Raw genomic sequence first — 66,924 nt, 5'->3', positions numbered from 1 at the left:
GGAAACCAGTAAGCTATCGCAGGAGACGAAAGATCTGATCAAGAAATGCCAATGTATGAAAGCCTCTAACCCTACAGCTAGAATAGAACTGGCAGAACTTTCTAAGTTAATGAACAAGCGTAAGACAGCGGACATAAGGAACCATAATATGGATAGAATTGAACAGGCTCTCAGGAACGGAGGAAGCCTAAAAGCAGTAAAGAAGAAACTAGGGATAGGCAAGAATCAGATGTGTGCGTTAAGAGACCAAGCCGGCAATATCGTTACTAATATGGATGAGACTGTAAACTGGTAGTCAAGCTTGCATAGAAGCCCATATGTCAAGAAAATGGGGCTCGTTGTCCCCACAATGCGTAGTCGGCGACGGTTACAACTAAGAGAAAGCAGAAAATGAAAAAGAAAAAAAAGTGACGTCACAACCGGAAATGGCCGTGACGTAAAGATTTCACGTTGCTTGGCGCAAGTGCTTGAATTTCTTTAGTGTCCGGCATTTCAACCGCTACGCCAGCAGTTATTTTTATATCGAGGCTAAGGCGAGCTTGCGACTAGCTTTCGCTGGAATGCCAGCGTGTCCTTTAACTATTAGTAGTGGCGTATGTTTTAATGTGAACGTAACTAGGCTCTTATCGACTGCAATTGCTCCAGTAGCTTCCGTGGGAAGGTATAATCGGGTGGAAACAAATGACACTGCCAAAAAGGTCTCAAAATGGACTTCACTTTTATTAGTTTAGAATAATGCAACCAATGGACCAAACAAAACATGTTTCAATGGCGAAAAGTACTATGGCCAGCGCACAGTCGTAATGCAACTTATGCGAATCCTTTTCAGAGAATGATTTGTAATTCCTTGCGACGCCATGTATCCATATCCAACAATTATCACACAAGATGACATTGCCCCAAATTATCATTTAGAAAATATTCGACTTACTAATTTTGCTGCCCGTCGGACGCTCAGAGCCTGTGTTACGGAGAGTAAACGAACGTAGCGCGACGTTCTTTCGCGGGACGTTCCGCCTTTATCGCCACGACGAGAGAAGCGCGTCGGATGCCGCAGCGTGAACTTGCACCATAAGAAAAAACCTGCACTCATACTTGTCGATAACGAATGTCGCGCGCTAGGTCACGCAAAATTAGAAGTGAAGCGCACGCCACACTTTGAACAAAGACGCAAGAAAAAAAGAAAACTGGTAAAAAAAAAAGAACATGAACGAGACCGCCGCATCGCGCCGCGTTCAAGTGTGCAACCACTCCACACGACATACTAGCTGGCTTGCACAGCCTTGCCAAGTTTTGCGCCAGAATCACTGGTTGATAGGGGTCGCCAAGAGACAACTAGTAAATTGTGAAATAGAATAGAAAATAACATTGGTTTCTTTAGTGCAAGAAAAATATCTGAAATGGGAAATGTACTCGTATCGCAGTGTTCAGATTAAAGATCTTATAGTATTTTTTAACACATACGTTTTCTAGTTTCAGTGTTTGTCCCCCCCCCCCTCACCTAGTCGCGCTTCAATCGTGCACCACTATAACTGATATCCTTGGCGATAGGTTTTCGCACGGTTTTCGCTCCAAGCTTCGCGAGCGATAGACCTTTTTCATCTGCGATGTGGCAGCAGTGCGTTCATGACCCAAGAGAACTTCCGGTCAGCCATTTTCGAGAGTCCAGTTAGCCAAGAAAAAAGAAGAATGTTGCCGTATAGTATACTGCAGGCATATATTCTTGATGTTTTCAGATATAAAGTACGTGCACCATGCGTAGAACTCATGTGTGGGCTTTTTTTTCGTTACACTTAACAAGAGAATTTATTGTCAGACATTCCTACTCCCCAACAAAACTGGGGCCATTCGCCATTGGTGTTACAATAGGTGTAGCTCCATTACATTGGTGAATAGCTCCCAACCGAAAGTCTTGGGAGCTATTCTGGACATTCCGCCATTTTCTTCGATGCGTGACGTAGACGCGAATAAAATGGCGCTGATGACCCCATTTTGCTTTCGTAACGTGACTCCAACTTGACGTTTTACCTAAGAAACTGGAATGAAGGCGCTGAACGTAAGGTTCTCGGTAAAGGAAAACAGTTGTCCTCTGAAGTAAAAATAAAGCAGCTAGTTCAAAGCGCATGATTATTCCATCGAAAACGCTTTTCGCTTCCGTCGTCTGCTTCAATAGATAGGATGCGTGTCCCCGGGAAATGGAATGAGTCATCGTATGTTGGCGCCAACGCGTTTGTTTTCTTCCTTGAGACAACACACGCGACCTACCAGTCGTGAGGCGCGCCCGTTCTAGGCCACGTTATCTCTATCTCGTGAAACGCAAGTGACTCAGCCCGACTCGGCTGGCTGAGAAACGGCCGAATATCACCGATAGCGTTGCGCGCGCCAGAGATATCCACAAGCGCGACGCAAGCACCAGCGCTGCCATCTCTTGTTCACTTCGCTGGTTACTCGCACAGCGGGAGAAAACTTAAAGGCGCCGCCTTGCGTCCATTTCTTTTTATAAATTAGAAAGAGGCCGTTGTCATAACTTCTGATTGTGCGAAAAGGCATTAATCTTGATTACAATACAAATGCAGCAGTGAAAAGTGGACAACATTGCCGAAAGTTTGCTATGTTCAGCCAATATTATTTCGTATAAACGCGTTCTTTTAAGAAATGATGGCCCCAAACACAAATGCCAACACCACCCGGAAGCGATGCAAATACTGTGAGCACGCGTTAGGAACAAAAGATTTTCTTGGCGCCAAACGACGGGAAAAATGTGGCAATGCGCATTCCTCTCGGCTGCCATTGCATATGGCTGCTCATTAGCATAATTCGCGCTGCTCGTCGCACCAACAATTATGGCGGAAAATCTCAGCAATGGCGGCCCAGCCCAACGTCACGCATCGTCAAAATAACGTTTACGAAATAGCCCTTCTTGTGACGCTCCCCACAGCATATTCCTTCAGCCAATCAGCAAGCTGGCATGGCGCATATCTTGAATCGCCACCACATATTCGCAAAATTGCAGATGCATTGCACTGGCTTCTGTACGCTACCGCTCACTTTCTTTTTGAAGCGCTAACGTCGCAATATAGCTGCCAAGGGCGAAAAAGATGTATTAGTCGATAAAATTTACAGCTCCACGTCACGTTTCGTCATCTTGAGGAAAACGCAAAACTGCATTTTGCAATACTTCTGTTTCCCGGCACAAATTTCAAGGCACGCGTGAGCTCTCCACAGCCAATCAGAGAGTCATCATAACGGATAATGGCGGCCGTGCAGCCGCCATGTGTGTCGAGAATAGCGCCCCTTCTGGGAATTCTGTTTGTAAGCATGAAAAGATGGACCTTGGCGCAGCTTTCGTCTAGCCCACACCATGCTCCCAGCCTTGGCAAGCTCTCCCATAGCGTTACGGCGGAGTTTCGTGACCAGAAAAGTGTTGAAGGACTCTGCTGTGAGTCAAATATACAGGGTGTTCCCGCGAGCACTTTCAAAATTCTTTAAAGGTTGCCTGTAGCAGATAGCTCAATTCTAGCTGACGAGCTGGTCTACTCGAAGCGGCGGACAATACTTGCACAAGAAATTGAGATGCAAAATGCACTAATTAACAAGGAATCGCTAATTAACCTTTTAGTTAATTATCTTATGACCCATATTGCAATTTACAAATTCTAGCCGTGGAGTTCGCAAGGCGGATACACTTGGAACGAATTTTCAAGACAACACCAGTTTCGAGATATAAATTTCCGAACTTTTGAGTGCTTCAGTGCATGAAACGACGTTTTGTGAACAAATTAAAGTGCAACGCCAGTGCATTTCTCCGTAAAGTTTGGGAATTTATGTCTCGAAACTGGTGTCATTCTGAAAATTTGTTCCAAGTGGATCCGCCTTGCGAACTCCACGGCTAGAATTTGTAAATTGCAATATGGGCCATAATGTAATCACTTAAAAACTTAATTAGTGCATTTCTATTATTTAATCATTTTTTTATCTAAATTTATTGTGCAAATATTGTCCGCCGATTTCAGTAGACCAGCTCATGAACTACAATTCTGATATCTGCGATAGGCAACTCTGAAAAATTTTTGAAAGTGTTCCCTGAAACACCCTGTATATACGGGGCAAAAGAGTAAAAAAATCCTTGACCGCGTCGGCGCTCTGTATGCCGGCCAACGTCAGGCGACGGCTGCGCCCCTTCGCATTCCAGAACATTCAAAAAACGTTGCCCAGAATTGCGCAATAAATGGTAGCGCGGCTGCAATGCCATGGCGTCTACGCCATTTCCGCCACCTTCTCTCTGCCCCGATAGTGGTGAGGGAAAAGGGGGCAGGGAGCGACGGGGCCAGGCGTGCCGACGTACCCGAGTCGGAGAGAGGCGAAGCCCACCACGTGACAGTCTAGCAGGCTTGCTTTGTTTACTCGTTATTTCTTCACTATTGGCGCAACCATTGGAGGAATTGTTGCGGATTGTTGCGGTCGCCTTGGGGTTCTCACACACCAGTGGCATCGGTCGCTGTTCCAGTCAGAACTGTGGATGAGGGGTGAGAGGACGACTACCGATGGCTCACTGGTCTGCAAAACGATCGTTGTTTCTGCAGCCCAAAGGACGAATACTAAGGCCACAAAGAAACGACAGGATGGCCCGCTGACCAGCAAGTGTGGTTTTACTGGCCGGAACAAAGACAGACAGACAGACAGTGAACTTTTATTGAGGTCCTGAGGGACAAAGCCTTCTTTTTTACAGGCATCATGAGGTCCTGTCGCGCACACTCGTCGAAGTGACGTATCACTGCCCTAATTTTCCGATCAATATTCAGAATAATAAAACTACACTTGCCAACCAGCGTGCTGTCCTGTCGTTTCGCTGCCTTCTTTAGTCTTCGTCATTTGCTCTGCAGAAAGAAAGAACTCGCCTTATTTACCGTTGTGCCTGATGAATGAAAAGTGACACGTCATGAATCTATATGTTACTTCTTTTTTTGTCTTACGATATACTACAGGCCCATGCGGGCCCAAGCAGGAGATGGTAAAATTACACAAAATAGTCGTACAGGAATTCAGAGGAAAACAATCAAGACGCTCACATCTCTGTAGCCAAATTAACAGGTAGACATTAATTAGAAGAATTGAGTCAGTGCTGTTTAACAATGGTAATGGTAGTGCGTTCCTTTCTTCAATAGAACGGGTAAAAAGAGGAAATTTGAAAGCATTCGGTTTTCTTTGATATGAGTTAAGGATTCAGAGTGGTGGTTTTGTTAGTCTTGTAGTTAAAGGGCGCATATTGAGCAGGATCGTTCGAGAGTGTGTTAGTTTTGAGGAGAGAATGAAATTTAGGCCTTGGAATTTTCCGCCGTAGTTGTAATGTCTGTATACCATGATTGTGTGTGATAGTTGCTGGTGATTCCGTTATGCGGTACTTGGAAAAAATAAACTTACCTGCTTTCCGTCGAATTACTTCTAGTGCATTAGTAGTATGCTTAATTTGTGGATCCCAAGACGGTGTACGTGTATTCCATTTTCGACCTAATGAGAGTGCGCGAAGCTTCCCTTCCTAGGGCGTTTGTTTTAGTTAATGACGCAGACTACAGACATTGCGAAATGATGTAGCACATACAATTGAGATATGAAAATTCCAACATAGGTTGTTATTTATTGTCACGCCCAAATATTTATATCATTTACTTCAACGACAGGATGAGTAGGAAGGCTAAGAAAACATCCACCTATTTGTTGTCTTGGTTATCTGCATGTATACTGTTCTTTTCTTCCTTCAGCTTCATGCCCCATTGTTTACACCATAAATAAATGTTATGAAGTTTAGTATTCAACAGTTCCGGGTCCTTTTGGCAAGCAGTCTCTTTAAACAAAATGTAGTCACCTGCAAATAAACGAACTTGTACTGGTTCAATAACAGCGTTTACAATATCATTAATAAAAAAAGATAAGAATGGTCCCAGTACGATACTTTTTGGTACACCGGAAGTAACTGGCAAACGGCGCTATGGTCGCGATTTTCAGAGGAGAAACGAAAATATTGTGGCTCACGGATGCTGGCGAGACACTCAAGCAAACCCTCGGCGAGAAAGTCCGTGAAACAGGGCGAACGAAAGAGTCTGCCCGATGGACCAGCGGAAAAGGAGCCAGAAGCAAAGTGGCAGAATCTTAGGCACCGACGTTTGTACACGTGAGAGTATCGAAGGCATCTCGGCTCTGGAGGATGTTGTCGATAGGCCGCTGGTTCCAGGGGCGGACGCGGAGTTCCGCCGCCAGCGAGGAAAACTGATTCGCACTCTTGCACACCTATTGCACCACGCCAGACCTATGCGAGCATCCCGCGACGCGAATGAGCAGTGGCAGTCTCGGGAGAGAGTGAAAACGCTGGTCGCGGGGCAGTGAGGAAAACCTCGTGTGCCGGAGAGGAGTCAGTGTGTGAAATCTGATGAGGTCTGTGGAAGGGGTCACCCTTCTTTGCGAAGCGAGGGTTTAGAAAATGCACCGCGACCATGCACCGCATCGGAGCGCGCTGAGCGGAGGGCAGAGTGTCGGCGACATTGTCTGAGCCGCGCTTAGCGGGCGGTGTCAAGGTTTGTGCCAACGAAGGGCAGGTACTGGGCTGCTTTGTGCGAGCATAGCCCAACTGCGACCAACCCACTGTCCTGATTTGAATTCCGTTCTGGGCACCTCATGTTTCCCCGTTAGCCGCTGTTCGGAGCCATATCTGCTGTTTCTGAACAACTAGATCACCTATTGTGCAACCAGTCGTCCCTGCGAGAGGAGATACCAAGAGGTCTTCGAAGCAAAAACATAACGTCCCGGTAAGTTTTGAGGTTTGCCCTTTCTTTTCTGTGACGTGATTAGCGTCCAACCTGTAGCGGACAGATTCTTTTACATTGTGAGAATCGGGCTGTACTTTTACGACAGTATAAGTAAGTTTGGTAGGACTACGTAGGCACAATGTGAGTTTCCTTTAGGTATGCCTTTCTTGGTCACCGCGAAGTATGTATGTATCCCTGCATGCCTTTAAATATGTCCATGTATTTGTCATGCAAACGTAACGAAGTAATTCTGACTGACGTTGACTCTGCTGATAACTTATCAGTGATTAAAAGGAGATTGCGCAACTTCGGCGACAAACTCTGGGCCGTCCAGCCAGCAGTCCAGCGAGGCGGTGGCGGGGCAACAACTTGACGGCCCTACGTGCGCTACCTGAGGCCCCGTCGGCGAAAGCTCTGCAGGACTATAAATAAGGTTGCTACCAACGAAATTGAAGAAGGGATTGAAAATTTCGATGAGAAATTCGAACCGTTTTTATATATTTGCCGATCATCTTGCAGTGCTGACTGATTGTGGAACCTTTAACGACATGGTCGTATATCTTACAAAATGGTTAGTCCCAAAACGCAGCAAAACGCAAGGAATAGCCCTTCCGCATAATGATGCAGCGCCAGATTTTACTTGACTCACGAAAGGTTTCATGTCGATGAAACAGATTACTGAATACGATGTCTTGAATTATCTGCCTTTTATTAAAAAGCAAACCCAGAGCAGGTGAATTCCCTCATACATTTTTGTGCTTTCACGCTGAATGAGTCTTAAGCTATCTAGCCGTTATATTGTAATCGCCCATCTACAGTGGTTGTTTTTTTCCTTCTCATGAAAGGAACAAAGTTTTATCTTTACACAAATGCGACCCTGCTTTTAGCGGTTAGCAATTATCGAGCCAACTGTTCGATAATAGAACGCTCCAAGTTACTCGTATTTATTGTCTCGAAACACTTGCTGCGTTCATTCAAGACCAGTTGCTGTAGCACGGCGATAACAAGAACTCATTTTTAACGGCTTGACTAGGGGATTAGGCACAGCGACTTAGATATTAAAGCTTCTTGACAGTTCTCACTCAGTAAACATTCGCGGTCAAACTGATATTTTTCAGAGGGACTGGCAAAATTGGTTAAAATAAAACAAAAAGTGCACATTACCTATTGCATTATTTGCAGGAGAAACGCATACGTAACGCAGTTACACACATTGCAAATCTTGCAGAGCCAGGTTATTAAGATATGTAGATTTAGTCCATACAACTTCAATGCCTCGTATCTATTACAAACCGCATTCTTTTATTTATTTATTTTACAATACTGCCGCTCTCAGCCGAGAGCCTAGCAGATGGGTATGAACAATTTCTTTTCCGTACATAAATACACGTGCGAGCTACACAAAGAATCAAAAAGCAACGATATTCAACAAAATAATGAGAATAAGGTATACAATAGAACACTAAACAACGCAGAATAAAATGAACAACAACCGGGGCACATCATAGACAAAGCAAAAACGTGAAATATTTGGGCACAAACAAGTGCATACAATTTTTTTCTTCTAAGTACTGTCAGTTTAACATAAAGAGAATAGGGAACAAACATTAGAAGTCGTTAGTAATCTCTTCTGATGAGCTCCAGCTGTGAAACGAACAGGGATAAAGAGTTTGTCGCTGTTAATGACGAGTTAAGTTCATCCCATTCTCTGATTACCTGAGTAAAGAATGAGTACCTGAATGCGTCATTAGAAAAGGAATACTCGGTTAGCATATGCTCGTGTTGATGCCGTGTTATTCTAGATTGCGAATATGAAATGTAGTGGGTGATATCAATTCTATACTGACAGTTCAGAATTCGAAACAGGAATTTTAGTCGACCTTGTTTTGCTCTCGTCGATAATGTGTTGAGGCCTGAGGAAGCTAAGAGACGCGAAGGTGTGTCCGTAGAACGAAATTCGCTATGAATGAACCTTGCGGCTTTTCTTTGTACGGCTTCAAGTTTAGCTATGTTAGTTGCTGTGTAACGAAACCAAATTGTGGCGGCAAGTCGGCATGCTCATTATTATAACCATGCTTAACAATTTGGTAAGACGATTCAATAGCACAAGATACTATTACCTTATACGACAGTGTCCTCTGGTAAAATCAGTTTGCCGGGTTCATATTAAATAGGAACTTCGTTGCACCCAAAGCATATACTAATTATGGCAAGCAGAATCTCCATTTCTCACCCGTAGCTTTTTGTAACGTTCTACGACTGGATATAAAGCATGTAAGGCGCATAAATTTAAGAAACTTGAATGTATTCTGTCCTCTGCAGATGCTAAGTTAACTTGTAATTCATAAATATTATTCCATGGGCCAATTCATTTCCCTTGCATCGCGTTAGCATATAGCTGCTGTTTGATGTGGTTATTATTCATATGTATTTAATTTTTCCCGGTAATTTAAGTATGTCATATGTTATATATACTCCTAGGTTATGTAAGTGTTTAGCAAGGTTATGTAATGGCACGCATTTACATGTTTATTATTCATGCATTTCCCTAATTACGCTATGTACGCTATACAAGGATTGCTTACAAGCTTACTTTAAAGCGTTAGGCGCAGTCAAAATGAAATAGTATTGGCAGGACTTGGCCTCACTTATTAGAAGTAATCGTAAAAAGTTCTTGCAAATAATTTATCCCTTTAATAAGTCTGCTAATCGCATTACAGCACACGATGCTAAACAAACTCCGCTTTCTGATGATGATTCTGTGGTTGCTTTCAATGCATATTTCGCGCTTGTTCTTATGCAGAAAGGTTGTTCCAATGTGCCATTTGTTCCTGGACAACCTTTCCCTTTCATGGCTTCAATCAGCATCACTGCCGAAGCTATCACGAACCTCATCACGAATTTTAAAGGATTCTACTTCACCTGGCATTGATCCCATCAACTCTAAAATACTGGAGAATATTACTGATATTTCCCTTTTTGTGTCTCCTCTTTGACCAGTTTTTATCATCAGGTGAGCTGCCCAAGGACTGAAAGATTGGCAAGGTAGTTCCCCTATTTAAATACGGTGACAAGCACTCGCCTTGTAATTATCGACCCATTTCACTAACATGCATATGCTGCAAATTACTTGAAAATATTATAGCTTCTCAGATCTACGGTCACCTTGAATAAATAACGTTTATTTCTCTAATCAGCATGGCTTCAGAACAGGATACTCATGTGACACACAGTTATTTGAATTCACGACTGACCTTGACTTTAACAGGAACGCTAACAATCCAACCGATTGACTCTTTCTTAATTCAACTAAGGCGTTCGATAATGTACCTCATTGCCGTTTGATTTCCCAATTGTGTGCCCTTTGTATTGATATATTAACACTGTCTTGGCTATGTAACTTCTTGTCTTCGTGTCAGCAATTTACAGTGATCAACAACATTTCCTCTAGGCTTTGCGACGTCACGTCCGGTGTCCCCCAAGGCAGTGTGCTAGGTCCCATCACTCTTTTTAATATACATCGGCGACTTGCCCGCTAACCTTTCATCCTCAGTTAGGTTGTTCGCTGACGACTGTGTCATCTACCACAATATTAAATATTTCGATGATTATTCTGCTCTCCAAGATGACCTTGAATTAAACTATAGATTGTGCGCAATTTGGCAGATGTCCCTTATCGTCTCTAAATGCAAGCTAATCTCGTTTAGTCGAAAGTACCCTAACTCAGAGTCTCACTATTCGATTAATAATACTGTAGATTCAATTGCCCCATCGTACAAATATCTCGGCGTTTATGTTTCATCGGACTTATCTTGGACAATGTATGTAGCAGCTGTCACATCCAAAGCTTCTCAATCTCTCGGCTACTTGCGTAGAAACTTGCGGAACGCGCCTTCTAATGTACGAAAACTAGCATATCTTAGTTATGTTCACCCACAACTAGAATACGCTTCATCTACATGGTCACCATATCAACATTATCTAATCTGCATGCTGGAAGCCCTTCTGAAAAGGGCAGTCAAATTCATCTCTGGCAACTACGACTATCATTCGAGCATTAGCCCAATAAAACAAGACCTTGCATTTCAGTCATTCGAAGATCGCCACGTCATCACGTCATTGCTCTTTTATGTCTGTTTCACAGGTACATTTATAATAATAACTTTCACTATTTGCCGCTTCATGCTCCTGTGCGCACATCTCGACGCCTTCACAACGTACTTTGTTTCATGCGCATCCATGGCCAAACTCCGGCATTTAACTCATCGCATTTAATCAACGGTCGTCTGGATCACATTGCATCCATCTCTAATCGTCAAGCATTCCGTCGTAATCTGAATTCGTTGTGCGTTATTATTGTATAACGATGTTGCATATCTTATTTTGTTATAGCGCAAGCTTGACAAGGACAACAGAAGGCACATCTGACACACAGATGTGCTGATGTTGTGTGTCAGATGTGCCTTCTGTTGTCCTTGTCAAGCTTGCGCTATAACAAAATAAGATATGCCGTACCAACAAGCCCCTATTGCTATCCTCAAGGATGTTGCACTTTGCTATTTTTCTGTCATGTAATTACCGTTGCCCCCTTACTCAATGCTCTTCAATGGGCCTCTAAAGAGTTGTGAAGAAATAAATAAATAAGTAAATAAATAAATATGTACATAAATTAATAAATTTTATCTTTTCTTGCTAACGGATTGTTACAGCTGTTGCATTCCTTTTTTATGTTTAGTTTGGAAACCAGGTCCCATTGCAGTCCTTGACTTCGGGACCTCCTCCTGCATATAAATATTCTGTCAATCTTCGTTATTGTCACAAAAAACTGATTGTGATTCTGAAGTTATTCCTTATTAGGGTGCTAGCAAAATTGACTCCGCTTTCAGATATTCATCGGTTGCAAAGCAGTCCACTTTTATTGTAAAGGTAAACAGCAGTTCGAACTAAAACAGCGGAAAACGATTTATTGTGCTGCGCCCTCTGGTGTACCTATGAATGTGCTTTTGGATCCCTTTTGCGTTTGATTTTTTTAGTACAATTTATTTAAACGTTTATGACTTTTTGTAGGTGATCATGCAATATGTAAGAAACTAGACTTTTCAGATGGCTATATGAAAATAACTTCATCATCATCATCATGAGCCTATCTTATTGCCACTGCAGGCCGAAGGCCTCTGCCTACGATCTCCAATTACCCTGTCCTGCGCCAACCGATTCCAACTAGCACCCGCGAATTTTCTAATTTCATTGCATTACCTAGTCTTCTGCCGTCCTCTACTGCGCTTCCCTTCTCTTGGTACCAATCTTGTAACCCTAATGGTCCAACGGTTATCTTACCTGCCCATTATATGACCTACCCAGCTCCATTTTTTCTCTTAATGTCAATTAGATTATCGGCTACACCCGTTTGCTCTCTGATCCAAACCGCTTCCTTGTTGTCTCCGAACGTTATGCCTAGTATTTTTCGTTCCATCGCTCTTTATTCAGCCCATAACTTGTTCTCAAGCTTCTTTGTCAGTCTCCAAGTCTCTGCCCCATATGTCAGTACCGGTAAAATGCACTGATTATACACGTTCCTTTTCAAGGATAATGGTAATCTTCCAGTCAGGAGCTGACAACGCCTGCAGTATGCGATCCAGGATCCAGCCCATTTTTATTCTTCTAGGAATTTACTTCTCGTGATCAGGGTTCCCTGTGAAGAATTGACCTAGGTGAACGTACTCCTTCACAGACTCTAGAGGCTGACTGGCGATCGTTAAATCTTGTCTCCTTGCCCTGTTATTCGTTATCTCTGTGTTCTGCATATTAATCTTCAACCCCACCTTTACACTCTCTCTGTTAACGTCCTCAATCATTTGTTGTAACTCGTCTGCAGTGTAGCTGAAGAAAACAATGTCATCGTCAAGGCGAAGGTTGCTGATATATTCGCCGTCGATTCTTACTCCTAAGCCTTCCCAGTTTAATAGCTTGAATACTTCTTCCAAGCAAGCAGTAAATAGCATTGGACAGGTTGTGTCTCCCTGTCTGACACCTATCTTTATAGGTATCTTCCTACTTTTCTTGCGTAGAATTAAGGTCGCTGTGGGATCTTTGTAGATATTTTCCAAGATATTTACGTAAGTGGTCTGCACTCCTTCATTACGTAATGCCTCTATGACTGCTGGTATCTCTACTGAATCAAATGCCTTTTCGTATTCTATGAAACCCATATAGAGAGGCTGATTGTACACTGCGGATTTCTCGATTATCTGATTGATGACACGGATGTGATCTATTGCAGAGTATCCCTTCCTGAAACCTGCCTGTTCCCTTGGTTGACTAAAGTCCAATGTTGCCCTTATTCTACTGGAGATTATCTTTGTGAATATTTTCTATGATACTGGGAGTAAGCTAATGACCCTATAACCTTTCAATTTTTTAACGACTGCCTTTTCGTGGATTAGTAAAATGTTTGCATTCTTCCAGTTTTCTGATACCGTTGCAGTCGACAGACACTTGGTATATAAAGCCGCCAGTTTTCCAAGCATTATGTCTCTTCTATCTTTGATTGAATCGATTGTTATTCCATCTTCTCCTGCCACTCTTCCCCATTTCATGTCTTGCAAGGCCTTTCTCACCTCATCGCTAGTTACAGGATAAGTTTCTGTATCCTGTTCATTACTGTTTCGAATGGATTTATCCCGAGTCCTATGGGTACTGTACAGGTCAGTATAGGATTCTTCTGCTGCTTTTACTATACCTTCGATATTGCTGATGATATTACCCTGCTTATATTTCACTGCATACATCTCGGTTTGTCCTATGCGAAGTTTCCTACTCATTGATTTCAGGCTGTGACCATTTCTTATGGCTTATTCAGTGTTTGTCACGCTATAATTTCGTATATCACTTATTTTCGCTTTGTTGATCAGTTTTGACCGTTCCGCGAATTCTATATTATCTTTTGAGTTGGACACTTTCATTCTTTGTCGTTTCTTTATTAGGTCCTTTGTTACTTGAGAGAGATTGCCCACTGGTTGCCTTGATGCCTTGCATCCCACTTCAATTGCTACCTTCGAAGCCAGCCTAGTTATTGTTTCATTCATTACCTCTATATGATCTTCATTTCTCTGTTCTAAGGCTGTATATTTGTTTGCAAGCACCAGCCTGAATTTTTCTGCTTTTAGCCTTACGGCCTCTAGGTTGACCTGTTCCTTCTTTACCAAATTTACTCTTCCTCTCTTCAAATTGAGGTGAATCCTAGCCATCACTAACCTATGATCACTGCACCTTCATCCTACCCATCACTTCTACATCCTGCACCATGTTGGGATCGGCAGAAAGTACGGAATCAATTTCGTTTCTTGTTTCACCATTAGGGCTTTTCAAGGTCCGCTTTCTGTTGCTAGGCTTCCTGAACAAAGTGTTCATTATTCGCAGCTTATACCTCTCTGCGAATTCTACCAGCATTTCTCCTATAGCGTTCCTGGAATCGATGACATAGTTGCCATTTGCTTGTTCACCAGCCGGCCTTTTCCCCACTTTTGCATTGAAGTTGCCCATTACTACAGTTTACTGAGTCACACTTTTCTAATCGCTAATTCAACATCATCGTGGCTGGATGTTGGAGCGTAGACTTGTACTACCTTTAGTCTATACCTCTTATAAAGTTTGATTACGACTACTGCTACCCTCTCATTAATGCTGTAGAATTCGTCAATGTTGCCCGCTATGTCCTTATTGGTTAGGAATCCTACCCCGTATTGCTTCTTATCTGGGAGACCTCTATAGCAGAGAGCATGGCCGTTAGTCAGCATTGTATAAGCTTCACCAGTTTTTTAAATCTCGCTAACGGCAATGATATCCCGAACAATATCTGATAGTTCCTCAAAGAGTCCTGCTAAGCTAAGTTCTAATATACCAAAAAGCCGGCGGATCCCACGTCCTGTGGGAATCGATGTCATGCGAAGCAATGTGTGGGGAGCCTACCAAGTTAATGAAACGACCATGAGAGCACCAAGACATAGGCGGCTGTTTCATGACCTACATGACTCAATGTCACGATATTCATGTCAGGCATGACCAATCGTTTATTTTCGTCATACGCTCTTGTCATACTATGCCAATTTTGCTACACACCTAGTTAACGAAACGACCATGAGAGCACCAACACGTAGGCCGTCAGACAGATTGACTGATACTGTCAAAGTGGCATATGTTCACCAAGAAATGCTTAGCATTTAAAAGTAAAGGTACAGTCTTGGTCAAAATACTTGAACCCGCTGTTAACGGCCTGGGAGCAGCTGCGCCCCGCTATCGCGGCGCTGCCACCGTCGACGCGCGCCGCTGCTCGCTCGAGCCGAGACTAAAGAGGGCGAGGGAAGCATGTCTCTCACTCTCCAGCATCCTTTCATAACAGTGCTCGTGAAAAACTAATGCGGCAAGCGCGGCGCGAACGCGACAGTGGCGAAGCGGAAGCTACCGGACCGGCTATCATACAGTTTGCAGCGTGTTCTGGATGAGCGGGCGGGGGTCTCTTGCGACCGCTGTCAAATACGATACGCTCAAATTTCGCAACTGCGAGTATCGTAATCATCAGTTAATGTTTTCCGGAACCAAATTAAAGGAACTACGTTATGAATAGCCCTGCGCATGCTCGAACACGGGCACTTTGCGAGGATCGTAGCTACGATCTGACTTCAGCAGCTGAATGATATAATAAATAATTTGTCACAATGGCATCTCGTATTTGTAATCATGAATGTCACAAGTAGCCAATTAATCAAGAAAGCATAAGATTCAGGGTGGCCCCTGCATCTCGACGAAATCATAGGGGCGAGCATGCCTTCAAGGCATTGAGTGTGGCTTGGTCTGTGTTTGCCCCGAACAACCGCAGCTGGCCTATGTGTTTGACTGTAAACTAGCCATGGTCTCTGGTTGAAAGGACGCTACGTATAACCCATTTTTTAAAAACTGCCTGTGAAGCCCCTTCTCGTAGAGACTAACGATAGCTCAGTAAACTATATCCAAAATACTTCTTCCAGTGAACCCGTGACAGCGACAGCACCGCCGGTGTGACGCCTTCACTGTGCGGGAATCCAATAATGTCGTGGCCCTGGTCTACATTACGCGATTCAAACGCGTGATGACCAGTGCAAGCGGGATGAACTTACGTATGCATGAAAGTGGGCCCTAACGGCAATGAGGCAGTGTGCACGAAGATATAAAAAAATGCGAGGTAGTGGGCAGTTTCCAAAAACTCATTCGGCTACTCAGGCAGGGCAAACGTCTTTTAGTGCCGAAAGGTTTTCATAATCTCACTGTGGGTTTAATTAAAGAACTTCAATGCGAAACGCACTCGTGTGGTCGTTGCTTGGTGGAGAAGTGCGGTCAATGTATTTGAAATATTGTAACGGTGGTTACCGACCCTTTCTGAAGGGAGCCTTTGTAGTCGAAATTAGTGCTTCTGGTCTTTTCTCAACTAACAATGACGGAATCGCCCGCATATTACAATAAAACCTGGAACAACGCTAGACAGCACTGAGAGATGTCAGTTTACATTTTATTTTTTGTGTTCATCGCACTTAGAAACACATTCAAAATGTTTACCTAAAAGCATAATGTGAAGGCTCTCGCCTTTGAATGTGTAGGATAAAAATTGGCAGTGGCTTTGCTCAGCTATGCCAGGATATACGCAACGAAAGCTAAGGCATCGCATGGTTAGCCTTGGCTAATCTTGATTGCAAGTCCAGGTTAGTCTGGTTGTCTATCTATGTTGCGGCGTTTAGTCAGTCGTTCGGCACGCTGTTCGTCTGTTTCCTGGGCAATTCGTTTCCTCTTCATCTCGTTCCGATGTCGATTCCTGGTCTCCTCCTACTTATCAGAATTGTCGCCGTCCATACTGCCGCATCAACTGTGGTTGCGGCGCACGCGAGCTCTCCTTTTCAATCCTCCGACATGTTATCATGCATGCGACGCAGCTGGCGAAGCGAGCGGAGGCGAACGCAACGACGAGTAACGTGGTGTGACGCCATGAGCCTCCTCGGAGCACGGCCACGGCGAAATCGCAAGTTCGCAGCCAGTAAAGCTTTCGCTGTAAAATTGTAATAGGTAATTTCGATGATTAGGACAATTTTTATAGTATAATGCCCTGCATGGAAGCCGGGCAGTTTTGGCCAGGCGAGCGCACTTGCTCGCACGAAGCGCCGTACCACGGCGGCCGCAAGACGACCCCGCAGCTGGCAGAACGAACGGCGCACTAGTTTTTCTCGAGCGCTGTTGTCAAAGAATGCTTGAGAACATGGAGTGCTTGAGAATAAGAGACATGCTTTCCCTCGCCCTCTTTATCCTCGGCGCAAGCGAACAGCGGCCCGCGCTGGCGTCGGCAGCGCCGCCATAGCGGTGCGCAGCCGCTCCCCCTGCCGTTCCCAGCGGGTTCAAGTTTTTTTTTTACCAAGACTGTACATTTATCATTCTTCTTATTGCATGAATAGCCATGAAATTATAAGAGGTAATAGGCGTCAGTATTTGGGTTCTGTACTTAGTATGGGATTAGAGTGAGTGCCAGCACAGAAATTCTCTCTAAAGCTAACAAATTCTTGTCGGGTGACGGAATAACGCTCGTTTTAGAGTGAAGCTTTGATTTATAAAGCTTCCGTAAGACCTGTTATTCAACATGCAACTATTGTATGGGACTCCTACCCGAAGACCAGCAGCTTAACAATTGAGAAGTTTGGAAACTTGCACCAAATTTAAATAAATGTTGCCAGTGACCTCCCGAACCGTGTAAATTCGCACAACTTGCAGCGCTGCTGAAAGGGAGTGCTTATGAGAAACGAAGCTTCCTTTTTCTAGCGCCACACAGTCAGGCAATAATTTGGGATTGTATCTTTAAATGAGAAGTAATCATTAGTACGGAAATTTCCATAGTGCGTAATCGCCTCAACAGAGCGAACTGCGTGCTTTGGATTCACCCTGTCTCCGATAGCCAATAAATGCCGTAATTTACTCGATTTTTTATCAGTCTTCAAATTATTAGAGTTCTCCATTTTTAGACTTACTCCACCCCTGTCCAATGACTGCGAAGTCACTTCCAAATGAGACACACGACCAGATTTACTTTTTTATAGTTAGTGAGCTTGTCCTTCGAGATTGGCCAGATATTTTTTGTACAAGTGACGTGGCAAACGTCTAGTAAATCGAAATATCAATGTCCCAGCTATTTCGTTTTAATAATCTTCAATTGCACTCCACGTGTTACTCTTTTTTTGCAGGCAAAGTAATCCTTTTTCACGAGCTTATGCAGCAAGGCCAATGGTGAAAAAGGAACGACAACTTCAAAGGCAAGTTTTGATACTCAGTGAAGCGCGGCGTACTGCAAACACTTTGCGCGTGCTTGCCTGAATGATATCATCGTAGCAATAACTCAGCCAAGCGGCGTTACAAGGTGATCACACTACAAGAGCTCTACGCAGTCAAGTCTTGCACTGTACTTGTTTTGTTGCTGCAAGCATATGCCGCAAGGTATATGTAAACTGGTAGCGAAGCTCCCATATATGCTCACACGTCAAGAAAATGGTGGGTCGTTGCAGCAGTCGCCATCTACGTATCGGGGGGAGAACTAACAGCAAGCAAAAAATTAAATAAAGACGCTACAACCGGAGATGGCAGCGACGTCAAGATCTTATGCTGCTTGGTGCGGATGTTGGGATTTCTTCAGCGTCGCGCATTTCCAGCGCTATGCCAGCAGTTATTTTTTCTTTTGAGGCTGAGGCGAGCTTGCGGCTCACGTCATCTGAAGCGCCAGTGTGCCATTAAATGACAGGAATGGCGTCACTCTTACTGTGAACATAATCCGGCTGTTACTAGAAATAAATGACAGTGCCACAGAGGTTTTAAAAGCAAGTTCATTTTTATTCGTCTAGAATAATGCAACCAATTGACCAAACAAAACATGTTTCAATGGGTGAAAAGTACTATGGCCAGCACACAGTTGTAATGTATAGCAACATATGCGAAACCTTTTCACAGAATCATTCGCAATTCTGTGCAACACCATGTGTTCATATCCAACAGTTATCAGACAAGAAAGCGTTTCCCCACATTATCATTTAGAAAACATTCGACTTACTAATTTTGCTGCCCTTCGGACACTCAGAGGCTTTGTTACGGAGAGTGGACGAACATAGCGCGACGTTTCTTCGCAGAACATTCCGCATTTGTCGTCGACGAGAAACAGCGCCTCGGATGCCGCAGCGTGAACTTGTACTCTAGCAAAATGCTGCGCTCCCACCTTTCGCCAATGGATACCGTGCGCTAGGTCACGAAAAATTTCAAGTGAAGCGCACGCCACACTTCGAACAAACACGCAAGGAAATAAAGAAAAACTGGGATGAAACCGCCGCTTTCAAGAGAATAACGCCATTCCGCACGACATAAGAGCTGGTTTGCACAGTTTTGCCAAGTCTTGCGCCAGGATCACTGGTTGGTAGGAATCACCAAGAATGAACTCACAAATTGTGAAATTGAGAGTTAACATTTGTTGTTTTATTGCAACAAAAATATTTGAAACTGAGCATTTACTTGTATTACAGTATACTAATTAAAAATATTCGAACATTTTTTTTTCAGATGCGTTTTTTAATTTCAGTCTTTGTCACCCCTCACCAAGTCGCGCTTCAATCTTGCACCACTGACTGATATCGCTGGCGATAAGTTCTGCTACGTTTTTCGCTCCAAGCTTCGTGACCTATCTAGACGGACCTTGTATGTTGTCAAAACACAACCAGCCCCTTCTTTCATGTCTGTCTGAAAGAAGCAAGCGTTAACTTTGTTGCGTGTTTTTCTTCGAAGGTGTCCATGCATTATTCGGGAGGTTGTTACATGTGGCAGCTAATTAAAGCAGATCTCACATTTAGACAAACAATTATGGCTACCCCGTAATCGAGAGTAGATGTAAGCATGAAATGGCTACCACCGGCAAAGCAGATTGGCTAGGGATGATAGTAGCCATAGTCTTAAAATGGGCATAGTGCACGTTCGCAACGGCACACCACAGCACACGAACTTGTTTTGAACTCAACCTCATTGCTACTGTAGTCTCGGCCAAACAGCAATCCGCAGCACGCCGGACGTTGGCAGATTGGCCACGCAGCGTGGCGTCATCTCTCGAAGGAGGAGGCGCAAAATCCTCGCCGCGTAACTCACGTACCGCTCGCGTTCAACAAGCGACCCTGTCTCAGCGCCAAAAGATGACAATCAAGTCTAGGGTGCCCTGTATCTGCCTTTTGAACGTCGCTATTGGAAATCACAAATAAAACTTCAGCTTGAGTGATGTTGTGAAGAAACATTAGGAAGGACTTGTAAGCAATATTTTTTGTAACTTCTTTGGGCAGTAACTAGCACATCTAATGCGTTCCTGTACAACAGGTTGGGGGCCAGAGACCGAATTTTCGATATTTTGACTGGTTGCCCGGATGATCTCGGTTTCTTCTCGCAACTTTCTTGGTTGTTCTCGTTTGAGCACCCGGACAACGGCTCAGTCTTTTGGCTCAAGGTGACTTGACGGTCGCCGATAATGGGATCTAAAATATTTTCATGCTTAAAATGTGGCACATTGGACGGTAGTTGACCTCTACGCAATGCGAGGCATTCATAATTTGTAGAGAATGGTTGTAATAAATATGTAACCGTTGTGTGCTGCAGCGCCTATATTTATAAATGAGACGAAATGTTTGTAATACCAATGATATAAGATTTAAAGCAAACTAAAAGCCAATGCACCCGTCCTAGTCGCCCCAGTGACACATGCCCAGTTGCCCCGAGGCACACAATTTTAGACGTCATTATTAACAGGATCGGTCCACGAAATCCAGGAAATAGGCGCACGCACAAAAAAAGTGTCTGAATTTGGAGAAGAATGTCCATATTATAAAGAAGTTACGCAGATCCAACGCACATTTCGGAAAACATATATGAAGCGCAGCTTTTCTTAAGCGGTTAATGAAAGGCTCTAAATCGGCCCATTTATTTCCCGCATTTCTTGCGTAAAGGAAACTGGTACGTGTGCATGTGCTTATAGTGCAGCCGTGTTATGTAATGTTTTTTTCCATTATTTATTGTAAATGTACCATGCACTTCTTTGCGAATCCCCCATTATGGAATTCACCATAATCATCAACACACCGCGATAATCTCAAAGAGGTAGTTGGCATCGGCACGACAGAAATGTGCGCGTGATTGTGGCATAATGGACTGGAAAGTACGCATAGAAACACGTGGCGAGAAATGTATGCTTTCTACACCTTCAAGTGCATTATTCTTTAAATAAATCAAATAGCTTTCTAGAAGCACCGGGCGATCCGCCCAGCGTGACAAGCATCATAGACGATTTGTGCATAGTCTGAGGTTACGAGCTGGGCACGGTTGTCCTCACTGAATAACTTAGTGTTACAGAGTCACGCGTCTTTTGTTGGTTGTATGGGGAAATTCACGGTCGTTCAGGAAACGCTAGCCCAGTCAACTCGGCCGTGCAAAGACACCTTTATTGCATTTCTTATTTTATTTATTCACAATTTCCTGGAGTGCCAACAAGGCCTTACTGCAGGGGGAACATAGTGAACAAACTAGTGTCAGGCAAATGAAAGCAACTAAACAAAGTAAAACAAACATAAGAAATTTTACTGAACTGCAGAGTTGAACTCGGGAAGCAGTGCCCGCAGCATGCTCTCAGAATAGCGTTAAGTAGCCGTTTCAGGCAGATCATTCCATGTAGAAATGAGAGGTAGCAATAACGGCTATTTAAACGCATTGATGCAGAACTACCTATTGAGAAACTTCCATGCAGAGTCGCGGAAACAATGTGCAAAATTAACGTTCATGTCTTAATCTCCTTACTGCGCATTTTCTGTCACATGTTTAGGAGCTCTCGGTCGGATGGAGTTGGCGGTGGCCAGGAACTGAAAATCGTCCGCATCAATGAAGAGTGCCTTGAACTTGACGAGGTTTCGTTGAAACGCATTCTACTGGATGACCGTGTCAAGGACAAGCCCATAGCGGTCGTGTCAGTGGCCGGCGCCTTTCGCACGGGGAAGTCATTCCTACTGGGATTCTTCCTTTGATACCTGCACAACTTGGGTCGCAGTGTCTGGCTTGGGGATCCGGATGCTCCACTGCGGGGCTTCCAATGGCGCGATGGCTGCGAACGTCACACAACAGGGATCCTGGTGTGGAGCGAAGTTTTTCTGGTGAGGAGACCTCACTGTCGATCCATTTATTTTACGTGCAAAAGCTGAAAAGGAAATGTGCCGCCCAACAGCACTGCTGGCAACAAACATTTATGCGATTAGCATTTTTACGTTTCCTCGCGCCTTTTGGCGGTGTTTCGGTGTTTGCACCCTTCTTTGGCTCTATTTTCCCACCAAATTAATTGACTGCATAGTCCACGGTTTAACGAGTCGAGCATTGGGCTGCTGTGCTGAGAGAACTACGTTCAAAAGAAAATAGCTGCTGCACCAACTTGTGTTACCAAGTATCTGAGTCTGAGTATGTGCCGAAGAAACTTTCACACCAACATAGGCCCTTTGTTATGTGCTACTGGGCGCGTGCTGCTCTTTAATGAACCTCTCTGGTGTAAACTTAAGTCACTGGGTATGTGCCTTTGCTTGAAGGAACCTTTTTGACGGCTACGTTCGAAAAACTGAACACCCGCCCTTTCATAGAGGGAAAATTTCTAGGATACTGGCCCAGACGGGTTTCGGCACTCAAGCACTTAAAGGGACTGACAACTGGCCAGAATGTGTTGAGACATTGATGGAAATTAAATTAGCCTGATTTGTAGTGATAGAATCTAGCACGCTGTTCGCGATTTAAGTAGGAATTATAACTTTAAATTGGCAGAGAAAGTCTCAAGAAGCAGCAAGTGGCGAGACTTGGCGGTGAAATCATGGTACTTCGGATGCATTCTATGAGATTACTGTATGTAGGTCGACAGTTATTAAGTAAAGCATAATTATTGCTTAAATCTGCAGCAGGGTTTCGGTATACGAGCTAGTTGGTATTCCATTGTTTCAAACGTCACCTACAGGGCGTACATACACAGGAACCAAAAGAACGACGAAAACAAGCGCTGACTTCCAACTCATTTTTATATTGAGTAACACGCATATATACTGAGACACCAAGACAAAAGCGCCTCCCACAGCATAAAACCGACATGAGTATGCATTCAAAATTCAAAGAAACCATGACTGCCGCCTTAGGATGAACGAGAGCGCATGTGCGGCCTCAAAAAAAAAAAACAAAAAAACTTCATCTGTTAATGCAATTCACGGCTTACTAACTGAGTCACCCCCAGCAATGGCTGCTGCTTCAAAGATATGTCCAGTGCATTCATTAGGATGCCTAGCTAAAATAGTATTTAAGATTGCATTCAAAATTGCATGCATGCATGCATTCAAAATTCAAAGAAACCATGACTGCCGCCTTAGGATGAACGAGAGCGCATGTGCGGCCTCAAAAAAAAAAAAAAAGCTTCTTCATCTGTTAATGCAATTCACGGCTTACTAACTGAGTCACCCCCAGCAATGGCTGCTGCTTCAAAGATATGTCCAGTGCATGCCTAGCTAAGATAGTGGTTAAGATAGATGATCAACGCCTTCCCCCCAGGCGATAGGTTACAGAGACTCGCCACAAGTCTCCGGCATGGACCAGCCTTGGCACTGTACACTGCCACGCACTTCAAGCGTATATATAGGCTTCATACATGCCGGTTTTCGTGGTAGCAGTGCAGCGTATCGCTACATAACTTCAACGCTAATTGCAATAACGTAGACATTATTCGCGAGGTGGGTTCTGTGGGAATTTTTCACAATACAGTAACACGAGATTTACCATGAAGATCTCTTGTAACCTTAGCTCTGAAGTGAGCATGGCCCGTTTGTCGGCTGTAAGGGCGTTAGGTCGTTTGCGTGGAATTACTGAAATCCTACTCCCAAATTAATGTATATTTTCTGTCGCTGTAATGTTTAAAGAGAACGAAAGTGACTCAACACACCTGCAAAAGAAGGCTGTACCAAGATTACGATTTGTGTTGATTGGTAAATCCTAGCTCTCGCTGAAGGTTTCTTGAGTATTTGTTGTAAAACAACCATCCTGCCTTCATAATTGCGCTTCAAAAGCTTTATTATAGAAGTATAACCCCATTCATTGCATATACTGGGGACGATAAGCTGTTCTGCTTTATCTTGGTACACATCCTGCAGCCAAAAAATGTGTTCGGAGGTTAGCTGAAACCTAACATGTCGACACCTAAGAAGTTGTGGTAATTACTGTGCGGTAGATTCTTAAGCAACATATTATGGCAACAACGCAAGTAGATCTACATGTCACATTTACACAAGATTTTTTCTAGCAGTGTATATCGGTCGAAATCATGTGTGTTGTACTACGACTGGCGCTTTTGCAGGTCAAGACGTCTAAAGACCAGGAGATAGCTGTGCTTTTAATGGACACCCAAGGGATGTACGACGATCACTCCACGATTAAGGAATCGGCAATCATCTTCGCTTTGAGCACAATGATGAGCTCGGTACTTGTCTACAACCTCTCACAAAACATTCAAGAAAACGACCTCCAGTATTTGGAGCTCTTCGTTGACTACGGCCGGTTGGCGCAACAGGTATGCATCAACAGCTAGTGGCCTGTCATTTACTGAAAAGATGTGTAAACTCTACAAATCTTTCAAGAAATTCACAGACTTCACACATCCACAAATCTCGAAGTTGAGGCGTAGTGGGACCGGGGGCACGGTCGGAATAGTTTCGACTGCATGGCAGACCGACTGGTTTGATCGCGTGCCTCATGTGAGACATCTGTATCTCTTCCATCAGATCCTTGCGCTCTTCACTTAGCACTGAAATCTAGCCTCCGATGGGACACATGCGTCTTAATTCCCTCGTGTGTCTGCGCCCTTCCCCGTAACGTTTTTCGCTGCTTGTCGTGAGGCCTACAGCCGGTTTCCTTCTTCTAGCTGGGCAGCACCCATATGGACCCGTGCACAGTATGGCTTGGTGCGGTGGGGTGCGGTATGGTGTGCCATTACCAGCATGTACTACACCCATTTTAATATTGTGGCTATTATAACCTCCAACTAATCTTCTTTGCCGGTTGCCATTTCATGCTTACATCCACTCTCTATTATGGGAGAGCCAGCAATTCACTGACTTTCTTTTATTCCTCGTACACTTTGCGGCTATTCCCCCCAAAAAAACATTTCACTAGTTCAAAGCCATGCTTGCCGTGAACTAAGCATCAGTCCATGCTGCGAATGCCAAGAGTGGCTCAACTTGAAGTAATCCAGGCAAGACAGGTGCACAGGAGATGGAGACTCTGAGTGATAAACGGTAATTGAACAAGGGATCTCTTACATGCTAGAGCCATGCTTTCGACAAGGGTGCCCGTCTTCGTCAGGACATTGGTCATGTTCGTTGATGTTGATTCAATAAAACAAAGGAAAATACTACAAGGCACATGAACCACTGTGCACAGCAACACAACCACTGTGACTTTGACAGGCCCGTTCTTGTACTTTGAAGAAGCATGTAATTAAACAATTGTTTTTTATTTTTATATTCAAATAGTATTATTAATAATTATTATTCCTTGCTCCACTACCATACGTAGACGACCTTATTTGAAGTAGTCTTAACAGGTTCTGCCGCATTGCATACTAGCGAACAGAATTGCAAGCACAGTGAAAGGATAGAGCCCGACTTGTCATTATCCTTGCATTGCTGTATACTATTACACGAATGAAAAGCCAACATTCGCAAAGTTCTAATTTTTAAAAGTTTCCTCAGTGCTTTGGCAGGGGAGTAGCACTGCCAAGAAAATTGACGTCCTATTAAGAGGTGATAGCAATATTTCAAGCTCCTTGCATACAGTGTACGAGTTTGCAGGCAGGTGATGCTTATCGACAAGGTTTTGGGTTGTTGTTATTGATTCACTAATAGAAAGGAAAACGATAGGAGGCACATGAATCACCGGGAACTGGAGCACAGTGATGAGATACGTTAGTGTTCAAGTGCACTACACCCTACAAAGGAAGAGTTGACTGTCTGTGTTCATGACTGCAGTTCCTTTCTCTAGCTCTACACTTACCTTCAATAGAAAGAAAGTTAGCAACGTCTATATTTTCCTCATTTCTCCCTTTTTTCTCCGCTTATGCAGCAAAGGGCTGGCAAGCCCTTCCAAAAGCTGCTATTTTTGGTGCGGGATTGGTATCACCTAAGGGATGCACTATACGGTGCTGACGGTGGGCGTAAGATCCTGGAGCGACGTCTGGAGATTTCAGAGGATCAGCCCGAGCAGCTGCAGCAGCTGCGGCGGTACATCCACTCCAGTTTCACGGACATCGACTGCTTCCTGTTGCCCCATCCTGGCAGAAAGGTTTGCAGTCCCCACTTGGCCTTGTGTAAAACTCCTCGTGTACGCTTTAATAAGAAAGCTGCGTCAACATAGCATTGAGTTGGCAAATTGTTCGCGTACCATGTAATTAAATTATCGGGTCCTTTTCTACAGGCGGCGACTGGTGTATCGTTTGATGGGCGTCTTGCGGATATCGACGAGGAGTTCAAGCAACAACTGCAGGACTTAGTTTCCTCACTTCTAGATCCGGATAATCTGATTGCCAAGAGTATAAACGGTCAGGACATCACTTGCCAGGAATTTCACATTTATATGAAGGTAGGTAACCGTACTTTTCTGCACGTCCTTGCTCATTTGCGCTTTCCGGTTTTACAGGCATATATTGAAGTGTTCAATGGAGGTGAACTTCCCGAGCCAATGTCCGTGCTACAGGTCAGCCACGATGCCTTGTAGCAAGCTATTCCTCATAAACTGCTTCCTTTTCAGGCGACAGCTAAAGCAAACAACCTGGCGGCAGTGTTCAAAGCGCTGAAGCTTTACAGGACCAACATGAAACAAGTGAGTTGACAATGGCAGTAATAAGTGGTTCTAAACCAAAGGAACCTTTTTTACATAAACTGCAGCTGTGCAAGGGAGGCAAGATGAGCGCGGATAGGCTCAGGAGCTGCCATGCGCGTGAACGTGAGCGCGCCTTGGACTTGTTCCAGAACACTGCCAAGATGGGCGGGGATGAGTTCTCCCTGCCGTATTTGGAGCGGCTCACAAAGGTAAAGAAAATCCGTAATCTCCGTAAATCGCCGTAAAGAAAATGTGGAAAGGTGAATGGTGCCGTCTGATCCCATGAAATACGTATGTAAGTTAAAGGGGGGAAAGTCTTTTACAACCACTTGTTTGATCACATAGGGAATTGTTCGGGGTTAAAATCTGTCCGCGGTGTGACCGATGCGTAAGAAAGCGACTCCAAAAGTATTTTTAAACGGTAAATGAATTGTCATCCACTTAAGTGTTGCGCGAAGCTAGTTACATAGTCCCACAGAAAGTATTCGTATCACAATGGTTCATTATGGAAATATGTTTGTACAAACACTGAAAGCAAGTACGCTTTGTTTATTCATACTATAGTTCAAACTTATTAAGCAAATGGGCTTATCGATACACTTCCGGACGCGTTGTTGTTGCTGAGTGGCTATGTTGCTCAGCTACTAAGTTGTGCGTTCGTTTCCCTGGTGCGGCGGCTGCACTCCGAAAGGCCGAAACAAAAGGCGTGTCTACCAAACTTTGGGTTGAAGAGCTCCCGGGAGCCCTCCATTACAGCACTATTCATAGTTCTGGTGTTGTTTTGGGACCTTAGGTCTCATTAGTCAAGCAGTGGACTAAAGCGTTTGTTACTCTATAACAGGATCTCCCAGCTATCATCCACCAAGATATTAAAATATGCAAATGCCATGCAGCTGGACAGAAGCAAGGTAATGTTTGCCCCCGCTTGGAGATACTCCGAGTAGCTTTTTGCATTCCGTCTAATTACATAATTTGTCTTAATGGATTAGTCAACTTCTCAAATATTATAGTTAGGTGAAACGGTGTTACTTAGGAAATTGCAGAGCGACATGAGAAACTGCTGATACATCTTTGTGTTGCCCTATAAGTGCTACGTGAAAGTGTTTTTTGTTCTAGCGTGAAAGAATCTCGCGAATATACGCAAAGTGCCTCGAGCGGCAAGTCGCGCGGCAGTTTTGCGTGTATTCGCGGGCTTGTGTCTTACGTAAAACGCACTGCCTGCAACGTCACCGATTGCAGCACGGGACCTAGGTAAATCGTCCACTGCAGAAAGAGCAAAACCACAATTTAAAACGCGCCGTATAAGCAAGAAGAAGGGGGAAAAAGGCGGTGGGGCTCGCGACTAAACGTGCCGTGGTTCCTCGTTCCTCGGCTTCAGTATGGGAGAAGGCAGGGAAGTAACGACACAACTTTAAGCGAAAACCACGGGAGTGGAGCTTATGCACGTGTGTTATTGCAGCAAGTAATGCGGCAACATTAGACGACGTTATCGGATTTTTGGGCCAGATAGTAAGAAATCAGCTTAACTTCCACGTACAGCGCTTTTGCATTTGCGCAGAGTCATTGGGAGAAAAAACCCCCAGAAAAATAAGGAAAATTTGCCACTCATTGCTGTTGTAAATATGGTGTTTACGGTTTTTCCTGCCAAGCTTAAGAGAAGGCTGATGAAAATCTGGCACTACTTTCGGAAGCACTCTTATTTGTGCGCCCTTTGCCTCTGTAGCTTTCCTTTCATTGCCACAGAAAATTGTGCGTGAGTGTAATCGTGTCAGAAGGAGAGGGCGCATAAGTTGTCACTGAAGCTCGCCTCCCGGCAGCATGGCAACATGACATTTTAATATATCCTGTCGCCTTTTATAATGAACCTATTGGAAGAATAGTTGCGGTGCGACGCTCCGTGGACATCACGCTACAACTTCCAGCGTCTGAGCAAAATTTGTAACGGCGTCTGGTGAGGGATCTCTCAAGTGAATACGGTTCGGTGCACTTTGCAGGAGATCGACCAGTGGTTCAAGGACTTTGCCACTCGAATGACGATGAAGTCATGTCTGGAGTCCAAGCGTTGCAGGAACGCGCAGCTCGGCGGCGCCACAGTTTTGACAATTGGGACAGGAGCATTCGTGGCTGCTGGGGTGCCATTGGCTGCCGGCTGTTTCGCACTCGCGGCCCTCGTGGTACTGGTCAACCTCTCGCTGACCGGATTCAAAGGGTGCACGAGCACCCCGGAAGAGGAGAGCCACGTGAGCCCACCTTCGGCCCCACCGCAGGGCTCTTTTTCTACTCGTCGCTCTCCACACTGAGCTTTTTGTTTTATCTCGTGTTCGCATTCTTAGCATGCAAGCGATGGCTTTGTCATCAGCATCCCTTTCTAGATACCTCCAATGCGCATTTTCAAGATTGCGTGTTTTTTTTTAATTTTCAGGAGATCGACGAGAGAGTTGTCCTAGTGGAAGTCAACGACGAATTGCTTGATGGGCGCCAGAAGACGTGTGCTGGGGTAACTTACTTCAGCCTAATTGCGATTAATTATAACGCCGGGAACTCTGAAGAAATGATTGTTAGGAAGTGTCACTAAGCTGAAATGAACAAGGTGAACACGCGGCGTTTTAGCGATAGGTCATATAAACTAAAGTGACCAACAGTGGCCAGTCGAGGACTTTTGGGAGCCTACGTTTTGGTAAGGGCACTTGTCCTCGCCAGAGCCTCAACGCGACCACGTGTTCACGTGGAAAGATTGACTGCTGAGAGACTGTTCGCGCAGTTCTAATTGTACACTTCAGGTCAGTATTCTGCCACGCACCTCGTTCTTTCTTGAATGTCAAAGGACTTGAACAATTTGGATAGATTTCACCATAGTCGACACAGGCCATGAACAATGGAATGGCAGTCCGCTCGGAGCAATACGAAACGGATTTCATCTCTTCATACACCAACGTGTCTAAAGCGGTAAAAAAATGGCGCGACTTTCTTCGCGGAATCACGGCCTTGAGGGTGGTAACATGGGCTTGTTGGTTGGTCGTCGTGGAGTGGTATTGGGCATGGTGCAGCAAAACACGGGCACAGGAAGAAATGACAGATGGACACCAACGCCAACTGTCAAGGATGAAATTTTTATTCCGGTATCGGTCGTGCTTATGCCCACACAAAACCACGTGCACGGCGATATCGAACTCTGGAGATACATGACGGCATGAAAACAACCCTAAAACTGGTACATCACAAAAACACCAAGAAAACCTAAGGATACGCTACAAATGAAGTAAGCTTTGAAGGCATGGTCAAATAATCCTCACCTAATGACCTCACCTAATGCACCTAAAGCTCGTATTCTTGCTTTGTAGGCAACCACGAATCTAAGAAGTCGGCAAGGAATTTCTGCAGTCAAGGAGACGAGCTTCAACAGAGTGGAGGAGGTAAGTGACGGGGCGAGAAGCGATCGGCTTAAACAGGCGTTGAAGATGTGCTCATGTCCTTCATTAGACATGCAGGCAATATTTCGGAGCTGGGCTTTCAACTTGGTAGATGCTATTCTGAAATTGTGTTAATTTTGTAAAAGAATGTGCAATTGACAGAATATGTGAGCAAGAAAAATCATCGAATGAACAGTGAATTTTTATTTGCAAGAACAGAGCAGATAATTATTGTTTAATCTGCTAGCAAGCGAATGTAGGCAAGATGCAAAGAATATGTATTCCTGCATTGGAAATAAATAAGCAAAAAATGAATTCTGCTAAATTAAGTTCGAAAATCATGACGTACGCTGTAGCGTGCGACTCCACATTAATGATGACCACCTAGAGTTCTTTGGCGTGCTCCTTTATTCCGATATTTATACTTTCTTGACATAATGTTTTTCATCAGTCCAGCTGAAGCAGTGACTTGTGCAACAAGGCGAGTGCTGTAGGCACCGCTTATACCAATCCCAGCCGAGAGTCGCGTTACATTTAATGATCCGAGGACACCTAAGCCCTTCTTATGAGTTGTGAACGCGAAAGCATTGATGTGTAATTGAACGCCGATGAGCTGTCCTTTGAGTTATGAACTCCTTGCGGGCAAGCTAGCGCGCTTTGACTTTACCTTACTGAGGCAGTTAGAACGCAGGTGAGAGCTTGCGTGAAGAAGGAACGCGGCCAGCAGGTGTTCCTTTTCGGCCGCTCAGCTCCGTCGAGCAAACGCGAGCCAGCGTCGGGAGGCGCGCTTGGGATGTGGCGTCGCAAGATATTTAATGTGCGTAGCTGCGCGTGTGTACGAAGAAGACACCGTAGGGCGTCGGCTTATCTTGCACTTCTCCTAACTAGGAATAGGGCGAGAACTCTCTACCGTGGGGGAAACCGGTGTCTTCATCGCCGTGGATTAGCTCAAAAGGGCTAGCAGAAAGCTTCACGCTTCAAACGATGGAACTGAAAAGCATGACGCTGTCTCAGAGGCATTGACGAGTTATACATAGCGTGAAACGAACAAAAAAGAAGCCTGCATATATTAAGGAATGAGCGTAATACGTCACCTACTGCAGTGATTAGTCAAGGAATCGTCTGCATCGCCCAAGAGGCACTTGCGATGGCAAATAAATGTGTGCAAGGTCATGCTTATTCACAAGCACACACGGACACGCACGCACGCGCGCGCGCACATACATACATACATACATACATACATACATACATACATACATACATACATACATACATACATACATACATACATACATACATACATACAAACGTACATACATACATACATACATACATACATACATACATACATGCATACATACATACTTACATACATACATACATACATACATACACGTGGCGAAATAGAAATGTACTGCCACTGAATGCAGTCTTTCCGACGACACATGAAGAGTAATGCGTTGTGGACAGTCAAGAATGTACACATTATTCCGGCTTCACTACCCGTCCAGCGAGTGATTGATTTCATTGCGAAACCTATCCATGCAGCTGCGTCGACTCAGGTAGCAGGTAGGTCAGTATACGATGCTCTCGAATAAGTCCTAAACGCACCCCTTGCTAAACGATCCCATATTTGGCGCAAATCTGTGGTCGGGGCCTCAATACATACCTCGTACTCACAAGGAAGATTGGCCGCAGGGGGGATAATGAAAAGTACGAACAGCAATAAACAAATTAAAACTAACAGTCCAATAAAACTAGCAGTCAGAAGGGACATTGAGTGACATAAGGACAAGATATTCTTTATTATAACCATTTAGTATACTTCAGTGGCACCTCCAGGGTAATTACCTTCTTGACACGTCAATTAAATTATGCAGATCTACTGTTATGGCGTGGTGGCTGGCATCCGATTGAGACGTACAAAAAGACAAAGGGCTTGATGTTGATAAATTTAAGCCTAACTTTCTCTTTGAAAGGGTAAGAAACCTTATACATGACGAGGAGATATGGTGGTTGGAAATAAGAAAATGAGCAATCGTTTCTGATTCATTACATAAAGAAGCGAAGTTAGCTAAAGAAAAATAGGTGTATGAAGATAGTAATAGAGACTCAGAAAGCTGGAGAGGAAGCTTTATAATCTCATCTCGCATTGTCGGGAAAGGCATTCGCTCTTGTTTCAGAGAAATTGTTAGAGTTTGAAATCATCAATAAATTAAGGGATGGTGATTCAGTGCATTTTAGAAATTGGTCTTTTACATCAAACGCTTGCAAGAAACAGAAAATAAACTTTGCAAGGACATTTAGAACAGAGCCGTTGAGTGAAGGCGGCGCGAGACAACCAGCAGACTCATTTGGAAAGAATGGAGAGAGTCTGGATACCCGCGCAGACCGAACTTCACAAAAGGTGTTCGGCATGAGGGCCTAAAATTCGGTCTGCGAATTAAATTGCAACAATTCGTATTTACAGTTGACTAGTTGAAATATTATAACGGTTTTCAAACATTTCGCATGGTCACTTGTGCGCAATCAAAGTTCCATACTTGCCACCAGATTTGGCGCTTAAAGCACGATCATACGAGCTCTCCGAAGAGTCTTGTTTATGTGAACAAGCTGCTTATTTGGGCTTAATGCTCAATTTGGCCTTTTATAAACGACGTATCCTAATGCGCACTGTAATGGCAGAAGTTTACTAACGTTGTAAATATACTAAGAGGTGAAGATAGAACGCTTCATTCATTATTGGAAAACTACTCGAAAGTCATTACATATTCCCTTCCATTAGGTTCACGTCTGTCACGATGTATTCTACTACTATTTGACTTGGTCACAAAAAGCACTATTCGCACATCTTTAACTACAGCGTCGATTCGCAGTGGATTCCACTTGCTGTTTGAGAAGATAACTACATGCCACGTATTCTGTGAGAAACTACGGCGTGCAATTAGGCAGACGGAAAGCAAAACGTCAGTTAAGTGGAGCAGAAATAATGTCAACTCCCGTGTACTCTAAACATTGAGTTGTGTCTATAGAAATGACAGAGTGGCGCAGGAACTGAACAAGGTGGTCTTCCAGAAGGCCTTCAAGGCCGTGCAGAGGTACGTGTGCGGAATGACAAGACCAGGCTCGTGTTCAGCGCTTTGTGTGTGCCTTTACTTCGAGCATTTGTTCTTCGAGTGGCCTGCTCTCTGTAAAGCGACCCCTTTCTTGTGTGGCCCTTGCAGGAGGTCAACGAGTCACCAGAGAAGCTTGGCAAGCAGAAAAGAAGAAAAAAGAATGTCTTTAGGAAGTTATTTGTGAAGGCGCGCAGAAAGTCCCGCGGACCAACAGAGCTTGACCGACTGAAGCAATGCTAAACATCGCTGTACTTGATAATGAACGTGTGCAGTGTTTTGAAGCAACGAAGTGAATATAAACTACCCTTATACGTTTCGTCATCGCAGTCTACAACTTCACGTCCTGTGGAACTAATTCTCTGTGTCATTAAGATATGCATTTCCATTGTCGCTGTAATGTCGTTTTGTGTGTTTCGTGACAGCCACAGCTACGCCAACCTGTATTGTTTATCATAAATATGTTTGTCAATCAAATTGTTTCCCTCTTCCTGATGTGTCCCTTTTGAGTAACGCTGGGAGAGAATAGAAAATGAAAAATTCGGCATGTGTGAGAATGCGAAAGCGTTATAACGTTTGTAGACCTCGCAACGTCATGAACGCGTTCACTGCACGCATGAACGTGCTCATGAACACAGGCACTAGGTACACCTTGAGTCATCCAGAACCCGTGGACGAGGCGTGAATTCGGGGAGGCGTGTACTCGCAACTCGGAGGCCCGGGTTCGATTCCCGCTCAGACCGAAATGTACCAAATTTTTTTTAAAGCAATACATTTACTTTGTTTACTGGAACCTCCCTGAGAAGTTCGAGGGCAATGCGAGCATTTTTAGAACGATAGCTCTACTATACTCCAGGTACAAACACAGAAAGCAACTGGTTCCGTAAATCTGACGTTCAAGCTCAGCCAAGGTCAAACCAGGACTTAGCCTGCCTAAGGCGTTGTGGAGGGAAAACTAACAGCGGCTGAAGGTCAGTCTTTCGTGTCGCCAACAGAAGTAGCCCTGGCTGCATCCAGGTTCACTGCAAGATCGCGCCGAGAGCGCCGACGGTGCCGAGCAACGCCACTGTGTTTTATTGTGGTGTAATTGCAGATGCGGTAGTTGCTGCTGCAGCAAAATCGAGCTATCGCTCCACCAACTCGCTTAAACCGCGTTCAACCACGCCAATTTCTTGGCGTGTTTTTACTCTTTGCGCCGACGGCAATTTCTGGTATTGTCTCTCGGTAACGCCGATCCCGACGGATTTTCGCAGAACCCAGCATATAATGCTTTCGCATTAAAATAAATAACTTTAGTGGCGATTTAGTGGTGACTGCAAGAGAAACACGTTATCATTACGGTTCACCTCTTTGAGGTCTCGGATCTATGATTTAAACCGTGTTCAGGAGCTCACTCGACAATGTTCACTCAATGTTGTTCACTCAAAGAGCTGTTCACAGAGCTCACTCAATGTTGTTCAGGAGCTCACTCGACAGATGCCCTGCCTCTTCGAGGAGCCAAGTGCAACTAACGCTACACCGGAACAGGTCACTGCCAGTTACACTACATATATTTGAAGGAAGCAGTTCGCTTAATCCGGTGTTGAATAATTCGAAAAAACGAAAGCGCAGAGCACGCTGGAAAGCAAACACAAACATTTAATTTAAATGTTTCGGCCGGGGTCTGCCCTTCATTAAAATTGAGATTGCAAGCACACAGAGTTCAATTTATACATTCTTCTCTGTAAGGGCGAAAGCCAAAAAAATGTTGGCGCATATGAACACAAAGACACGCATATTGAGCCACTTGTAGAAGGTAAGGCTGTGAGTAGTATAAAATGGAAAGACGGAGCTAGTGGAATACAGCGGAAAGCCGGGAGGGGGCGACATGTTAGCATAGGGCATGCGAGGGGTCGCAGGTGCCTGAGGAATGTTTCACCGTTTGTTTGGAGTTACTGCAAGTGTTTTGAGACTATTAGGAGGGTCACACGCACCCACTTGGTTTCGTCACGCCCATAATGTGACTTACACTCAGCCCTGAATTCCGCGGACGGCATTACATAGCATTCGTTGCACAGGTGGCACTTTCGTATTTGCGGGCAGATTGCTTTTTACGCTATGTCTGTACATGTTTGAAAAATAAAATAAAATAAATAAATGAAAAAAGAGGAAACGGTGAAGTAATAAATATATATCAGCATATAAAAGGAGGACGAGGAGAATATAATTTATTAGAGATTCTCCTCGCCTTTATGTTATGTTCATGCTTACTATGAATGCAATGAGAATGAGAACGTAAAGCCTAAAGGTCAACGTTTATTAGTAAAGAATCATACAATATAACGGGCATCCTCATTGTCGGGTCCTACGTTTTGTACCGTATGGCGGGAGGAGTGGTGGACTTTGTATGCCTTGCTGTTCGATAATATATTGATTTACATATATATTGTTCTCTAGTCGTAGTCAATTACTGCATTGGCAATATTACTTGCCTATTAATGGATTCAGCACTGACTGAAGAGGCCCAGTCACTCCTTCCACCACGTCCGTCAATGGGCTCCATAGCTGCCCCGGCTTCCATTGGTTGCCTTGGTTGTCTTGGTTTCCTTGGCCCCCCTGGTTGCCTTGGTTCCATTGATTCCATGGGTTCCATTTGTTACTTGGGTTTCCTGGGATCCATTGTTTCCATGGCTTCAATTGCTGCCATGGGTTCAATATATCCCATGGGTTTTGGTGACCAGGATGTTCGTTTGGTGGCGTATCAGTGGGTGTCGTAGTTGGTGGTGGCGATGGCGGCGGTGGGGTTACAGGCTCCCACGAGTGTATGGAAAACGTCACTGGAGCGCATGTCGGATCGTAAAGGTCGTACTTTGGGGTTGTGCCGCACAGTTCATCGTAGATGAACTCGCAACCTTCGGCTTGCTGACGTATTCTGTTGAAGCTACGCCAATAGGTACATCCAAAACCTGTGTACAAAAGATTTACCATAACATATTTCTACCACATCCTACCTTAGGGTGGGGGATCTTTGTTAAAGCTTCCTCAAGAACAGCTTAATGAACACAGCTCCTGGTCCCGTGTAAAGACATAGCAAACTTGGCAGAAAGTGTATCAGTGCACAAGTGGCAATATCGACATGCAATAATATAACAGAGATGATATGGAAAGGAAGGACATGACGACACACATAGCTCTGGCTTTCAATTGATCACTTATTTACGCTAACATTGCTCTAAATATATTGACTCACCCGCGCATGCTCACCACATTCGCATTACATCTCCAAAACTCAAGTTACATCTCTGATTCCAAGCTTGATGCTTTTGACGCACAAAGCTCACCAAACCGGCCTAGCTCTCAGTTCTGCTTCAATAGCGTCTCTGATTAGCTGGTTACGGTTTCTCCCGTCAATCATTGTTCTATGAAAAAAAGACGTCTCTCTAGAATTTCGATACGCGTTCCGCCTCAGTGAATTTTTTCTTTATTGTAATTTACGTGTCCAACCTCGCTCAAGTGTTCACATGCAAACTAGGACACAGTCAGCGTGCCTTGTTTGCGGGTTACTTGGAGTCTTATGAAAGCTGACATTTCCATTCTAAGGAAGAACTGAAATGCACACGATGGACTGCTGCTCTACTATACTGGTCGCATGGCGAAATTGTGTTTAAGGAAACGGAGCCCAATATTGACAGAAAACACTTGCACTAGAATTCTTCGTCAAAGAATATTTCAGGCAATCCTGATGTTGGACGCATTATTAGGGAAGGTGGCTGGGCAATCGCAAATAGTACTTACGACAGAAACACTTTGTGAATTCGGTCTCAGATGTTTATATATTTTTTAAACGTCTCTATTTCTGCGTTCCCCGCTCTGTTTATTTATTTATTAAAATATTTTCTACGCACGAAGGCATACTAGAAACGAGTGGTATTCATGAAAAACAAAGACATGTGTACCAATAAAGTTTTAACAGAATGCGTTGTTTACGGCTGTTTTGAAACTTGCATTTCAGAGGAGTAGGCAGGCGTTGTGCCCCTTCCGGTGGCAGTTGCCAGCCTGCTCCTCGCTCTCCCTTTCCTGATACCTGTGTATATGTGTATATGTGTTCAAAACAAATAATGATAATAAACTTGCATTGTCCGGAATACTGGCGATGAAAGCAAGCAGGCCGCTTCAATGCAGACTTGGTCGTGGAATAAAGTAATCCTGGCACAATTTTGTTCGACATCACGGTACACCAGCTTGAAGTTTGCAATTACAACGGGATTATATGTACGACGGATCTGTTATAAGCTGTTCATTCGGACTGGGGTTGAGTATATACATCTTATGAAAAAGATACAATCGTGCACATTTAGGACATGATGAGAGTTCAGGTATACTAAGCGTAAGTTTAATAGATGTAACACTGGCGTAACGAGAGTAATTAGACAATATAAAACAAGAATCACAATTGTGAATGCTTTGCATTAGTTTTATCTCGTGCTGTTAGCTGCGAAACAAATCACTTGTTCGAAAATTTCCAGCCACCGTTCCTAGCATGATATTGTTATAGCAGGAAACTCCAAGGACTTCATAACTGTTTTTTTTTCTTCTGGATTGTGCTTTGTTATTTAGGCATTCGAAGTTGAATGAATCTGTAAGCTCGCACATGGAAGAAATGAAAGGAAACTAAATGCGGCTGTCACTTCTTGGGATCCTCTTCCCGAGAGGAATAATTAAAATGGACATGCACTGGCGAGATTACTTGCAGATTTCTTGTTACGTACAAAAGCCACTCTACAAGAGATGATCGAAAGGTGTTATGTGATACCTTCTTTACTCACCGTTATTAGCATACGGGTGTCGCAGTACCATGCATAATTCACAGTCTCTAAATATGACGTGCACTTCCACAATGCTGTGTACTGTAATAGAAGTCGGATGTTTTTTTTTAAGAAGCAAGAAGTGGCCGTTATTGTTGCGCTGTGCTATGTTGTGCCGCTTCCTAAAATCGCACCGGGAAGGCTGATAAGTATTTTATTTTTCAATGTGACATTTGGGCATTACGACCGACTCTCCCGAATCTGGTCTCAGAACTACACCAAATATGTAAGAGAAAAAATCTCGTCATCCATTAAGTTAAAACCACATAAAGCAGGGTTGTGATAGGGGCGCAATGTGATCACCCCGCAAACGGATTGCATTGTCAATAAAGAAACAGAAAAGAAAAGTTAACCTAAAAACGGACTGCCATTGTTAACAGAAACGTTTTCACGAGTCAGGTTAAAAGGTAGCCACACAGCATTTGAAACCTTTCGCCATGTAGATTAACTTATACAAATACAAAAGAGTCAGGGCTATAGACCGGAGGTTTAATGGGCCACGTATTGGCAAGAGGTTTCAAAATTTTTAAATACGGGAAATATACGCATCGTGATGTCTCACACACCGTCTACTACACTCTGTCACAATTATTGAGTAATCTGGGAAGCACAGGAGTCGTTCCAAACATCGCAGAGTCTAGTAACAACAAACAACTTAGAACTTATGTCATTATACAACACAACGCTGAAATGCTTGCGCATTCTCATAGTCAATAAAAATCAACTCATTCGTATGCCTGTTGTCAGTAGTCGCAGGCAAAGTGTCCATGCAAATGAGCGAAAACAGAAATTGACGATTGATTCTTATTATGAACGCATGCACAGAAAGAGAATTCTAAGAACAAACGCGAAGTATTTATTCGGATGCTGATGCTAAACTGTCAGGTGAATTGCGAAACCGGAGACACGACGAGAAAGTGAACCAGGAGGACGAGAACCGAAGTGCTCGATTTTTTTCGTTAAGCGCAACCAAATTCAGCCAACCGACAATGAAGCCAAGGAAAGCATTCCGAAAATTATTTCCAGTTTTAATTTGAACGTATAAATGATACGCAAAAGGGAAACTAAAAGTGGACTAAAAAGCTACTCGCCGCCAGAGGAAGCTGACGTCACGTTCTCCGCGTTATTTCGCGTGCAATGCTCTGCCAATTTAGCAACGGCGACTGCGGTTCTTATGTCCATATTGCTGGGTATTTATGTATATATCTGGTCCTTGGAGTGTTAGCCAGCGCCACTCAAATCCATGACCGCGAAGGTGAAATATTCTCCTAACCGCAGACAGTACGTGAACGTCGCGTATCGTACGTGAACTTCGGAACAGGTCCAGGATCAGATATTGCGCACATACGTAAATGCCAAAGGAAATAGATGGAAGCACGGCCATTGCCGTAACTGTGTTGGTTGAACATCACACGTCCAACGCGCAGATTGTGGGTTCGTCTCCTACCGGCGAGAAGTTGTTTTTTTTTTCGCCCATTTTCATTTCACGTTTGATTATTATTTCCACATTTAAATTTTAACGAACGATTACCCCCCCCCCCCCCTTATCTTTGCTTTGGCTTTATTGTCTGTTGACTTCGTCTTGTTGTGGTTAACGAAGAGATTAGGCATATCGCGATGCAGGTCATTTTCAGATTACGGTTGGACGTGCCTTTACCGAGTGGTTCAAATTCGGCCAATGTTCCTCGGCAGCCTCACCATGCATATAAGTTTCAGTCGATAGGATTTTATTCAGGCGTCAAATACACTGAGAACTTTTCCTTTCAGGAGGCTTCAGTATTTTTGCTGTAAAATCCCACACATTCGCAATTGCACATGTTGCTAGCCTTTCGTAACACAACATCGATGCCAAGTGTTCGTGAACGTGTGTCAGTGCTGCGGTAAAATCTATCAAGGATCTTATCTTGGATATTCTTTAACAAGGTAACGTTCGGCCATGTGGTAAGAGTTTTCCCTCACACATCAAGCAAGAGGCATTTACTTCGTATAATCGCTTGGCGTGTCTGTTGATACTGCATAGCGCAATGGGATCTGAATATATTACCCATTTATGTACCGACCATCTAACATTGTAAAAACTGGAGAAGTCATAGGAAACATTTCTGTTTCCCAATTCCACGTGGGGGCTTATAGTGTATATCTGCTATATTATATTGATTATACTCACATTCATTCGTATCAGTGATTATTAAGTTCTTGGCTGTATAGTTCCAGGAAGAATCAAGGATGATCACATGGGTTCTGGAATAAGTACAATTTGGTTATCAGGCATACATGTTCTTTTTATAAAACTTGCATCACTTTAGAGTGCCCAGTATGGGCCTGTGTTTGGATCAATTCTTCTGTCGCCGCGCCTTAAGGAGTGCAGAAAATGACACCGTTTCCTGACTTCTGTTAGTTCGGTAAGGTTCAGCTAGTGCGCTCTCTGGTACAACATAACACTGTTTGCATCAATAAAATTGTTACATTGCGAGCGTAAAATGCCACGCCAAGCTTCAGCCTAGTCTAACAATAGCTTCACGTAAGTTATTTTAACCAACTGAGTGGCCTAACTAATAACAGTAATAAGGAATGTAACCCATAGGATCCCGTTATTTTATCCGAAAAGGAAGGACACACCCTTAAAATTCGCACAAGACACCATGTGGCGAAGTCCGCAAATAGGTAGTGGTATAATCACGCTGCTCCCTGCCGACAGCGTAGTACGGCGTATTGTAAAGCCTGCTACACAGGAGTTAAGTTCTAATCTATGTCCCGACTATCTTTCCTTTTTTTCCCACTTTTTCGTTTGTTTTGTACGTACGTTCTCTAGTCGCTGAAGTTGATTTTTGATTATTGGCAAAGCAGGCGTTTCGGTGACCTATTTTACCACGTGCTCATCATTTAAGAAACAATAACAGCACGACCTCTTCGTTGTCGTCGACAGCGCCAAAGGTGGCTGCGATGGTTTGAACGCACCTCGAGCATCCGTATAATTGCTCTCGCCATAAAACGTTAGTGAAGTTGACTTGGATGATAGTGAGAATTTTCAGACATTAGATTTGAATCTTTCATACGATATAAGTTCACGCGACCGGTTCCACTGTAACATGCAGCACTTATCTTTCTGTAAAATTTAAAAAGCGAGGAATGTTTTGCGGGTGATCCCGTGCTCTTTTGACCATGGCTGCTGCGGCTGCTGTCCTGCCAAATATGTTGCGCGCAGAAAAAAGAATCTTGCCATGCATTACACATTATTTCAGTTCTTCACAAATATTGTCTTAAGGACGTTTCAGCTGGCGCGTACATTACAATAATCATAACGCATACCAAGATGGTCTAAAACTGAAGAAAGATTTTACACATTTTAAGAATATTCCTAACTTACATATATTACCATTGTTGTTTTATATATCTTGCATATTTTGCACATTTCACGCACACACACACGTATATTATATATATTATACCTACATAATATGCCAATGGAACGCATCACTTCTCAGTCGCAGCCGAACTTGAGACTTTTTCTCTGAGAACTGTATAAGCAGCGTGGGCCACTGCTTACGCACTTCTACCGTGCGAATTCTCTCTCTTTTTTTTTACTGACAAAAGTTTATTCGTCTTCTCGGTCTTACTCTACTCATCACGCCGGGATATAAAACCACAGAACGTCATGCCCGTAACTGGAACATTATTTGTAACAATTCAGAAGCCCGGAAATTTTTTAGGGAGACATTTTTGTTTAAATCTATCATTATGATCAACATAGTGGAAAACTGTCATCAAGGTGCGCATCTTTTCACGTAGAATCGGCCGGAATCGGTGATGGAACATCATCATGTCATGAACAGCCTCTGCCCCCAGGTTGTACCACGTGATTACGATGCAGCTACGAGTGCGGCCAATCGCGCATGTGCCGCAGAGTACTTATATTGCAGTAGCGGCAGTCCTACTAGCGGAGGCTGTGTCGGGCCTTCGCTGCAAGAGGTGTAGGATATAGCCGCTTGTGTATTTGAACCGTTGCGCTAAGCCAACCGTAAGTTCACTTAATTTCAAAGTTTAGTTCATAAATATTATTTCGCTGTTGGGAGGCCTTTTATTTCTAGTGCTTGAAGCTGGGCGAAGCACTGCTCCGGTAAGCCGAACTGAAGTGAGGGCGCTTCAGATTCTATGCATGATTTTTTTTAATTCTTGGAGCCATTTACAGTAGAAAGCTGGTACATGGAAAAATGTCACGCGTTTAGAGACAACACTTACGTGGTGAAGTTTCCACTTAGCGAGAGGTTCGGCGAGGCATAGTCTGCGTCGAGTCTGAGGTCACGAAACCTGATACATTTTATACTTCCGAAGTACACGTCATCGTGAAAGTTTCTGTACACGAGACTCCACTCCGTCTTGTCAAGGGAACACTGTGCACAGGGAGGTTATTATATAAAGGAATTCATGAAATGGGGCCCTATAACGTAAACCTATTTCGATGTGTTTTTATTCCAATCTCCTGACGTCAAATCTGCATCACCACCGAGGCAAGCATCGCCTCAACAGCCCAATAAAACGCCCTCATATTTTAGAGGAGGTCACTTTTCTTTGCTTTCAAAACGAATAACATTGCCTACATTTAGCGGTTTTTCGTTTGTAATTGTCTTCCAGGGGGTGAGGAGCCCGCTCAAGTGGTGAGGGTTTCAATGGGCTTGAGCCAGCGCACTGAAACTAGGTAACTGGATAAAGAGCGTTGTGCCGGCATCTGCGGCTGGTCCGGTTTCCCTTACTTAGCTGGCACTGGCTGGACGAAAATCGCGGCGACGTGCAATGGAAGGCTAAGAGTGTCACTAAAACGGATCTTCAGCAAGGAAGTGTTGGCAGAGCGAGGTCGTAAACGTTCCGAAAGTGCTCGAAAACTTTACACGGCCACACAGAAAGCTTTATTATACTCAAATAAGCCCATGCTCTCCGGCAGGTGCGAGTTGCCAGTGCCTGAGCGATCGGCGGCAGCCATCTTTTATTTCTTTCGGAACGGGGCAGCCTGCGGCTATTCAGAAAGAAATTCAGTTTTGTTCGGCATATTAATGCATCTCTAAAACGTACACGTCACTTTGACGCGGTGAGTTTCGCAGTTTTGTTGACTTCGCATGACAGGCAAGGGGAGTGGGTGCAGCCCGAAAACTTTGAACCAATAGCCGAGGGCTGATGGCGAAAAGGTGTCGAATGAGAAATAACTATTTTTCTTTTGTTTGTTCCAATCATGCATAATCTGTGTGCACACGTCATACCAGATGGAGACCTATCTTGGTATTTGTGACGTCGCGTGACAGGCGAAGTAGGGGCGGCCCAAAAATGTTTTTGAACAATTGCGGAGGGCTGATTGCAGAATTAGAATAGAAAATTTGGAAACAACTTTACGTTATAGAGCCCACGGTTTTTATATCTTGAATACACATTCACAGTACTTGAAAATTCAATTTGGCATAAGTAGCGTCATCATAAAAGGCTCGGAGGTTGTGCACGTCCGTCGACGCGCAATTGCCAGAGTGCTGTATAACGCTAACAAGAAGACATTCGAAGGCTTGCACTGTGAAAACTAAGAAGTGTTCATACAGAGTGTTATTTGCAGATTATAGAAAGCAGGTGTAACGTATAATTTTGGGCCGTGATAGCCCTTAGCAGGAGGAAAGGGGTAGGATCCCGCGTGTGATCCGACGTGTGGCTCATCGCACAAACAACCACACGCAGCAAGTTTTCCGCAGGTTACAGCAGCTTCTGAGAAGTTACAGTAGGATCCAGCATGTTCTAGCGCGTTCCCACAGGTTCCGGCACTATCCTCTGGTTTCTTCAGGTGTCAACAGGATGCAAGTTACAACAGGCGCCATCATGTTTTGACAGATACGAGCGCATTCACACATGCTCCGACAGGTTGTAGCTGGGCCCGTCATGTCTTCCCAGGTCACGACATGTTACAACATGTCTCGGCAGGCTCTGACAATTTCTAACAAGTCCCAAAACAAATTAACAGGCTCCGACAGATACAAGTTGCATCTGTCACTTTTCTTAAGGTCTCGACAAATTACCTCAAGCTCCAACAAGTTCTAACATGTAACAGTACATTTGAACAGGTCTTCACTGGTTGTAGCAGGTTTCGTCAGCTCCTGGATGTCGACAGCAGGCTCGGGCAGCCTCTAACAGGCCTTAGCATGTTACAGCACACTCATACAGGTTCCAAAAGATTCTAGCAGGTTTTGTCAGGTACTGTCACAACCCGATCAGTTACATCAGGTTCCCGCATGCTCCAACGGGTTCTAAAAGGTTCCAGCGCATTTCTACAGGTTTCGTCAGGTTCCAGCCCTATATATTTTTTGCCAGGTCTCAGCAGGTTACGACTGGTACCACCAGGTTCCCACGGGTTCTAGTTGGATCCGTCATTTATCGACAAGTCTGCACAGTTCCAGATAGTCTACGTTAGGTCATCAAATGAACCACCCGTGTCCACTTTGTTCTTGTACCCCTTATTAATTATCGCTAATCTAGCATAATTATATCGCAAGACCAACTAGCCACAGCAGTCAGTCCTCCTGAAGTGTATGTCCGGTTCCAACAGGCTTCAAAAGGTTTCAGAAGTTGAAGTTACTACAGCTTCCAGGACATTCCCACAGATGCCGACATCTAACAGTAGTATCTGTCAGGTTTCCCCTAGGTTTCTTATTAAGAAAAGTCACAGCGTGTCTCAAGAAGGTCGAGCAGGTTACCAAAGTTTCCAAGAGGTCATTGTTTTTACAACACCGCTCTTAGACACGGACAAGCGAAAGAACGCAGAACAATTGCTCACTATCAACTGAATTGGGGCCGAATTCAAAAATATTTTCCTTTGCAACTGCTTTTTGCCAATGGCCTGCCCGCTGCGCTGATATTATGTCCAACATTAAGAGTGGCTGAACCTTGCTCTACTGAAAAATTCTAGTGTAAGAGCTTCTTTTGTGAATATGGTCCCAGATACTTTCTGGCTACTTATTGTGTGAATGAAACATAGTGGACATAAACGCGATCACGTTAGCTTTCACTCAAGCCGCACAAGATGGGCGCAGAATTGCTGAACAAGTATCGCTTAAATAGACCCAACCAAGAAGAGAGTACGTTAACAAAATGTGTCGTCACCGTGCTGAGATCCTGGTAGCATTGAAGTGTGGCATCAATTTCAGGGTAGAATGGCAAGTCGGCGAACATGTGATGCATTTGCGCGCACAGTAATGTATACAACAAAGGCAGCATTGTGTGTCCTTTCGTGAGGCATCTGGCGCGAAAAGATCCGCTATCTTCTTATAAACCAAAAAACTACCGGAAGTATTAAAAATTGTTGCTTGGTCACATGGGCGCTTCAGTGAGTCAGTTAATTACTATCCTACGCACACACTATCTGGATGCGGCATCGAATATTTAATTTTTTTTTATCCACGTGATCCCGCGTGGCCAGAATGAGCGTATGAGGCCGCCGGATATACCGCATGTTATTTTTTTGCATCAAACTTTATGAGTGTGAGGACTGCGGCTGATGCCCTGTCGCATGCTTGGCAATGTTTCGTTTCCTTCAAAATGACAACTGGTAATTTCAATGTGTTTGGTAGGCACGAGGCCCATAGAAAGCTGAAAGGTTTATTTCGATGCACTGCTGTGTTAGAACTAATGGAGTTAAGGTTAGGCTATAGATACTTGAAAATTGCCTGGGACAATGCTTTTCATACTTTGGCATAATATGCAAAAGGTCATGTGTATAGTATTGCTGGGGATACTAATGCCCTGTCCAAGCGAAAAAGACATTGCGGCCGAAACCATCGAAGATGAACGTCAAGGTCAGCAGTTAATTTCCTGCGCGACCTGCTGCATATCCCCATGCCATCCGTGAATCCCGAAACCTTGCAGGAACATCAGCTGACACACAAATTGGCGATCTCGCTGAGGAACACATTGTCAAATGGAACCACGATATAATATGTCTTGTAATCGCAGCACCTTAGCTGAAACAGCGCGCGAACCTCCACTATCCTCAGTATCCTGGCTGCAACTTAGTTGCATTGGCTGTCCATCAAGTAGCCGCTCTCAAGGCGGAGATGCCTGTTGCGGAAGGGATGCCAAAGATTTAAGGTATTTAAGGCTACACTCGTGCCACCTTGGCGCATTCATTACGGGGGATTTGCCAAGAATGGACACATACCATTGTTACATACAGCAGGACCGAGTTTGCTCGGGCACATACCTTGTGGCACATGTATTCGGTGTCCCAAATTGTCAGCTAGGCCAGGCACCGGTTGACGGCAAGTTGTCTATTCGGGCACATACCTAGTGGCCCGTATTGTCTGCTCCGCAAGACAGCGGCAAGTACCTGCCTAGTGATCCAAGCTAACTCTCTTTCCATAACCTGCGAACAGCAAAGCCAGGGGAGCAGCTATAGAAAGCTATGGCGCCGGTCCTGTCGTTTGTGTTCTTCTTCAGTCCGGGTCTATTGGGCCTTGGTCTTTACTCATTCACGCTTAAAAATGTCTAGGCCTGAGAAAATCAAAGAGCAGAGTTAGGGCGAGCAGGCGCTGCAAGCTTTTGCTGAGCGTGATCTTCCTCAATTCTCAGTTTGCAAATTCTTATAGCTCATTGCTGGCGTCAAAATGGATTTTTTTTTTAACGCGAGCAATCAACTATAATAAAAAGGCTCACGCCTGCATGTGAGCTTTTTCCACAATGTTGTGAACCATTAAGAAGACCCAGTCTATGAGGCGGAAAAAGTTCCTTGTAACAAATTTCGCCCGAATCGGTGCAGTGTTCTTACGGCGATAACTTTCTACCACCTGAAGGGATGCCTTGGAACCCTCAATTTCAATTGATTGATTTTCATTGTGATGTAAGTCTTTATCGGCTTCCGTCGAAGGCCCCTTCTACAAGCCTGAAGAAAAAATAAAATTAAATACATTTGGAATTGTTTACAACCATGGAAAACAAATTGTAAACTCATCGCACACGAAAGCGGAGTTGAAGTGCGTTGAGCAAAAGCTTATGGTCTTTGTCACTAGAACGGACGAATACGCCATGTTTGGGGTCTCTTTATGGATCACGCTCATCATAAGAATAGCTTTTAGATAATCAAAACATAAATGTGAGTTACTTGATGATTGATTACGGTGAAGCAAACGTGTGGACACCAGACACAGCTTGAGAACACATCACTGCTTTCGAACATGCTCTGGAAGAATGTTTTATAGCGTAGGCGGTGTTTTTACGCCATATCGAAGCCCCTATGGTTATAGCACTCATTCGAGCATTTTTAGTTCTAAAACATATGAAATATACTTTCTTTGCGAGCAGCAATGAAAAGGTAGCGCCATGCGATTGTTTTTACCGCCATCGTATTTCATGTGCGGATGACATCCGGCGGCTAATCGGGTTCAGTAAACTGGGATGCAAAAAATATAAAAAAGAAGCCCTGTGCAGATTGCACGCACTGTGGAAATCGATGTTAGGGACACATTTCGCAAGTAGCTGAATACCCAGCACTGTTTGGGGTCTCACAAAGCGATACCAAGTGGACCAACGTGCTTGCGCAAATTGAGTAGTTGTGTGAGTGTAGGTCGCGAGCGCACGCATGTGTGATGACAACAGCGTGACGACGACCCCGTTGAAGACGAACGTATGGCGGCACTGCCATGATTTCTATGCCGGCCGTTCCACGCGAGCTTACGACGTGGGCATTGTCCAGTTCTGCATAGGTATTGGACGAGCATAAGCGAGAGAAATGTGGATTGCGACGTCATCAGTAACCACTTGTTGTACAGTCGTCATATGGCGTATGTTAAAACGACGATGGCGTTAGTACTCCGGCGAAGAAATGTTAGAGCATGATTAACCAGTGTGATGGGGAAGTTGGTACAAAGTCGCACAGCTCCTATGTAGCATAAGGTTTACGAGGAACGTACTGTCAAAAGTGGGCTGGTCCCTGAGATAGAGCAGATAGAACACCTCACTTGAAAGAGCGAGCTGTCAAAAAGTAAAGACGAGAAATGGGCACGAGGGGCACGCCCCGAGTGTTTCACTGAGCTGGCTGGCTTTAGAAGGAGAAAAGTATGCGTGCGACCCTCAGTGAGTTCCTGAATGGTTGCCAAGTGTAGAATCCGTAATGACTCTGAAGTAATTCTAGAAATTTAAAGCCATCTTAAGTCTTTCTGGCGAATATGTATAGTAAGTTACGATATCTAAATCTGTGCAATCGGTTTCGTGCAAGTGATGTCGAGTTCCCGCAAGAAAGAAAGATTGTGGCTGAATTGTAAGAGCACCGAGCTGCTGTGCTCGACGGCAGAGGTTCGACTCCATCATCAGTTACACATTATTATTTTTGCTGTTAAAGCTATGCGACACAGGAACCTACCTAGCTAGCGACGTACCTGCCACAAAGGGCCGAGAATGAGGCAAAGAACGCTTCGCAGTTGACAAGACCGCTCCCATTGCGACCTAAACCGCTTACACGTTGCAATCTTTCGCTACTTTGGGAAACACTCTATCACCGCTGTTACAGCGAGCCGGTAGCAAAATCACTATACTGTGTTTCTTTTACGTTTGCAAATGGAAGCCAAACGCTATGTTTCAAATTCCCACGACCCCTTGAGGTACTTCATTAGCATTATGTGCTCCTATTGTGACCAGGTATTCCACTGCGAACCGCACGGGCATAGTCTGAGTTGTCAGAGATTCAGTCGTCGACACCCGAGTCATGGGCGCCGCCATTCGTTTTCTCAAAGTTCGTTCTTCCTGGAGTGAATCGTTCGCACTATGCAAGAATACATTGTGGTTACAAAAACCAGTAAAACTTCCGTGTGCTTCGGCAGAATATGTTACCTCTTAAGCGACAACCTCTCGAGAAGTTTCGATGCCTGTAGACGAGCTATGCATTCGTTATCGGCTATCATGCGTCATGTGGTATTGTACGTGTGGTATTGCTCAAATAAATTTGCAAGGATTAGGCTGATGGCGATGCTGACAGGCACGAACCTTGCACGTGGACATTGCCACTGAGAGAGATGCAATGAATGCATTTCTTGAGTGCGGTGACTGAAACGACAAACTTAAAACAACGAAACCGAAAAGCACATACCTTAGTCGATCAGCCAAGTCATGTGCCGCGTTGTCTTTCTGTATCTAATATATAAGTGTATATAAACGGTATGCCACCTGTCCTTGTAAGGTGTCACGTAAACCCACGCCTTCGTGTGTGATCAACACTAATAAAAACATTTTTAGCTTTAGTGGAGGACTTGGCTCTTTCTGACTTTATAAGCTTCAAGTAATCGCTGACAAATTATTCATTGTTACACTAAAGCTGATCAATTTCTATTCGTTTCCGTCTGCGTTTTGTACGGTGTATTGCTTTGCAGTCGACATTGCAATGACGGCACCTGTAGTGTGTCTTGCAAGATTATCACAGAAGGTTAGTTTGCTGCGCTTTGATTGTATAAATATAGTGCACGAAGAAACACATTACACTACAGGAATTTGCCGGGAGTGGCTATATAAATTGCTAACGCAATAAAAAAAAATCGGATAGGATTTATTGAGGACGCCGCCGCGTCGGGGTACATAAAACGTCATGTGAGTGCTTCTTAGGGTGTATCGGCGTTAGGGGGCAGCAATAAAGTTACATTTACTCACAGCTTTAGAAAGCTTTCACATCATCATCATCAGGCTGGTTACGCCCACTGCAGGGCAAAGGCGTCTACCATACTTCCCCAACTACCCCGGTCATGTACTAATTGTGGCCATGTTGTCCTTGCAAACTTCTTAATCTCATCCGCCCAGCTAACTTTCTGCCGCCCCCTGCTACGCTTCCCTTCCCTTGGAATCCAGTCCGTAACCCTTAATGGCCATCGGCTATATTCCCTCCTCATTACATGTCCTGCCCATGCCATTTCCTTTTCTTGATTTCAACTAAGATTTTATTAACTCGCGTTTGTTCCCTCACCCAATCTGATCTTTTCTTATCCCTTAACGTTACACCTATCATTCTTCTTTCCATAGCTCATTGCGTCGTCCTCAATTTATGCAGAACCCTTTTCGCAAGCCTCCAGGTTTCTGCCCCGTACGTGAGTACTGGTAAGACACAGCTGTTATAAACTTTTCTCTTGAGGGATAATGGCAACCTGCTGTTCATGATCTGAGAATGCCTGCCAAACGCACCCCAGCCCATTCTTATTCTTCTGATTATTTCGGTCTCATGATCCGGATCCGCAGTCACTACCTGTCCTAAGTAGATGTATTCCCTTACCACTTCCAGTGCTTCACTACCTATTGTAAACTGCTGTTCCCTTCCGAGACTGTTAAACATTACTTTAGTTTTCTGCAGATTAATTTTTAGACCCACCCTGCTGCTTTGCCTCTCCAGGTCAGTGAGTATGCATTGTAATTGGTCCCCTGAGTTACTAAGCAAGGCAATATCATCAGCGAATTGCAAGTTACTAAGGTATTCTCCACGAACTCTTATCCCCAATTCTTCCCAATCCAGGTCTTTGAATAGCTCCTGTAAACACGCTGTGAATAGCATTCGAGAAATTGTATCTCCCTGCCTGACACCTTTCTTTATTGGGATTTTGTTGCTTTCTTTATGGAGGAGTACGGTGGCTGTGGAGCCACTATAGATATCTTTCAGTATTTTTACATACGGCTTGTCTACACCCTGATTCCGTAATTCCGAAGAGTCGAGTCTTGTCTATATGAACAAGCTGCTTATTTGTTCCTAATGCATAATTTGGCCTTTTATAAACGACGTATCCTAATCCGCACTGTAATGGCAGAAGTTTACTAACGTTGTAAATATACTAAGAGGGGAAGATAGAAAGCTTGATTCATTATTGGAAAACTACTCGAAAGTCATTACATACTTCCTTCCATTCGGCTCACGTTTGTCAAGCTCTATTCTAATACTATTTGACCTGGTCACAAAAAGCACTATTCATACATCTCTGAGTACAGCGTGAATTCGCTGGTGAGTCCACCTGCTCTTTGTGAAGATAACTACGTGCCACGAATTCTGTGAGATTAGACAGGCGGAAAGCAAAACGCCAGTTAAGTAGAGCAGAAAAAATGTTATCTCCGGTGTTCCCTAAACATTGAGTGGCGTCTATAGAAATGACAGAGTGGCGCAGGGATTTAACAAGGTAGCCTTCCAGGAGGCCTTAAAGGCTCTGCAGAGGTACGTGTTCGGAATGACAGGATCAGGCTCCTGTTCAGCGCTTTGTGTGTGTCCTTTACTTCGAGCATTTGTTCTTCGAGTGGCCTGGTCTCTGTAATGCAACCCCTTTTCCATGTGGTCCTTGCTGGAGGTCAACGAGTCACCAGCGAGGCTTGGCAAGCAGAAAAGAAGAAAAAAGAACTTCTTTAGGAAGTTATTTGTGAAGGCGCACAGAAAGTCCCGCGGACCAACAGAGCTTGACTGACTGAAGCAAAGCTAAACAGCGCGGACTTGATGATAACGAACGTGTGCACTGTTTTGAAGCAACGAAGTGACCATAAACTACACTTACACGTTTCGTCGCAGTAGTCTACAACTTCACGTCCTGTGGAACTATGAATCATTGTGTCATGAAGCTCTGCATTTGCATTGTCGCTGTAATGTCGTTTTGTGTGTTTTGCGACTGCCACAGCTACGCCGACTTGTAGTGCTTGTCACAGATATGCTTGTAAATCAAATTGTTTCCCTCTTCCCGATGTGTTCCATTTCAGTGACGCTGTGAGTGCATAAAGAAATGAAAAATTCGGCATATGTGGGAATGCGAAAGCGTTAAAATATTTGTGGACCTCGGAACGTCATGAACGCGTTCACTGCACGAACGAACGTGCTCGTGAACGCGAGCACTCGGTACAGCTTGAGTCAGCCAGAACCCGTGGACGAGCCGTGGATTCGGGGAGGCGCGTACGTCTCGCAACCCGGAAGCCCGGATTCGATTCCCACTCAGACTGAAATGTACCAAATTTTTTTTTTTGTAAGCAATAAATTTACTTTGTTTACAGGAACCTCCCTGAGAAATTCGACGGCAATGCGAGCATTTTTAGACTCTACTATACTCCAGGTACAAACCCAGAAAGCGAATGGTTCCGAAATTGTGACGTTCAAGCTCAGCCAAGGTCAAACTAAGACTTAGCCCGCCCAATGCGTTGTGGAGTGAAAACTAAGAGCGGCTGAAGCTCACTCTTTCGTGCCGCCAACGCAAGTAGCGCTGGCTGCATCCAAGTTCACTGCACGTTCACGCCGAGAGCGCCGACGGCGCCGAGCAGCGCCGCTATGTTTTCTTGTGGTGGAATTGCAGATGCGGTAGTTGCTCCTGCAACAAAACCGAGCTATCGCTCGACAAACTCGCTTTAACCGCGTTCAACCGCGGCAATTTTTGGCTTGTTTTCACTGTTTTCGCCGACGGCAATTTCTGGTATTATCTCTCCGTAACGCTCAACGCGACGGATTTTCGCGGAACGCAGCATATAATGCTTTCGCATTAAGATAAATAAATTCAGTGGCGGTTTAGTGGTGACTGCAAGAGAAACACGTTAGCATTACCGCTCACCTCTTTAAACCGCGTTCATCACATTGGAATATGTTGTTCAGGAGCTCACTCGGCACATGCCCTGCCTCTTCGAGGTGCGAAGTGCTACTAAAGGCACGTTTATAGTCCGACGTTATCGGCGCGCGGGCGAGCGTCGTTCGCGGTCAGTCACGCTACGTCGGTTGCGCTGCGCCAGCCGAGATGCCATTCCCTCTATACTTCAATGCGCGCGCCGTCGGCTGCTGTCTTCGCAGCATGCGCAGAACGTTTGCCAAGTCGCGCGCCGTCCGCAAAATCCGTCTGCGGAGTTGTGTTGGCGTCTTTTTCTTCGCGCGCAATGCATTGTGGTGCGAGAGTTCCGCCGACTCCGACGCGCGAATGGCTCGGGAGCCATATCGGCGCCGGGCCCGTGTTAGCAGAGGGCATGCGAGGCATCGCAGATGCTAGAGGAATGCTTGACTGTTTGTTTGCAGTTGCTGCAAAGTTTTTGATACCGCGAGGACGTTCATACACCCCCACTTGGTTACGTCGCACCCATACTGTGACCTACACTCAGCCCTGAGTTCCGCGAACGGCATTACATTGCAGTCGTTTCACAGGTGGCACCTTTTGTCATTGCGGGCCGATAGCTTTTCACACAAATCCTATACATCTATGATAAAGAAAACAAAATAATCAAATGAATAAAGAGGAAAGAGTGAAGTAATAAACATCAACATATACCAGGAGGGTGCATGAGGAGAATATCATTTATTAGAGATTCTCCTAGCCCTTATGTTATGCTGATATTTATTGTCGATGGAATGAGAACGCAAACGTCAAGCTTAAAAGGCAACGTTTATTAATAAGGAATGAAGCAATATAACCGTTATCAACATTGCCAGGTCCTACGTATTCGTGTCGCATAGCGAAAGAAGTGGTGGGCTCTGTATGCCTTCCGGTTTGACAATATATTAATTTACATATTTATTGTTCTGTAGTCACAGTCAATTACTGCATTCGCAATATTACTTGCCTTTAAATGGATTCAGTAGGGACTGAATAGACCCAGTCACTCCTTCCGCCACGTCCGTCAATGGACTCCATAGCTTCCCTGGGTTCCATTGGTTGCTATGGTTGCCTTGAATCCATTGTTTCCATTGCTTCAATAGGTTCGATGGATTCCATGCGTTCAATTTGTTGCTTTGGTTGCCTTGGATCCATTCTTTCCGTTGCTTCCATATGTTCAATGGATTCCATGGGTTCAAGTGATTGCTTTGGTTGCCTTGGATCCATTCCTTCCATTGCTCCCATATGTTCAATGGATCCCCTGGTTTCCATTGCTTCCATAGCTTCAATATATTCAATGGGTTCAATATATCCCATGGGTTCTGGTGACCAGGATGTCCTTTTGGTGGCGCATCAGTCGGTGTCGTAGTTGGTGGTGGCGATGGCGGCGGTGGGGTTACAGGCTCCCACAAGAGTATGGAAAACGTCACTGGAGTGCATGTCGGATCGTAAAGGTCGTACTTTGGGGTTGTGCCGCACAGTTCATCGTAGATGAACTCGCAACCTTCGGCTTGTTGATGTATTCTGTCGAAGCTACGCCAATAGGTACATCCATAACCTGTGTGGAAAAGATTTAACATAACATATTTCTACCGCATCCTACCTTAGGGCGGGAGTTCTGTGTAAAAGCTTCCTCAAGAACAGCTTATTGGACACAGCGCCTGACCCCGTGTAAAAACCTAGCAAACTTAGCAGAAAGTGTATCAGTGTAGAAGTGGCAATAGCCACATCCAATAATGTAACAAAGAGAATACGCAAAGGAAAGAGAGGAAGACGCACATAGCTCTGGCATTCAACTTTCAACTGATATATTGATTCGCCCGCGCAAGCTGACCACATTCGCATTACATCTCCTAAAGTCAAGTTCCTTCTCTGATGCCATGATTGATGGTTTTGACGCACAAACCCCAGGAAGCCGAGCTCTCAGCTCTGTTTCAATAACGTCTCTGATTAGCTGGCTACGGTTCCCCCCGTCAATTATTGTTCTATGAAAGAAGACGTCTCTCTAGAATTTTGATACGTGTTGCGCCACAGTGAATTTGTTTGTTTATTGTAATTTACGTGTCCAATCTCGCTCATGTGTTCTCATGCAAACTACGATAAAGGTCAGCGTGCCTTGTTTGCGCGTTATTTGGATAGTCTCATGCAACCTGCTATTTCAATTGTAACGAAGCATTGAAATGCACACGATGGGCTGTTGCTATACTATACTGCTCACATGGCGAAATTGTGTTTAAGGAAACAGAGCCACGTATTGACAGAAAACGCTTGCACTAACATTCTTCGTCAAAGAATATGTGAGACAATCCTCATGTTGGACGCATTATTAGGAAAGGCGGCTGGGCAATCGCAAAGAGTACGTACGAGAGCAAAACTTTGAATTCAGTCTCAGGTCTTTAATTATTTGTTAAAATATTTTCTAGGCACAAAGGCACAATAAAAAGGAGTGGTATTCATGAAAAACAAAGACATGCGTACCAATAAAGTTTTAACAGAATGCGTTGTTTACGGCTGTTTTGAAACTTGCATTGTCCGGAATACTGGCGATGAAAGCAAGCAGGCAGCTCCAATCCAGACTTGTTCTTGGAATAAAGTAATCCTGGCACAATTTTGTTCGACATCACGGTACACAAGCTTGAAGTTTGCGATCACAACGGGATTATATGTACGACGGATGTGTTATAAGCTGTTCATTCGGACTGGGGTTGAGTATATAGATCTTATGAAAAAGATACAATCGTGCACATTTAGGACATGATGAAAGTTCAGGTATACTAAGCGTAAGTTTAATAGATGTAACACAGGCGTAACGAGAATAATTAGACAGTATAAAACAAGAAACACAATTGTGAATGCTTTGCATCAGTTTTATCTCGTGCTGTTAGCTGCGAAACAAATTACTTGTTCGAAAATTTCCAGCCAACGTTCCTAGCATATTATAGAAGGGAACTCCAAAGACTTCGTAACTGTTTTTTTTCTGGATTGTGCTTTGTTATATAGGCATTCGAAGTTGAATGAATCTGTAAGCTCGCACATGGAAGAAGTGAAAGGAAATAAAATGGGACTGTCACTTCTTGGATTCTTCTGCCCGAGAGGAATAATTAAGATGGACATGCACCGGCAAGATTATTTGCAGATTTTTTGCTACGTACAAAAGCCACTCTATAAGACATACTTGAAAGGTGTTATGTGATACCTTCTTAACTCACCGTTATTAGCATACGGGTGTCGCAGTACAATGCACAGCTGACAGTCTATAAATATGACGTGCATTTCCACAATGCTGTTTACTGTAATGGAAGTGGGGAATTTTTTATATTAAAGAAGCAAGGAATCGCTTTTAATATTGCGTTGTGCGATGCGGTACCGCTTCCTAAAATTGCAACGGGAAAGGTGATAACGATTTTCTTTTTCAATGTGATACCGTACTTTTGGGCATTACGACCGACTCTCCCGAATCTGGTCTCAGAACTACGCCAAATATGTAAGAAAAAAAATGTCGTCATCCGTTAAGTTAAAACCACATATACCAGGGTTGTGATAGCGCGCTATGTGATTAGCTCGTAAACTCATTGCATTGGCAAGAAAGAGGCAGTAAAGAGAAGTTAACCTAAAAACGGACTGTCGTAGTTAACAGAAACGTTTTCACGAGTCACGTTAAAAGGTAGCCCCACAGCATTTGAAATCTTTCGCCATATAAGTTAACTGATGCAAAGGAGTCAGGGCTATGGCCTGGAGGTTTCATGGGCCCCGCATGGGCAAGAGGTTTCAAAATATTGAAATGCGAAAAATATACGCATAGTGATTTCTCACACATCGTCTACTACACTCTGTGACAATTAGGGAATAATCTGCGAGGCACAGGAATCTCTCCAGACGTCGCCGAGTCTACTAACAACAAACAACTTAGGACTTATGTCATTATACAACGCAACGCTGAAATGCTTGCGCATTCTCATAGTCAATAAAAATCAACTCATTCGTATGCCTGTTGTCAGTAGTCGCAGGCAAAGTGTCCATGCAAATGAGCGAAAACAGAAATTGACGATCGATTTTTATCATGAACGCATGTACAGAAAGAGAATTCTAAGAACAAACGCGAAGTATTTATTCGGATGCTGATGTTAAACTGTCAGGTGAATCGCGAAACCAGAGACACGACGAGAAAGTGAAGCAGGAGGACGAGAACCGAAGTGGTCGATTTTTTTCGTTAAGCGCAACCAAATGCAGTCAACAGACAATGAAGCCAAGAAGAGCATTCCGCAAATTATTTCCAGTTTTAATTTGAACGCAGAAATGATACTCAAAAGGGAAACTCAAAGTGGACTAAGAAACTACTCGCCGCCAGAGGAAGCAGTCGTCACGTTCTCCGCGTTATTTCGCGCGCAATGCTCGGCCAATTTAACAACGGCGACTGCGGTTCTCATGTCCATATTGCTGGGTATTTATGTATATATCTGGTCCTTGGAGTATTAGCCAGCGCCCCTCAAATCCATGACCGCTAAGGTGAAATATTCTCCTAACCGCAGACAGTACGTGAACGTCGCGTATCGTACGTGAACTTCGGAACAGGTCCAGGATCAGATATTGCGCACATACGTAAATGCCAAAGGAAATAGATGGAAGCACGGCCATTGCCGTAACTGTGTTGGTTTACATCGCACGTCCTACGCGCAGATTGTGGGTTCGTCTCCTACCGGCAGGAAGTCGTTTTTTTTCGCCCTTTTTCATTTCACATTTGATTATTATTTCCACATTTAAATTTTAACGAACGATTAACCCCCCCCCCCCCCCCCTATCTTTCCTTTGGCTTTATTGTCTGTTGACTTCGTCTTGTTGTGGTTAACGAAGAGATTAGGCATATCGCGATGCACGTCATTTTCAGATTACGGTTGGACGTGCCTTTACCGAGTGGTTCAAATTCGGCCAATGTTCCTCGGCAGCCTCACCATGCATACAAGTTTCAGTCGATAGGATTTTTTGGGGCGTGAAATACACTGAGAACGTTTCCCTTCAGGAGGCTTCAGTATTTTTCAGTAAAAGCCCACACATTCGTAATTCCGCATGTTGCGAGCCCTCGGTAGCATAACAACGATGCCGTGTTCGCGAACGTGTGTCAGTGCTGCGGAAAAATCTGTCAAGGATCTTATCTTGGGTGTTCCTTAACAAGGTAACGTTCGGCCGTGTGGTAAGAGTTCTCCCTCACACATCAAGCAAGAAGCATTTACTTCGTACAATCGCTTGGCGTGTCTATTTATACTGCATAGCTCAATGATATCTGAATCTATTACCCGGTAATGTACCGACCATCTCACATTGTAAAAACTGGAGAAGTCAAAGGAAAGACTTTCTGTTTCCCAATTCCACGCGGGTGCTTTTAGTGTATATTTGCTATATTACATTGAAAATACTCACATTCACTCGTATCAGTGATTATTAAGTTCTTGGCTGTATAGTTCCAGGAAGAACCAAGGATGATCACATGGGTTCTGGAATGAGTACAATTTGTTTAGGAGGCATACATGTTTTTTTTTCAACAACATGCATCACTTTAGATTACCCCTTACGCGCTTGTGTTTGGATCGATTCTTTTGTCTTTTGCTGAAAATGACACTGTTTCCTGAATTCTGTTAGTACGATAAGGAACAACTGTTTGACACTGCCTTGTACAACTAACACTGTTTGCTTCACTATTACATTGCGAATGTAAAATACGACGTCAAGCTTTAGCATAGTGTAACAGCTGTACGCAAGTTATTTTAACCAATTCACCGGACTAACTAATAACAATAATAATATAGAACCCATAGGGTCTCGTTATTTTATCCGAAAAGGAAAGACACAGCCTGAAAAGGTGTGGAAAACGACTGGCGAGCCTGCAAATAGGTAGTGGGACATTCAGTATGGTACGCTGCCTACAGCATAGTACAGCATATTGAGAAGCAGGCTACGCAGGAGTTCTACTCCATGTCTCGGCTATTTTCCCCCGTTTTTCGTTTGTTTTGTACGTAGGTTCTTTAGTCGCTGAAGTTGATTTTTGATAATTGGGATAGCCGGGGTTTCGGTGGCCTAGTTTACTACCTGCTCATCATTTAATAAACAATAACAGCACGAAGTCGTCGTTATCGTCGGTGGCGCCAATGGTGGTCGTGATTGTGTGAATGCACCTCGAACATTATAATTTATCTCGTGATAAAACGCTTGTGGAGTTGACTTGGAAGGTAGCGAGAATTTTCGAACGTTAGATTGCCGCCTCTGATACAATATTATTTCACGCAAACGGCTCCACCGAACCATGCAGCAGTTCCCTTTCTGTACAATTTTAAAAGCGAAGAATTCTTCGCGAGTGATCCCGTAATGTTGTAATCATGGCTGCTGCTGGTGCTGTCCTATATTGCGCGCAGAAAAGAAAACCGTGCGATGCATTATACACTTCTTTTCATTTCATCACAAATATTAATGCCTTAAGGGCGTTTCGGGTGCATACATTACATAAATCATAGCGCATACCGAGATTAACGACTGAGACTAATCAAAGATTTTGCTCTTTTTAACAATAATCATTACTTCATGCCAATGGAACGCACCACTTCTTCCCTCGCAACCGAACTTCACCCTTTATTGTGGGAACTTGTGGGAACGTCAGCGCGGGCCCTTGCTGACGCACGTTTTCAGCGCAAAATCTTTCTCTTTTCTTTTACTAAAAAAAAAGTATGCCTCCTTCTGATATTACTGCACTCAGGCCCACCGGGATATAAAACCGCAGAACATCATGGCGGCAAATGGAACACTACATGTAACAATTCAGAAGACCACAAAAATTTTTAGGGAAACATTTTTTTCAATCGATCATTATGATGAATACACTGGGAAACTTTTATCAAGGTGCACATATTTTGATGTAAGATCTGTCGGGACCAGCGACAGAACATCATCGTGTCATGCACATGTGACCCCAGGTTCTACCTCGTGATTGTGATGCAAATACGAGTGTGGCCATTCGCGCATGCGCTGCATATGGTATTTATATTGAAGAAGCAGCCGTCATACTAGGGGAGACTGTGTCAGGCCTGCACATCAAGAGATGTAGGATATAGCCACCTGTGTATTTGAACAGTTGCCCTAACTTTGACATAAGGCCATTTAATTTCAAATATTATTTTCTAAGTATTGTTTTGCTATTGGTAGGCCTTTTATTTCTGGTGCTTAAGGCTAGGCAAGGTACTGCCCCAGTAAGCCGTACTGAAGTGTGGGCGCTTCAAATCCTATGCATGATTTTTTTTTAAATCTTGGAGTCATTTACCAAGCTGGTACATGGGAAAATGTCATACGTTCACAGATAGCACTTACGTGTTGCAGTTTCCCCTTAGCGAGAGGTTCGCCGTGGCATATTCTGCGCAGACTCCAAGGTCATGAAACCTGATACATTTTATACTTCCGAAGTACACATCGTCATGAAAGTTTCTGTACACGAGACTCCACTCCACCTTGTCAAGTGAGCACTGTGCATAGGGAAATTATTATATAAGGGAATTCATGAAATGGGTTTTGTAAATTGAATAAACATTCACAGTACTTGATAATTCACTTCGGCATAAACAGTGTCATCATAAAAGATTCGGAGTTTGTGTACGTCTGATTACGCGCAATTGCCAAGTTCTCCATTATGATAACGGGAAGAAATACGAAGGCTTGGACTGAAAGCTAAGAAGAAATGTTCATACAGGGTGTAATTTGCAGATTATAGAAAGCAGGTGTAACGTCTATTATTGGGCCGTGATAGCCCTTAGCAGGAGAAAGGGAGTAGGATCCCGCCTGTGATCCGACGTGCGACTAATCGCACAAATAACCACACGTAGCAAGTTTTCCGCAGGTTCCAGCAGTTTCCGAGAAGTTTCAGTAGGCTCCAACATGTTCTAGCGCGCTCCTACAGGTTCCAGCACTATCCCTCCGGTTTCTTCAGGTGCCAACAGGATGCAAGTACCAACAGGCACCATCATGTTTTACCAGATACCAGCACACTCACACATGCTCTGACAGGTTGTAGCAAGTCCCGTTAGGTCTTCCCAGATCACGACATGTCACGGCAGGTTTCAGCAGGCTCTGACAATTTCTAACAAGTTCCAACACAAATTAACAGGCTCCGACAGATACGAGTTGCATCTGTCACTTTTCCTAACGTCTCCGCAGATTCACACAAGCTCGAACAACTTCTAACATGTAACAGCACATTACCACAGATTTTCACTCGTTTTAGCAGTTTCGTCAGGTCTTGGATGTCGACAGCAGGTTCGAGCAGGCTCTAACAGGTCTTAACATGTTACAGAACACTTATACAGGTTCCAAAAAGGTTCTTGCATGATCTTGGATTGTAGCGCGAAGTGACACGGACAGAGACTAGAAGCAGACAGGACGAGTGCCAACTCTCAACTAAATTTTTATAGAAACTAGCAACATATATATAAGTGAGTGCAAATACCGCAGCATATGAACATGACAAGGTATAAAGACATCAGTTGAACATATAAAGAGGTAGGGAAGCCAAAAAAGAAAACAACAAAACGACACTACTTGAGATTAACACACGTGCTGTGAAGATACGGGAATTCGCATTCTAACAGAGACAATGATGCGTGGCTAACGCAAGTCTCTCCCAATCTTTTTATGTGAAATGCCTGGATTATTTCTCGTGTGGTTTGGCATTTGTGTCTTGAAAGAATGTTTGTGTCTTCAAACAAAGGTTTACAACCGCAAATGAAACAATGTGATGCTAGATGTGAAGCACTAGGGTTGTTAAGTGATTGTTTGGGTTCTTTTAGTCCAATATTAATGTACCTGCCGCTCTGTCCAATGGAAGTTTACCCGCACTTGAGTGGAATCTCATAAACTATACCAGTGCTCCAAGGCACAAAAGGGGACACATGTCTAACGCCGCAGTCATCTTTTCTTTTTTTGCCACCATGTTCAAGTTTCCTGTTCATCATAGGGCACATGATAGACAACTTGCGGGGGGGGGGGACGAGAAAACTCTATTGACGTCATACCTATTGACCACGTTAAGTAAACTATGGTATAACCTATGTACACAGGGGACCACAGCAAACCTGTCACACCCCAATAAGTTGCAACAGGTTCCCGCAAGCTCGAACAGTTTCTAACAAATTCCAGCACATTCCTACAGTTTTCGTCAGGTTCCAGCACTAGTCTATCATGCTTTCTCAGGTCTCAGCATATTGCGACTGGTACCACATGGTGCCCGAAGGTTACAGTAGGATCCGTCATCTATCGACAAGCCTGAACAGTTCCAGGGAGTCTATGGCACGTCATCAAAGTGCCAGCTCTTGATGACTTTGTTCTTTGTGCCCGTTATTATTTTCGCTAATTAACATAATTATAATGCGAGATCTGCTAGTCACAACATGTTTTCGATGACGTACGTAACAAAGAAAATTGTTAGAAAAATGTATCTAATTTCTAAAATGTTCCCTACTACTGTATTTTCTTGCTTTACTTATTCAGCTATTTTAGTTTTATGTGATTTTGCAGTATAAAAGAAACAGCTGCCATAGAAGTGTTTTTTTTTCCTATTAACAATCGGTAGGGACCCTTTAACAAATTTGTTGGGTCCCAAAATTGTGTACTTTGCAATTGTATACGTTCATTATGTTAAATAAACTTTCAAACAGTTAGTCTTCCTGAAGTGTATGTCTGGTTGCAACAGGCTTCAACAGGTTTCAGAAGTTCAAGTTCTTACAGCTTCCAGGGCGTTCCCACAGGTGCCGACAAGCAACAGTAGTATCCGTCAGGTTTCCCTTGGGGTTCTTAAGTGTTCAGAAAAGTCTCAGCGTGTTCCCACATGTTCGAGCAGGTTCCCACAGTTCCCACGAAGTCATTATTTTTACAAAAGCACAGCTCCTACACATTGACAGGCGAAAGAACGCGGAACAAGTGCTGACTATCAACTGAACTGGGGCCGAAATCATCAAAATTTTCGTTCGTAAGTACTTTTTTCTAATGGCTGGCCCGCTGCGCTAATAATGTCCAGCATTAAGAGTGGCTGGACCATTCTCTACTGAATAATTCTAGTGTAAGAGCTTATTCTCGTGAATATGGTACCAGATCCTTTCTGGCTACTTGTGCGGAGGAGACATAGTGGACATTAATAGGATCATGATAGCTTTCACTCAAGCCACACAACATGGCCTCAAGATAGCTGAACAAGTATCGCTTTAAAAGAACTGATCACGAAGAGAGTACGTTAACGAAAAGTGTCTTCACCGTGCTGAGATCCTGGTAGTATTGAAGTGTGGCATCAATTTCAGGGTAGAAGGGCAAGTCGGCGAGCACGTGATGCATTTGCGCGCAAAGTAGTGTACACAACGAAAGCAGCATTCCGTGTCCTTTCGTGGGCCATCTGGTGCGGAAAAAATTCGCTATCTTCCTTTAAACCGAAAAACTACCGGAAGCATTAAAAATTGTTGCCTGGTCACAGGGGCGCTTCAGTGAGTCAGCTAATTACTATCCCACGCACACACTATCTCGGCACGGCGTCGAATATTAGCTGTTTATCAACGTTATTTCACGCGGCTAAAATGAGTGTATGAGGCCACCGGATATACAGCATGTAATTTTTTGGCATCAAACTTTACGAGTGTGAGGACTGCGGCTAGTGCCCCTGTCGCATGCCTGGCGATATTTCGTTTGCGTCAGAATGGCAACTGGTAATTTCAACATGTGCCGTCGGCACGAAGCACACCGAAAGCTTTATTGCAATGCACTGCAGTGTTTGTATTATTGGTGGTACGGTTAGGCTATATATACTTGAACATTGCCTGGGACAATGCTTTCGATACTTTGGCATAATATGCAAAATGACATGTGCGTAATGTGGCTGCATACTAATGACCTGTCCCAGAGAAAAAGACATTGCGGCTGAAACCATCGAAGATTATCGCAAGGTTAGCGGTAACTTTCCTGCGCAACCTGCTGCATATTGCCATGGCATTAGTGAATCCCGAAACCTTACGGGCCCATCAGCTGACATACAAATTGGCGATCTCGCTGAGAAAGACACTGTCAAATGGTTCGACGACGTAATATGCCTTGTTCGAATCACAGCACCCTAGCTGAAACTGCGCGGCAACCTCCACTATCCTCAGTATCCTGGCTGTAACGTCGTTGCATTGGCTATCCATAAAGCAGCCGCGCTCAAGGGGGAGGTGCCTGTTGCAGATGGGATTCTATAAATTTATTATATTTAAGACTACATATCACTTATTCCACCTTCGCGCATCCATCACGGGAGCGTCAACATGAATGGACACATACCATCGTTACACACAGCAGAACCCAGCTCGTTCGGACCCATACCTAGTGGCACATACATACGGTGACCCAAATTGCCTACTAAGCCAGGCACTGGTCGACGGCAAGTTTTCTATTCGGGAACATACCTAGTGGCCCGTGTTGTCTGCTCGGCAAGACAGCGGCCCGTACCTGCCCAATGGGCCAAGCTGACTGTCCTCCCATCAATCTCCAGAAACGTGCGAACAGCAAAGCCGGGGGAAGAGCTTGAGAAAGATCACGCTTAAAAATATCTTGGCCGGAGAAAATCAAAGCGCAGAGTAAGGGCGAGCAGGCGCAGCAAACTGTCACTGAATGTGATGCTCCTGAACTCTCAGTTTGTGAATTCCTATAGCTCATTGCTGGCGTGAAAATAGATTTCTTTTTAACGCCAGCAATCAACTATAATAGAAAGGCTCACGTCTACCCGTAAGTCTTTTCCACAATGTTGTGCATTGTTCAAAGGAAGCTTTACCTCGGGTGCTCCTATCCCAATACGTGTAAAAGGAGAATTCATTTTTCTCGGCAAACACAGCACTAAATTTGACGAGATTTGTTGCATTCAAAAGAAAAACTTAAAATCTGGTGACTATTGGTTTTGAATTATTGATATAGATTGTCAATTCTTTATTACACCTTAGCCAACATCGAAAATTTTTAGAAAGCGAAACTATCAAGTTTGACACTGTGTCTCTCGGCACTGAAAAATGATATTAGAATTCTGTGATATCATCTAAAGCGCACAAAGTTGATATGTTACACATGATCCTCAAAAATTTAGTAATATTGAAATACATCTTTTGCAGGACCCTTGTACACTACGTAACCAGTTCACGTAAGTAAAAAATTGACATATCAAATTTGTCCGCTTTGAATGTTCTAATGAATGCCGTTTACAGAACTGTGATAGCTGCTTTGATGCAGAAGTATTAAATTGTAAACATCGCGTTTCTATTTTGTTCAACCTTTAAATATATGAAAATTCTTTTTTTAAGAAATCAAGGCTTTAACTCAAATTGAGCTTCCAGCAGTCACTAGAAGTTAACTTTCGCTCTCAAATTCAACAAATTTCATTAAAATCGGTCCAAGGGTTATCTCAGAAAAGCGTTTCTGCGTTTTACATATATTTGAATAGGCCGCACTGGAGTTGGGCCCGACCTAAAGCTTCCTAAGACCCGGTCCCATGAAACCAAGAAAGTTCCTTGCAACAAACTTCACATGAATCGGCGCAGTGTTCTTACGGCGATAACTTTCCCCCACCTGAAGGGATGCCTTAGAACCCTCAATTTCAGTTGATTGATTCTCACGGTGATGTAAGCCTTTATCGGCTTCCGTTGAGAGCCCCTTCTACAAGCCTGAAGAAAAAAGAAAATAAAGATAAATTCGGATTCGTTTACTACCATGGAAATGTGAAGCAAATTGTAAACTCATCGCGCATGACAGCGGAGTCAAAGCGCATTGAGCAAAAGCTGACGGTCTTGGTCGCTAGAACGGCGTAATACGTCATGCAATGTTTTTTATGGATCACGGTCATTATAACATTGGCTTGTAGATAATCAAAAGACAAATGTGAGTTACTTGATGACCGGTCACGATGAAGCAAACGCGCGGAAACCTGACACAGCTTGAGAACACATCACTGCTTTCGGACATCCTCTGGAAGAATGTTTTATGGCGCAGGCGGTGCATTTACGCCATATCGAAGCCCCCGAGGTTATTGCGCTCATTCGTGCATTTTTATTTCTGCCACATTTGAAATATTCTTTCTTTGCGAGCAACAGCGCAGAGTTAGCGCCATGCGATTGTTTTCACCGCCATCCTATTTTATGTGCGGATGACATCCGGCTGCTAATAGAGTTCAGTAAAGTCGGATGGAAAAAAAGAAAAAGAAAAGAAAAAAAAACCTTGTCAGGATTCCACGCGTTGTGGGAATCGATGTTAGGGACGCATTTCGCAAGCAGCTGGCTATGCAGCACTGTTTGGGGTCTCACAAAGCGATACCAAGTGGACCAACGTGCTTGCGCAAATTGGGTAGTTGTGTGAGTGTGGGTCGGGAGCGTACGCAGGTGTGATGACAACAGCGTTTTTTCAACGCAACGATACCCAAGTAAGGCGCGTGGGTAGTACGGTTGCAAAGATACAAGCCATAATGCTATTACAACTTTTCGTTCCATGCTACTTTAGCAAGCGGATTTGCTGTAGAAGCAGCGTGACTAAAATATAAAACGAATAGAAGTAGCCATTGAGAACGGTACGACAAAACACTGCACGTTGGTGACTTCTTAGATTCGAAGTGGGTGGCTGTCTCCTCGGAAGCACCGTCATGTGTCCCACGCTAGACCATTGTGTCGTTGCAGCGTGAGAACGAAATCGTCCGATTGTATGCCAACGAACCCATTCCAGCCGACGCGCCACCGACACGGCCGTCGGCGATCCCCCTGTTGGCTCAGTGTGACCGAGTGGCCGACACTACGGAGACCGCTGCCACGGGAAGCCAGCAGACCAAGTCGGAGTCGTGTTGGCCTACTGTGCCCGGTTGTTTACAGTACATATGCAGCTTTTGCTTGACTGCCTGCCTGTGCGTCATCACTCCCGCGTGACATCATAGTGGAAGGAAGCGGCAGGCGGCGACGGCTGTAAGGTGTAGACGGTGAACAGAGCCAGGGGTCAGTGCGGTGGTGCGCCGGGAACTTTGGCTTACGTATATGTGACTTTATTGACAGTCCCTTGAAACCCCACCAACGAAGGGTGGTTCTCCTTGACACGAAGCGGACAACAATTACAGTGCCTCTCGGGAGGACAGCAACCTTTTTTCCGGGAATTGCGAGAACTATAGAAGGAAACGAAATAACGATCGCCATTAT

The 66,924-nt window shown here is 44.1% G+C and overlaps 3 protein-coding genes and 1 long non-coding RNA gene across 5 annotated transcripts; 2 read left to right on the top strand and 2 right to left on the bottom strand.

The window, feature by feature from the left end:
* The first annotated feature begins 6,346 nt into the window (after positions 1-6,346).
* Positions 6,347-18,422, top strand: LOC140213605 (uncharacterized). The gene is made up of 2 exons (XR_011890512.1): positions 6,347-6,800; positions 18,053-18,422. It is a non-coding gene; the product is annotated as an uncharacterized lncRNA (long non-coding RNA).
* A 3,281-nt stretch (positions 18,423-21,703) lies between these two features.
* On the top strand, positions 21,704-34,076 carry LOC126545036 (atlastin-1-like). Its single transcript, XM_050192661.3, has 11 exons — positions 21,704-22,024; positions 24,244-24,456; positions 26,007-26,225; positions 26,358-26,522; positions 26,580-26,636; positions 26,691-26,762; positions 26,828-26,971; positions 28,757-29,002; positions 29,185-29,259; positions 30,104-30,175; positions 33,400-34,076. The coding sequence occupies exons 2-11, from the start codon at positions 24,283-24,285 to the stop codon at positions 33,529-33,531; spliced, it is 1,356 nt and encodes a 451-aa protein (XP_050048618.2). The 5' UTR covers positions 21,704-22,024; positions 24,244-24,282; the 3' UTR covers positions 33,532-34,076.
* Positions 34,077-35,555: 1,479 nt separating this feature from the next.
* Positions 35,556-45,382, bottom strand: LOC129388106 (uncharacterized). Its single transcript, XM_055078158.1, has 5 exons — positions 45,261-45,382; positions 42,372-42,523; positions 40,300-40,373; positions 38,094-38,174; positions 35,556-36,233 (listed from the first exon to the last, which is right to left on the bottom strand). The coding sequence occupies exons 1-5, from the start codon at positions 45,372-45,374 to the stop codon at positions 35,752-35,754; spliced, it is 903 nt and encodes a 300-aa protein (XP_054934133.1). The 5' UTR covers positions 45,375-45,382; the 3' UTR covers positions 35,556-35,751.
* An 8,105-nt stretch (positions 45,383-53,487) lies between these two features.
* LOC129380339 (uncharacterized) lies at positions 53,488-63,112 on the bottom strand. Of its 2 annotated transcripts, XM_055061142.1 has the most exons (5): positions 62,996-63,112; positions 60,068-60,219; positions 58,133-58,206; positions 55,927-56,007; positions 53,488-54,275 (listed from the first exon to the last, which is right to left on the bottom strand). In XM_055061142.1, the coding sequence occupies exons 1-5, from the start codon at positions 63,107-63,109 to the stop codon at positions 53,677-53,679; spliced, it is 1,020 nt and encodes a 339-aa protein (XP_054917117.1). In that variant the 5' UTR covers positions 63,110-63,112; the 3' UTR covers positions 53,488-53,676. The 2 variants fall into 2 exon arrangements, with proteins under 2 accessions (XP_054917117.1, XP_054917118.1); XM_055061143.1 differs by lacking the exon at positions 55,927-56,007.
* Positions 63,113-66,924: the final 3,812 nt, after the last annotated feature.

Source organism: Dermacentor andersoni, chromosome 10 (genome assembly GCF_023375885.2).
Source record: "Dermacentor andersoni chromosome 10, qqDerAnde1_hic_scaffold, whole genome shotgun sequence".
Lineage (NCBI taxonomy): Eukaryota > Metazoa > Arthropoda > Arachnida > Ixodida > Ixodidae > Dermacentor > Dermacentor andersoni.
This window is presented reverse-complemented; position numbering and strand designations above follow the sequence as displayed.

Excerpts from the sequence above, each read along its gene's own strand:
- LOC126545036 (XM_050192661.3), top strand. The coding sequence starts at position 24,283 with ATGGACACCCAAGGGATGTACGACGATCACTCCACGATTAAGGAATCG. Across the intron at positions 26,226-26,357 it reads TGCCCCATCCTGGCAGAAAG|GCGGCGACTGGTGTATCGTT; the intron begins GTTTGCAGTCCC and ends CCTTTTCTACAG. Across the intron at positions 26,763-26,827 it reads ACAGGACCAACATGAAACAA|CTGTGCAAGGGAGGCAAGAT; the intron begins GTGAGTTGACAA and ends CATAAACTGCAG.
- LOC129380339 (XM_055061142.1), bottom strand. The coding sequence starts at position 63,109 with ATGCTGCTTTCGTTGTGTACACTACTTTGCGCGCAAATGCATCACGTG. Across the intron at positions 60,220-62,995 it reads ACTACCAGGATCTCAGCACG|TGCTCACTTGACAAGGTGGA; the intron begins GTGAAGACACTT and ends CCCTATGCACAG. Across the intron at positions 54,276-55,926 it reads ACACCCGTATGCTAATAACG|GTTATGGATGTACCTATTGG; the intron begins GTGAGTTAAGAA and ends TTTTCCACACAG.
- LOC129388106 (XM_055078158.1), bottom strand. The coding sequence starts at position 45,374 with ATGCTGCCTTTGTTGTATACATTACTGTGCGCGCAAATGCATCACATG. Across the intron at positions 42,524-45,260 it reads GCTACCAGGATCTCAGCACG|TGTTCCCTTGACAAGACGGA; the intron begins GTGACGACACAT and ends CCCTGTGCACAG. Across the intron at positions 38,175-40,299 it reads AATCACTGATACGAATGAAT|TACACAGCATTGTGGAAGTG; the intron begins GTGAGTATAATC and ends CTTCTATTACAG.